This window comes from Chamaea fasciata, unplaced genomic scaffold, assembly GCF_029207755.1.
Source record: "Chamaea fasciata isolate MVZ Bird 193981 ecotype frontalis unplaced genomic scaffold, bChaFas1.0.hap1 SCAF_8, whole genome shotgun sequence".
NCBI classification, from domain to species: domain Eukaryota; kingdom Metazoa; phylum Chordata; class Aves; order Passeriformes; family Sylviidae; genus Chamaea; species Chamaea fasciata.
In genome coordinates this window covers 12,408,593-12,469,578 of record NW_027094093.1, presented here as the reverse complement: position 1 = coordinate 12,469,578, position 60,986 = coordinate 12,408,593, and the positions used below count along the sequence as shown (strand labels likewise).

The following is a 60,986-nucleotide window of genomic DNA, read 5'->3' as shown; positions in this document are numbered from 1 at the left end:
GGAAGAAGGGCTTGAAAAGCTGTTTTGCTAGAAGAGATGTGAGTGCGATAGTAGACAGCAAATTGAATCATGTGAGTCTACAGTGTGTTATGATAGGAAAAAAAAAGTAGCTAACGAGATTCTTATCTATGTATGGAAAGGCATCAAACCACAGCTGAGGGAGGCACTGGTTCCTCTCAATGCCTGATGACATCCCAAACAAAATATACTGCTTTCAGTCCTGGGCTGTATCACAGTAGAAAGGTATAGATAAATCCATGAGGATACAGGGAGAGGCACTGAGATGTAGTCCTGTAGGTCTGGAGAGGCTGATTGGTGAGGAAAATGACCAAAAAAAAAAAAAAAAAAAAGGCAACAGAGATAACAAGGAGCCTGAAAAAATGAGATTATACATGTCCATGTGCTTGCCAGGTGTGAGTTCCACAAGGTAGGGGAATAGTTTAGGTGATTAGAACAGGCTATAACCAGAAATAGTGGCATAAAATTATAAAACATAATTTTGACAGCAATATGAGGTCACTTCTCCCCAGGTTACCCCACAGACAAGTCTCTGGGAAAAAGGTGAGGAAGTGCTTTTGCACGGCATGTGCAGCTGGAGAAAACATCCTTGGCCCTGATCTCTTCCATTTTAATGGGTCCAAGTAGCTGCTGCAGTAAGGGTTTGGATTTTCCTGCTGTTGTTTACCTCTCTGTTATGATAAATATTGATAGCCTTGCCCAGAGCACCTCCCTCCTTGTTCCATGTGGATCCTTAATGTGCAGGTTTGGGCTGTGCTGGGGAGGGTCTTGCTTCAACTGATCTCCCTCCCTCTATTAAGAAGCTGTGGTGCTGGGAAAGGGTAGCATTGGAGGGGAATGTGGGTAGGTGACTGCCATTAGCAGTCTGTAGGGAGAAAGTTGCCAGCAGTAGGGAAATAATGGTGTGTTGTGCATGTGATCCTTTGCCCTTTTGGCTGATGAAGGAGCCTCAATCAGTCCTACCCCTCTGGGTAGGGGATGGGAGTGCACACTGGGCCCTCTGTTAATAGCTGGGAAGAAATTCAAGCAGTCAGCACCACCTCCAACACAGGCAGCCCCTCAGTCAGTGGAATAAGGCGTGAGTTTCTCGACCATAATGAGCTTGTTTTTCCATGAGATTGCTGTAATAAGCTGTAATGAACAAAGAGCTGCAGGATACAGAGTGAGTGGGTGATAGGATGGCAGATGAAATTCCATGTTGATGTATGTAGAAGTAATGTGGGGAAAAACAATGATAAGTGGATGAGTACACGTATTAGCTATTACCACCCAGAAGGGAGATTTGGAGCCATCCTGGGGAGGAAAACTGTGCAGCATCAGTCAAACTGGAGGTGGGAGGAGGGAACAGCCAGGAAAGGAACTGGCAGCAAAACAGAAAACATCATTATACTGCTGTATAAATCCATGGTACATATGTGTCTTGAATGCTGCCTGCAGTTGCTCCCCGAGAGAGGATGTAGTGAAATGAGAAAAAGTGTGGCAGTGCTGGCAGGAGTCCTGCAGGGTGACAGGGGGCTTTGGCTGGGAGTGAGAGGCAGGGACAGAGCTGGGAGCAGCCACAGGGTGAAATTTTGAAGAGCTGTTGGTCAGGAGGGACAAACACTGAGACAACAGGTATGAAGTGACTCCCTCATGAAGGGACAGTAACCAAGCTCTTCAGCTTGAAAAAGTGACAGCTGAGGGGGCTACGCCGGAGATCGGTCAAGTCGTGATGTGCACAGAGATGTGAATAAGGAATGATCACTCACTATTTATCACAGCATGGGAGCTAGGGGGCAAGGAACAAAGTTATCACGAAAAAGTTTAAAGGAAAGAGAAAAGAACAGCTTTTTTATCAATGCATGGCCAAACCTGGAACTGGTTACCACAGGAGACAAGTCAGTGGCATGTTTATAAATGAGTTCAAAGGGCTTGGAAAAGTTGTGAAAGTAGTTTAAATAGGGATGCTAAGATGGGATGCCGATGCAACCTCCAGCTCAAGGAGTTTCTTTGCTCTATATTAAAGAAATTGGGGGAATTTCCATCCTGTTCCTCTCCCGTGTTTTGCCCTAAGATGCCACATTGGCTACTGCCAGACTGGATGCAGAAGAAGACAGACTTAAAGTCCTAGGCAGATATGGCAGAGGCTGTGTTAGGGGTCTAGCTGTGGCTAGATCAGTTCAGACTCCACGTCCTCCAGGAAGCAAAGCCACACTTGGCATATTAGTATAGTCATATTAGCAATTAATGTACTAATTCTTGTGACTGACATTCTGTCAATACAGTCCTACTCCAGGGAGGAGTTAGCTGTTGAGGACCATGTGAGATTAATTCCTAACAAAGAATTGTCCAAGCATTTCCTTTAGGAAAGCAGCCACAAGACAGACCTTTGTTCTGCATCGCTGACTGCTTTAGGTCATCCCTAGAGATGGATTTAAAGCAAAACCTCTTGAACCCTCTTGAACTTTTAAGGAAACTCATTCCTGGATCTTCCATCTGGCTCAAAAGCTCTGCAAGGGGCTGAGATTCAAACACCTCTGAACTGAGGGGAAGTCTGGAGCCAGATCCACAGCTGTAGCTCGAGGCCATCCTGAGCTTTTCATGTCAGCTTTCTTTGAGAGCACCGGCTCTGTTCCGCAAGGTGCAGATGGGCCACAGGCCATGTGGAAGATAGAGTGAGAGGAATTCCTCTCACACACCACTCACACAGAAAATTTACCTTCAGGTAAACTACTTTAAGAAGGCTTCATTATATTGGACAGCTGTTTACTCTGCTGGAAAGTGTGAGGAGTCCTTCTTTTCTGCTTTTCCAAGACTTTCATCTCCCCTCTCTTTCAGGAAGAGTAGATGTAATAAGATTTAAAGCTCTGCCATGTAGTTGTCATGAAGTTTATATCCCATGATTCCTGTTTGTGAGCAGAAATAAATTAAGCACCTGGATAAGCCCTCTTTCTCTCCCCTCTCCTGAGCACCCAATGTGATGAGAAAACTGCTGAGAAACAACCACAATTAACGATGGGGTCACACTTAGTTCAGCACCATGGGCTGGTTAATTGGCAGATTCCATTACAGTTCCCCTTATCTGTGTGCCAACACAGCTTCTAACAAGCTGCTTTCTGGGTAATTAATCCTGCCCAGGGTTTATATCCTGAAGCTGGGTCTGCTTTAAGGGACTGTGCCATTACTAACCCTCTGCTAGCAGGGCTTCTTCACTCAGAGCTCCTCCCTGCAGAGCCCGACTGTAGGTCCAAGTGGCAGAAGGGACATGTGGAGACATTGCATTCCCTGGAGAAAAGCCAGCCCTTGGTTTTGTGAAAAGAATCCAGACCTGTATTTAGTTTCCTGCTTTTGCTTGATGTTGCTTGACAGATCTGTAGTGAGGCAGTGCCTGGAGAAGTTAACTGGCCCTCCTGCAAATGCAGGTAATGTTATTAAACAAATCCATAACAGGATACGAGCTCTGCTAAAAAATTGAAATAATAAATATATAAAGTAACCAAACAGTGTCCTGACTGACAGAAAGAAAGAAAGAGAGAGAGGCAAATGAAGATGGAGCTGGATATTGAATTGGTGGGATGGGCCAGGCTTGAGGGTCCATGCACGGGGAAGAGCAGACAGACACTAGCAGAGTCAGCAAACAAGCAGCTACCAGGGAGGTCTGTCACCTCTGTCACTGTTGTGCCTTCTGCCACAGACACCCAAGTGGGCTTTTGGGTGCGAGGCAGACCCTTGTTTGTTCTGGTGAACAGACTGGACAGAAGTGCTGATCTTACCTGCTCTAATGCAGAAAAGTCCTTTCAGCCTCTCAGGTAAGCTTTAAGTGAGGGAGGATTCATCTCAGCCTTCCCCAGTCTGTGTTGTGCCAAGACATGTGCCAGGCAACCAAAAGGAGTGATGAAGGGAAGAAAATTAAAATATGGTGGGAGGTGAATGATTGGAAATATTCATTCGTGTAGCCTCTATTCTCTGACTTTCTCATGAAAATACTTCTAAAAATGAGTGCATGAACAGTAGGTCGCTTTGGAACAACATCCTTGGAAGCAGGGACGTTGGAGATGCACATGGAGAAGGCATGATGCCAAGATTAGTGGGAATGCAGGCAATTGGGTGCTTTGAGCTGTGGGTAAAGGAGAGAGGTGCTTGTATTTTTACCACCTGGTCTCAGTCAGCTTTCACTTAGGAGGAGATTGATTACCTCCAGCTTTTTCCATGGAAAACTTTCCTGTACCATGTGCCCTTAGCCCTTGCTTTATCTTGCATCAGCCCAATGTTAAAGTAGTCCAGCAGTTGTTAACAGTCAGCCAAGTGGGGGTCTTTTTGTTGTTTTGGGTTTTTTTTTGTTTTTTTTAATTTACTTCTGGAAGTTGGGAAAGAAAGGAGATGGTCTCAGAGAGAGGATCTAATGAGATGAATCTTGAAGTATTCCTCAGAGCCCTTTTGCAGCTTGGTCAGTGCAGGAGCACCATGAGCTCAGGGATCTCTGCGTGAGTTCTCCCAGCTAAACAGGGTTTTGCTTCAGCCAACAGCCTGGTGGGCTTGGAGTGTGCAGCGCAAGTACCCAGCCTGAAGCCAGCTTCAGCTTCAGAGCAGAAAGAAGAGGCATCTACCTCCTAGTCAAATAGGACAGGAAAGGATCTGTTAGCTGGGCTACCTGGACCACCAGGAGACAGTGGGGACCTGAGACAACTTTGTAATTGTGAAGGTCTGTTGTAATGTACAGCCATGCACATTATAAAAATAAAAATCCTCATTATTAGTGTTTTCATAAATCAAATTTGGACATTGGTCTGCACCTCTCAGTTCAGGCAGGTGAAACAAACTCTCAAGAGGCATGTGATAAAGAGAGATCCTGGTGATGAGAAGGGATTGATTTAAAGAGTGGTGCCCCCGGAGGAGCTGGGGAAGGCTTTGTAGCACTGTGCTGAGGAGGGGAGATCAGCATGATAAAGACAGAATTGCTGAAAGGACACAAAAGGAGCCAGGGAGCAGGAAGGGGAAGGTACCAAACAGGGCATGGGGTCAGCCGTTAAAGTCTTGAAGAAGGACAGATGGAGTGGAGAGAGGGAAGATGAGACTTGTAAAGAAGCAAAGAAGGCAACTGTGTGGTTGGGTGAACTAGAAAGAGGGGGAGAGAGGAGATTACATGGCTGTAATGAAAGAATGATGTGGATATGCATGTTCAGTTTGTTTTGCTCACAATCAGTAGCTGAGGAATCAATACTCATTAACAGCATAAGCAACCCTTGATTAAGAGAGCAACAGAATTTTGAAGGAAAGAAGATGCCTTCAGACACTTGCAACCAAGAGAAGTAGGGCCTACTGCTCTGTGTCCTTTTTTCCTGTGGGGCTGCTGGGGGTCAGGTGGTTGATCAGACTTAGGTGGTTTTTCCTCCGTGATCACTGGTGTCAGAAAGTTGTTAGGAATTTTATAGTGCATGCCCTGACCATGTAGGTTCTCAGTTTGTTTCAGGTTCCTGACTACCAAGTGGGAATACTGGAACATGACAGATGTTTGACAAGTCTGCTTCTGACTTAGGGAACTGCTCCCCCATTTTCCTGTCCCGCCACAGTTTAGCTGAGTAGCTCTCAGCACGCCTGCTCCTCCTGGGAACAGGGAGCTTTGGACACCCACAGCTCTGTGTGCCCAACTCCTGAGAATGAGGCTTCCAACCCTGCAGCAGGAAGGTGCTGTTCCAGAAGAACCTTCCCAGGTTGCCAATACTTTCATTTTTCCTGACAGTGCCTGTACATTTATTTTCACCAGCATTAATGCATTTGGGGGATTTTTGCATTTCTGACTGTACTACTATGCCACTTCACAACCTCAGTTATGGCTGCATCATGGATATTTCCATTTCCGACACTTTGGAGCTCAGCATTTGTCAGAGCTGAACACTTTTGAAGAAAATTATCTGAGGAAGGGAAGAGGCACTCGATATCTCAAAGAACAGACTGGGACTATTGATGTATTTGGTGCCATGTTTTCAAATTGTTGCTCGTTGGGAGCCACGTCTATCTGTCTTTAGTTTTTTCTTCTACTTGGCGTATGTATTAAGTACCATCTGATTTACTTATAAAGTATGAAACAACCACTGTTGAAGGGAAAATCGAATGCTATTCAGGCCATCCTAACTTCAATGGATAAGGCACCTCAAGATTTGATATTATTACTGAGGATATCAGAACTGGTGAAGCTTGAAGTACAGCAGTTAGAAATTTGGGAAGTTGTTCAGCTGGAATGGGAATAGGGTTGATGCAGGAAAAGCCTGAGAGCATCAAGACAGCAGTTAGAAGTTTGATGACGATGACTCCTATTATTATTACCAGTCTGCCTTTACAAAGGTACCAATGAGAAGTCATACTGGTTTTCCTGTACAACTACATTGCTCAAAAGTATCTTGACTATCAAATGCAATTTGTTGAAATCCATAGTCCTGATGTTCTGCTAGAAGGAAATATATTATATCCTACATGTTTCTTTCCTTTTTCTTCAGGAGCCCAAAATTGCCCAATGCAATTTCCGTATGAGGAAAGAATTTCAAAGGGTCAGGTCCACATATTTCTAATACCATCTATGGAAATCAGCATTTCTGACAGATCAGCATACACATCTATTTTTTGTGTCTATGAATGCATTGTGGCCTCAGTTTGGTTGTTAAGGGAATTTCTTGTTTATTTTCTAGTGAGCTTAGCTGACATGCAGTTTCTGTTTCATGCTTATGCTAAAAGGTCTGAGTTCTGTGGTGTTGCCTGTACATTATAAATACTGTATACACATTTTATCCAAATACTGTACAGCCTCCTGAGAGTCTGAGAAGTCCCTGACTATCTCAGATGGGATCATTTGCACTTTGTGGAGTGCAGGGCATAAGCCTAGTCATCAGGAAGATGCGTTAGACCTGTTTGCCTTTTTCTGTTGGCTTGCTCTGTGCATCCCTTCTGAGACAGACTAAGCACGCTGTTTATGGATATGATTTTTTGCTACTGAAACAGTAATGCTATCTCTAGTCCTACACAGATGTGCTGACACTAGTAAGTCTTGTATTAGTAAAAAGATCTTTTCCTCTGATAAGGAAGGTTTTGTCAGATAGGGATGCTTTTTAACAGTTTTCACGCATGGAAGAGAAAGGGATGGAAGAGAGATGTGTTGCTTTAGCTACACTGATCTACTTAAAGTAGCACCATTTTTGTGTGTAGACAAGAGCTTAGGAAATGTGCAGGTCTTAGTCTGGGGGCAGGACTTTAAAGCACTCATTGAAGTCTAGTGTCAGTTTTCAAGGCTGAAGAATATTATTTTATTTAGGCTTCCAGACCAGCCTTGCTCCAGGAATGCACTTAGGTTGTTTTTAAAGCAAACATGAAATCAATAGCCTGGTGTTCTGCTCTGCTATTTCTTGCCAGAGCCTAAGGACCACACATGGGTTTTCCCTCCTCTTCGTCATACTGCCAGGCATGCTCTTGGATAACGGCAGGCAGCTCCTGGGATGAATGCGGAGAGGTTCCAAATGGCCCAACACGCACTGGACATCTGGGCAGGTTTTGCTGCAAAGTATTTTCCATCAGGCTTCCCTCCAGATATTGCCATGAAAGGACCAACTCACACCACCCTGTCACAGATTTTATCCAGCCTCTGACTTTAGTGGGAGTTTTATCTGAGTAAAGCGCAAATAGGAGCCTGTTGGCTTACCTCACCATTAACAGTGTTCCTGGTGGAACCTAGGGCTGTGGGTTTCATTTTGACCCTGGCAAACACCAGCCCTGAGAGCAATACAGCACTGTGCCCTCCTGCACTCCACTCCGGTGGCGGGCCTCCACTCACATTTCCCTGGACTCTTGTGTGGTGCAGGAAAATAACTTTCCACCATCCTGTGCAGGGAATAGGGGTTTCGCCTGGAGTAACGGATTCTGAATGCCTATCCATGTAGGACTGACCTGCAGCTGGGTACTCATTCCCGACTCCAAGCAGCCACCATCCTCACGAGCTAAATAACAGCCTCTGGCCAGCTACTGACCTCTCTTGAGACATGAATGCTCCTTTGGTTTTTAGCAGCTCCCTCGGGCCAGGCTAGCTCCTCTACTGCAGGGTTTGAAGCTGAACCGTATGGTACCGAGACAGGTCCCCAGACAGAAATGAAAACACACATTAGGGAAGAGGAGAGAAACGGGCTAAAATTGGAAGTGACCATTTTGTGTTTGATGTTATTCAGAGGAGCCTGTTCTTCATTTAGGACATTAATAGTTGTAACAGAAGCTGTAATATTTCAACAACAGTGGTGATTACGAGCAAAGAGGCAGCTAATCTCCATCTAAAAAGAGCTAACTAGCCCGTCCTTTAGCCCCCACCGCACTGTCACATTTAAATACCATGAATATTCACTGCTTGGCACCCAGCTGGCATCTGAGCTGTTTTGACACAAAAACCTTCAAACTCAAAGAGTTTTTAATCAGTCTGCAAGAGAGAGAAGAAGAAAGTGAGAGAAAGAAATAGGAACAGAGAAAATGAATCAATGAGTTCAACAGAGAGGGGGGTATCCGAATCCAGTTAACCCCTTCCTTTCCCTGCAGGCATAAGTGCTGACTCTCTGCAGCTCTGCAGCCCTCTCCCAGGCTGCAGTGGAATGGAGAAGGGGCACCCCACCCTCTCTGGGCAGCCCTATACCTCCTGAGTGCTCAATCCTACCCTGGAGCCCCATATTCCTGGGAATCCCATCCTAGCTGAGTATGCATTCTGCCTGGCTGCCCCGTTTCCTCCGGGTACCCCATCCCACCCCAACATCCCTTGCTTCGGCCACCTCCTCCCACTCACTTTCCCATACTTAAAACGCATCTCCTTCTGCTGCTTGTGCTTGTTTCCTGGCACAGGGCTTATTTACTCTCACCTTTGCCTGTGTTTGTGACTGGTTACCAATATTCTTGTTGCAGACAGCACAGTTTCACTCACAGTATTTGATGTGCTTTCGAGCAGCCAGTCTGCCTGCAAAGAGTTTTCATCTCAGAAAGAGGCTTCTCAGTGTTAACAGCTGCCGTCTCCAGTACCTTTATTGGAGTCTCAAAGCTGCTACAGCCCACACAAACCTCTTTGCATCAGCTTTTGCAGCAGGATTAACTATGCAGCTGCAAACACTGAAAATCGTGCCTTATCCTGCAAGAAATAACCCCACAATGCTCTGAAGGGTAAAGTTTTACCAGCACTGTGGATCTGGGCTCTGACAGATCACCCAGCAGTCCTCAGTTACCCTGGGTCAATCCCATACACACAAGTGCATTTCTGTCAAACTAGTCTAAGCACACAACACAGAATTTATGCAACTTTATGCTGTTATGTCAGCTTTGGGCTACTTGTGGTAGACAGTTTGAAGCTGATTTGGCAGGACAGTAGTGTGGTGTAGGAACTGGTCTACTCCAACACCTTGCCATGAAAAAACTGACTTGTCTAAACTTTCTAAATGTGTTTAACTTGGTGGAGTGCTAGATCCAGGTTTCATGTCATATGGCTGTGGCATTTTTGATCAATACTGGGAACCACAGAGTCAGATTTATTTTATAATCAAACCGCAGCCTAAGTCTCGAAACTTTGTGGCCCAGACTGCAGACCTCAACCACATGTGGGGAATCTGTACTTGCACCTCAGCTGGCAGCATGTTCAGAGCACAGCAGGGACTTTTTCAACTTACTGTGTCTTCAAGGAGTCTGTTGTGGGCTTAAACTACAGATAGATTCTTGTCTCATTTGCCTTCAGGGTCTTTAAAACTGAGATGCACCTCAAAAGCCAATGTTCCAGTTCTTTTAAGGAAAACCTCTGGCAAAGTGAAATATAGAAGCCTGGGACTAATTCAGGCAGATTGTTCTGATCACTGCAAAGGATAACGGGTATCCAGGAAGGTGCAACTGAGGTGGTGTTGTGCAGACCTTACAAGGCAGGCCTGTGCTGAGGAAAGGAGTTGCAGTTAAAAACAAGAACACAGTGGCTGGAAGTCCAGGGCCAATGAGGAAAATAAGCAACTAGCACTGGAGAAGCAAAGTGCATAGCTGCATCCCACTGGCAGTGGAACAGAAGATCTCTTGGGAGAACAAAAGAGGGCAGGGTTAGTGAGGAGCCTGAAGGCCCTGCTGGCTGACGTGATGAACAGGGTGCCTCAGTGGAGGAGCAACACAGTGACAATGCTGTGTGAGTCAGATATGCACTACACTGATCTGTCTGGGCTGGAGGTGGAGCATTGTGGATGTCAGGGAAGGACGGCAAGGAGAAATTAATATAACCAAGACAGGAGATGAGAGTTTGGGAGCAGGTTTTTCCTTTGTGAGTTCTCCAAATATAAAGCTAGTGTAAGATTTATTAGGAGTTACTGAAGCTGTGGTGACTTTTACTGAATACAGTCTGGGACTCCTTTGGGAGGAAGAAAAAGAAAGATTTGGGTCCACATTGCCTTGGTGCTCTCAAGATCCTCTGATGCTCTCCAGATACAGAGATCTCACCCAGGACTTTAAAATTTACAAGCATGCACACAATAGCCAAATGTGCTTTGTAATCTCTTCCCAGGCAGCAGACAAAGTAGGTTTTCCATAGATCGGTACTCACTCTGTTCAAGTTGATAATTATTTTGAATGGAATACTCCCCATGAAGCATGTCTGGAACAGCATCAAACCCTATGGGCTGTGGGAGGCACATCCATCAGCTGCACTCTGGGGTGTATTCTGGAAAAGCTCACAGCTGGATAGGAGGATCTATTTTCCTATATACTTAAATGAGAAAATAGCATGAGCTTTTCTTCACTGTCTTCTTGCCAACATCTGGCCATGACTTAAAATGAATTTGCACAGTTGCTATGAACTGTATCTGGGCGTGCTTCCTTTGCCTATGGAAAAATGTGGGAATCTAATCATCCAGTACAAAAAGGTGTTCCACCTAAAATGTGCCTCAAAGACCCTGAGGACACGGATTTGGAATGTTTTCAAGGAGATGGATCAAAACTATTTTATTTGATATTCACCTCAGTTTTCTGTTGCCCGACTCTATCATATTTGCATACAGCCAACAGGTTCTGTATTAGGAAAGGAAAATCCAGGCTGAGCCACGGGCAGCAGAGGTGTTGAACTGGCAGCTCTCACCCACCTGAGTCCACTCTCTCCCCAGCCTGTCCCAAGAGAAGCATGGTGCTGCTGTGGTGGGGCTTTGAGGGTGGGAGGGGCTCAGATAAGACATAAAACAGAAGCTGTGGCCATCTGTGGCCATTAAAATTCCATGACACCTTTTGGTACTGAAGCAGTTGGTGCTAAAAGTAGCCCACTTGCAATACAAGGCAGACAAGTCTTGTGCAGCCCGGTGAGAGGGTGCCTCATGAGATTTGACTGGTGTTTTTCTGCCTGCAGCGGAGAATGGGGCAGACCCTTACAGTCACTGCCCAAAAGTCAGTGATTCCAGAGCTGGGAGCAGAGTTGCTGCATCCCTGTGACCAGAAGCCAAGCTGAAAAGGAAAAAGCCTATGTATGGATTGTACAGCATGCTAATAAGAGAGCTCTATTGTTCCTGTGACTGGATTTACACACAGTGCTGCTGGGTGGTGGCACATAAATGGACAAGTCTATTTGCAGGAGGTAGAACCACAGGATAGTTTGGGTTGGAAGGGACCTTTAAAGGCCACATAGTCCAAATCCCCCCAATTTTTTTTAAGCTTTTGGGATCCTGGGGATCCTTGCAGCCAGACACACAGTGAGATGTAGCCTGACACTCCAAGGTTATTATGTGAGATAAGAAGGCTCTCAAGCTCTTGTTGTAGGTTGAATCACATCTCTGCAACTGTTAGAAAACTAAACTTGGGGTGAAAGAAAAGACCCTACATAAAATGAAATCCACCACACATAGGGGTAGAAAGTGTGGGTGATGGTGGGGATCTTTGCTGACTGACAGTTTACAGATCCCATCCTTAGCACTTGCTCTCATCCCTGAGTCTCCCTGCTGTGCAGTGACCCAGGGCAGGAACCAATCCAGCTGAAAAGTAAACATTTTTTTTCCTAGAGTTGTTTTTTATCTGGATGAGTTCTCTGGTCTCATTCACCATGTGCTACACAGACAGCATGCTGGCATAGCTGGTGGTGCAGGGTATGGGCAAAGAAGCAGCGGGGAGTGGAAGGGGAGCAGGATTGCTTAAAATGATGTAAGTAGCCCTGATTCCAAAAACACAACCACAGCCTGCCCAGAGTGCTCTCCTGTGTGCCTGAGCTGACCTACAGTTTGCACAGAAGGAGCAAGGGGAATAAATGCCTCTCTCAAAAACCCTTCAGGAATTCTCGAGTAAACAGTGCAAATCATCCCAAAATGCTGCTACTGGGTTTTTGCAGTTGATGCATAAGGATGCTGGAGCCTTAGGAAACTTACTGTGCTGCATCCTGATACTGAAAAACAACAGCAGCACTTAATGTCTTGGTTCCTTTCGGTCTGTATTAGCTCTCTTGCAGAATCCTTTCTTCTCTCACCTTCTCTGTGAGGAAAAAAATCTGGTATTTCCCTTTGCTCCTTCCCTGGCACATCCTGTGTGTCTGGGAGCTTGCTCCACATTCCTGGTATCACCCTCTGTTAGGAAGGTGTTGTGTCTACACCCCAGGGGAAAAGCCGCTTGGTCTGGCATCGTAGCTGGAATCCCCACGGCACCACCCCACCTCAGGCGCTGCCCAGGGAGGGAGCACGGGGCTGTGAGCCCTTTCTGGCTGCTGTATTTCATCTCTCTGCTGCCGCTTCCCAGGCAGCATGTGATCCTCTGCGGTATGCTCTGGCTTCTACAGGGAACGGGTTAACGCTATAAAAATAGGCTTTTTATGGAACCTCTTGGCAACGCAGAAAACTCTCCCATTGCCAGGGTGTTCTTTTTATTCAACAATTTGTTCCCAGAAAGCAGCCCATTTAAACAGGTTTTCTCTGTTAAGGGGTTTCAGCTGCATTTGGGGTTTTTTTTGAGCTTATTCAGTGTGCTGTAAACTGCAAAACAGTGTCCTACAATAGATTTGTCTGAGGGAACTGAAGTGTGTACTCCTGTGATTCTGCCTACTGTGGGAGCTCCTTGAAAGCCAGATGTCACATCCAAAGAGTAATCTGTGTTTACAAACACATGGCCACACATACTCAACATTTTCGGCAGCCACCAAACTGAAATTCAAATACTGCAATTTTGCTTCTCTACCCACCTGCCCTGTGCACATCCAAAGCAGGAAAAAAAACTTTGCAGAACTTGGATGGGATCATCTATTTTATTTAGATGAGGAAAACACACATTGCTGTCTGCAGAGGGCTGAATTTAACTTCCCAGCTGGGGCCTCTCATCTGTAAGTTCTTGCAGACAGAAAAACACCAACTGCTAGCAAGATAATCCAATTTCCCTTCTTTCCCACTCAGGGGAAGACTGCCTACTCCCCCACTGCCATGTGGGTTTCAGTCTGGCAGAACTTCTCCCAACCACCATACCCCGGGCAAGATCCATATCAAAGCTTCAGCCCCCCAGGGATCATTAGAAGGCATTTATTTCTGCATATTCAGTTGGGGATGCAGGGGTAGGGGTGGAGGAGGCAGATAACTTTATTCACAATGCAAATAGGCTGCCCTTACTTTCAACCTTTGCTTCAAACCTGGAGATATTAAAAAAAAAAAAAATGAGCTCTTCTAAAATTATAAATACATTAATTCTGCTGGATGTTATATCGCTGGTGCCTTCAGAAAAGTGCTCTGGCACCATTTGATGGGGAAAGCCAGTGAAATCTGTTAACTCTGCTCTTGCCTTCACTCCCCAAATTATTGTTATAAGTTCAGTCGAGTGGGCTGAACCCATAGAGAGCACTTGGCTCATTTAAGAAAGATTGTTAGCAGGTAGTTTTGCACAACAGGACTAAGACGCTTCGAGGACTGAGGGGAAAGTCAACCCAGTTCTCTCTGCAAATTTGAAGCACCAGTCTGTGATTTACTAATGGGGAGCAGTGAGTTATTAAGCTCATCACAAGGCAGCATCCTGCTCCTCTAGTCCAGAGGGAGCCAGCTATTTAATAAATCAGAGCCCCGTGCTAAGCTACAGGGATAAAAGGATCTACATTAATATGAAAATATTAATATCTGGAAGAGCAGATTATAATCTAAATGGGTTAGAATGAGATAGCACCATTGTTTGGAAGAAACAGCTTGCTCCTAATCTCATTAGAGCTGTAATCATACTAGCAATGGAAGGTATCTTCAGACCCTTGAACACGCTTTGGTGGCCCAGTAAATGTGGTGATCATGCTGGGTGGGTTTAAAAAGCTGCCCAAGGCTGCCTTTCAGTGTCAGCTGGATGATCTGTCTGAAGGAAGCAGAATGTTCAACGGAAGGGCTTTTCCTTCTGAAAGATGTGCAGCTTTGCAGAAGTCCTGCACCCCTTGCAAAAGTGAGCATTGCCCAGAGACCGTTATGACTGAGGACGTTTCTCTGCTCCACTTCCCTCCAAAATTTTATCTGGAGCCACTGGGCAGGTGGGTGGAAATCTGTAAGATGAAGCTATGTTCTCTCTCCCTCACTTGTGCAAACCAAAGGGAACTTGGCATAGCAGTGCCTGCTGTGAAAGGGTAGAAAAAGATGGGGTCAAATTCAGGGGCTGTTTTCCCCCAGGCCGCGGCCCCAGGGCAGCCCCTTCAGGGTCATCTACTCTGCAGTTGCCTCAGGCACTGCTGGATGTGAAGGGTCAAATGCTCACTGCTCACAGACTGCTTCTCTCCAGACCTGCCGTTTTTCCTCACATGTATTAAATTGAGCAAGCCTGCCCTGGCAGAGACTGTGATGCAGCCTGGGCACACACAGGCAGCTCCCTGAAGACGTGGTGATGGCTAGCAACCTGTCTGCCTGCATTGGTCATGTCCAAATGATAAAGGTTCCTCCTCTGCCAGTGGAGCAGCTGCTTTCCTGGGTTTCTCTCTGTGACCTTCAAAGGCATTCTCAGACTGCCTCCTCACTCAGCTCCCAAGACAGCCTCATTCTGCTTCCAGGAGCCTCAAACATGCTACCGAGCTTGGGGCTCACAGCTATCTCCAATTGTCTTTCATCTCTTTTCGCTCAGGACCTGCAATGGATGGTCAGCATCCCTGCTTCCAGGTCTCTTGCAGACCATCTTCTTTCAACATCATTAAATGTTCCAGGTCTGTGTCCAACTGAATGGCTCTGAGAGGGTTTTCTATAAAACAGACATCTAATCAAGTCAGAAGCCTTCAGTATTTGCCCACTGAAGCATGGTGTGGTTTATTTTGGGGCTTTTCACCAACTGCAGCATGCAGATCCTGCTACTCAGCCCTCAGCTCGCCAGCATCAGCATGGTGATCTGTGCAACAGCATCATGTTTAGCTCATAAGAATTGTTCCCAGACTTCATCATGGGGATAGTTGACCTTGGCAGTACTGTCACATGGTGATAAACCCAAGAGCTCTATTCAGAGACATCATTGTTTTCAGCCTTTTTGTTTTAAATCCAGTCCAAATGTGAAATGGTCCAGATTTAATAAGCAGAGAAAATTCTCAACACCATTAATGATGAGAAGGGTGAAGCCAAAGTGAGACTGCATTGCTAGGAGCTGTTATTTTCCTCTGGCACCTGTGGCACTTCCAGCCTTAGTCACTGAAGTAAATTTTCCAGCACATCCTTCAGGGAAATGCTCCGTCAGGCCAGCAGTCTGGCTCATGCTGGCTTCATTACAGACCCCTGTCATGAGACATTGCAAACAGACAAACTCTGGCCCAGCTGCCCAGCCAAGGCTGGCAAGTAGAACTTAATTCACTCAAGGTATGAAGGACCTTCCATAACACATGGTTTTGATTTTCACAAATATTGAGACTATTCTTTGCATTAATGATAAAGTGGATTAAACATGCCCCGTTTTCCTAGAAAAATGCCCCTCTGGAGTTTCACTGGGACCAAAGTAGATCTGGCATTTAAACTAAAGAAATCCCTGTTTAGCGTGTGGGAGTCTCTGGAGAGGCCTCAGATCTGCATTGCAGCTGTGAAATACAGCATCTCCTCTGTTGCTTATCAGAGATCTATGTTTCTCCTGGGAAAATTTTGCCCAAAGGATTCAGCCCTTGCCAAATTTTCTACTGGAATTTGTTTGTTTATTTTAAATTTCTTTTTAAACATCTGAAACCAACAAACTTTAAAAATGCTCTAAATCTATCAACTTGAGTTAATCTCTTAAAATAAAATAATAAAAAAATTAATTCCTCCAGGCTGCCAACTTGTATTTCTAAGGCTTAGTCTAAAATATATTTAAATGACTGAAATTCTAAACCCAGGAAATATGAGGTTTAATTGGAAAGAATCACAGTTTTTCTTTTCTCCTGTGCTACTACACCTGCTCTTGGCATCTGATTCTCCTGAATTTTAAAACGGTTGATCTCAAACAGGCATGTGTGTGTATAATGCTGTTCTTTTGACCCCTGTGCCCACTTGGCAGCCACAAGGAAATACAGGTACCCAAGAACAAGTCACTCAGGGACAGTTCTGCCTCATCTCCTCCCCACTCAGTCCTCCCAGAGAGCTTTCCCCTTTTCTATGCTCTCTTCCTTCTTTGTGTCTATACTCATTTGTCATGCAAAAATTATCAGGGCAGGAATGGAGCCAGATATTTTAGGTCCAGTACAACATCTAATGTTTTCCATGGCTTCCACCGTGCTGAAAGGCAGAATTTTGCTATGATGCTATGTGGACCCTGGAGATGATGTTTGGCTATGAATGCAGCTACATCTCCCACAGCTTCAGGGGTGTTCCAAGCAAGTGGGTGGGCTGAGATCTATATATAGTGTGTACTAATCCATGCTTAGGTTTATAGAGAGGGATGGTAGAAAACACAGAGCTACAATCTATTCAGGGATTTTCAGAATTTATTACTGTTAAATCCTCAGGAGGCATCTCTGCTTACTTCACAAACATCTGTTTGTTGGAAATACCATTCTGATAAACAATTTTCTCAGCCTCAGCATTGGAGCAGTACAGACATTACAGGTGAGGATGATGATATGGTCCTTTTTGGTCTTTGTGCAGGGTTGTTCTCCCCAGTACCAAGGTGTAGGACCACAGCTCTTTTCTCACAGCTGCACCATACATAGACATCTACAACACATGAAGCACTTTTGCATCAGCAATCATAATAAAGTCCCTAAAGTGAAACTTCAAGGAAAGGTACTCCCCAAGGACCCACAGTCCTCTGGGTAAGATGCATTTTGAACTCTAGTGATGTTAGATGGAGATCTTCTAGTGCATCTCAGCATTAAATATGTTTGTCCTAGAAACAGCTTCAAATGCATATTTTGAATGAAGTCTTTTTGCTCTGGAGAGAACTAATGGTCAACTACCTGTAGGTATTTTTCCCGTGTCCTCATCCGGAATCCTGCTGACTGGTAACATACAGAGCTGTCTGATATAATATATGGCCAAGAATGGAGAATCCCAAGTTTCTGCCTGTTTCTGGTGGCTATCCAGGGCATGTGGTATTCACTGGGGAGGACAGTGTGGGAGAACAACCCTCTAATACAAAGTGAATTCTGATGTTTGTATCTGTATCCAAGCTGTTGCAGTGTATACAATGACTTGTATTTTAAGAGCCTTGCTAGCTTGTCTCACTACCATGGAAAAGACTTTGGAATATTAAATAGAAACAGCCAATCCCGCTATCAGCAAATAATCCTCTAGGAGATAAATACAGTAAAAGAGTATACTTGTCTTAGCCAATGTTGATATAATCTCAGTTCCATAGGTTATTGCATTTGAAGAACTATTTTGGAACTATTCAGAGAACATACATGTAATGGGGCAAATGAGTAGAATATGATTTATCTTTAAAAGGTCAGGCTGTGTACCAGTACAGATCAATAAAAAATGTATTTGGTCATATGACCAGCTGGTTGAATGTCTTACTGTGTGATACAGCAGCATCGTGGTACTGTACATTTTGAAGGCAATGCTAAATTCAGATCCTGGCTCCAGCTGAAAGGCTCGGGATTTCATGACTTGCTGTTTGGGGCACTTGCTGAAGAGGAAAGCAAAGTTCAGGGTTGGATCCAGCGCCGGAGCCCCAGAGACCCTATTTTCCTGCTGCCAGGAGCACTAGTTTTGCCCTACTTGTTTGACTAGGAATGAATGGGACTGGCTTGGTTTTCTTCCAGACCGGTTTTACTTTGCCTCATTATAAACCACCATGTGCTGTCCTTTCCCCTGCCTTATCTCCCCGTCTCCATCAAGGGCAATGCTGGAATGTAAGAGGGGTGCTTTTGCTGGGAGCTGTTCTGAGCTGAGAGGACAGGCAAGAGTGACCCTTTATCCTGCTTGGTGTTTCAAACAGCTTCCGCCTGCGGGGAGGGGATGTATTGAGAATGTGTGAGAGAAAACACTGAAGAGGGAAAAAAGGCACAAAAAGGGAGGAGAAAAAAAGTACAGCAAGGAAGCTAGAGACAAACTTCAAGTTGTGGATTATTTCTCACCCAGGCTCTAATTAGGAAGCCTCTTATGGGACTGTGAAGCTGTCAGGCTGCCAAATGTCAGTGTGTTTATCGGAGATCAGGCGAGTCTCCTGTCTGCAGCAGAGAGTTTGGTGCCATGATCCTCCTGGGTCCTTCCAGCGTGTGTGACTCACTCGGCACTGGCACCTCCGGGGGCTTCGAGGCGCAGTGGAGGGCTCCTTCTTCTCCCTCAAAAACCCAAAAATAAGCCCTTTCCTGGGATTTGGCGTCTTCATGCTGGTTCTGCAGGGAGAGGGTTAACCATACTGTGCAGAGCAGCTTCATCGTATGTGACTCAGATTCCCAGGGAAATCCCCAGCTTATCTGATGGAGCCTGTTAGTCTGCTAATTGAATAAGCTCCTATTAAAAGTGCAATGTTTTTTAATGACTGCTAACGACGGGTCAGATTCTGATCTGATCTTTTCGCTTGGGATGGTTTTTGCTGCTGGTCGGGCCCAGCCCCTGATTGCAGCCGGGCAGCCGCCCCCAGCCCCACCGGCCCCCGCAGAGCTGCAGCTCCAGGGCTCCAGGGGTTTTAGGGTGCGGATGAGCTACCGGCCGCTGTAACAGGCGAGAAGCTTTTATTTGGGATCTTTAGGAAGAGGCAGAATGCAGTGCAGCCAACAGAGGAAGGCATTTGCTGGGATGCTACCAAGGATTTCATGTAACGTAATTGCTGCGAATATTTTTAATGTGATTGGAGCCGTGCTCTGAGTAATTAACTTTCCCGGTGTTGAAATCAGGTTGATTTGTTGATTCTGCACATAAGATGTTGTCTGTGTCTGCCTAGGAAAAATGTTGTGTATTGCTCTGCATAGAAGCCCTAATTTTAATTAGAATTATGGCTATAGAATTGACTTTGAGAAGGTATTTGCCTAACAGGAAAATTTAAAAAAAAATTTTTGATTAGCATTTAAAGTTAATTTAGTTGGGTTCCAGGGTACTTCGGAATGAGACCATAGCACCTCTGATTTCAGCTAGGCTCAGGGTGGGGTAGAGCTCTTTTGCATGACCCTGTGACCACATTTGCCTTCCTCTCCTTACCTGAAATTCCCAGTGCGTTACCCAAGCCTACGTGACATCAGAACCATGTAAAGTTTCTAATAAGAAGACTTTTTTTTTGCTTCTTCTTGCAAGCCAGGAAAGAGTTCTGACCACCTTCACCCCCACACATCTCCACACCTACTCAGTTCCTTGGTGTCCTTTTTGCTTTTCTCCTAGGAAAGTTTCTATTAAAATGCAGGAGCTTCTTTTAGGAGGTCCCACACATTCACACTGGCACGGAGCTGCTGCTTTAAAAGTTTCATAGCAACCCGTAAGTTGTGTTTTTTTCCACACAATAACAATAACGAAGTGTCAAAAATCTCAAGCTGCTGTTATCAGAGGCAGAGTCTAAACCTGTTTCTCTGCCTGTTTTCTATTCCCCACTCCCGAGTTGTCAGATGCTGTGACATGGCTCCATCACACCACGACTAGTAGTCCCAACAAACAGAAAATGATTTCCAACTGGCAAACACGCTGTTTACTTTCCAGAAAAATTGCACTTTCCCATCTGACAGCTGATCAAGGGATCTCCTGCTGCTGTCAGCATGAAGAAGTGTTTAAACACAGGGATGGAAGTTTAAACATTTTCTCATTATCACAGAATAAAAAAAATTAAAAAATAATAAAAAATAAAGGCATTGAGTCTCTCCGACCACCTGCTGTGCCAGTAATGAAGCGATGTCACATGACCAGCCGGCGAGGACTTTTATCTCTGCCCCAATATCATTACTGAAGTGACACCTGTCACATGACCCACATCAGGGCTTTCATCTGGGCTCCCCAAATGCAGTTCTGGCTTGTGAGGGGGATTTTCCTGGCATTTCCCTCCCCCACACACACTTTAAAGAACATTGCCCACTTGCACCATTACAGACAGGGGTTTGCTAGTTTTAAAGCCCTTGGATCTTTTCTTGGGCATATATAATTTGGCCAACAAACTTGCTCCAGGCTGAAACAAAACAGAATCCTGGCCTGGGAAAGAAGTAATTTCATTTACTTCCAGATGTTTTTAAAGCAAATATTTAAGTCTGATGTTAAATTCTCTTTACATAAAGGAGGATGTTAAAGGATTTCTCAAAAATCTCAGATTTGTTTTTGGTTTTTTATTACTTGGTGAGAAGAAACAGTTTGATGACCCTTAAGCACAATGATCTCCATTTACATGCACTTTATAAACTCTCACCTGCTTTACCAAAGCATCCTGCCCCTGCCAAAAGAAAGTATTTTCTGGGGAAAAAAAAAGAAAGGCCAGTCCTGCACCTCTCTACCAATGTCTGGGACTTTTTCTGAGGATTTGGATTTGAGATAGGCCCACATAAATGACTGCAGTATTGAGAACTTACTTGCCAAAACCCATTCAGTCATTATCTCAAAACAACATCAGACATTCAAATGAGACAGGGGATGATCACCCCACAGGAACTAGATGTGAGCAGGCTGGAGATAAGAGAATATGAACTTTATGGATTTTTCCACCTCCTCCTTTCCTACTCCACACTCATCCATGAATCAAGTCTGGTACTTTTCTCCCTGCATAATCTGATGCAGCTCACTCAAACAATGAAAAACTAACTCAGCAAAAGAGTTCATAGTCTTCCATCTGTTTAGTGAATTAAATCAGTTCTTCAAGGGCTTACAAAGCCAGAGAGAAAAAAAAAGAAAGACTGTAAAGCTTGAAGCTGGGAGAGACATGGGGGAAGCAGAACTGCCCTTTTGGGTGGTACTAGCTTGGTGCATGAATTCAGACATGTTTCTTGTTACCTACTCTTTCTGACTCATTATAACACTACATCCATTTTCCCCGAAAGCTGTTGCCCCAGAGATTGTGCAGGCCAAGGGGTGGAAAATCTACTGAGATCAGTAGTCCTGATGTAAATTGCGTGGAAGAGAGGAATGGTTCAGAGTCAGTTTCTCTCTGATCTGGCATGTTTTAAGCATTGGGCCTACAACGTGGAGTTAATGAACCAAAGACTGCTGGGTTGCAGCATAGCCGGGGACCTCCTCGTGGCTTTCTGCTCCTCTAGATACAGAATTAAAAGGTCTCATTTGACTCTTTGGCAATTTAGCATATGGCTAAATTTAGCAATGGCATGGCCATTATGGGGTGGCAGCTATGTAAAACAGCAAAACCATTCTGTCCCACTGCTCCAGGGCAGAAGAAATTTACAACTGATGCTCTGGATAGACCATGAGGAAAAGTGACTCAGTTCTCATCATTAGATCCCTCACTGCCCCTGCATAACAAATCCTTTCACTTAATGTATCTTGAGCATTTAGTTGCTCTCAATCAGGAGCAGACATTCAGCCACAACCATCCCACTGCAGGCCCTGGAGATCCTGCTTCTTCACTGCTCTTAGTCCAGACATCTCCAAGAATGCAAAAGGAATGCAAAACAGCCCCTGTCCCAACTTGGGCATCATGGACAGCTGCTCTGTTCAGTATTGCAAAGGGAGGTCAGGTCACTGAGAGTGGCTGACGTTTGGGAGATCCAAGTCCATGCAATCTAGAAGTGGAAAGACTTTTGGGACATAGCTTGCCTTCTCATCAAGGCAGAGAATTTTAAGGAACATAACCTAAGGAAAATGTTGCCCTCTTAACTGAGCAGTGCCTACAGATAGTCTATGTCCCCTTTAATGCAGCTAATCTATGCATTCCTGAAATTATGTCTGTAGCAAGGGCAAAGGGGAACATAAACAGTTGTGCTGCTTCCTGCCCAGATCTGCAGTGTGTTTGGTAAACGATGGACTGGAGTGAGGCTGGAGATCCACCTCTCTTACACTAAAAGCTCAACTTTCAGCTGGCTGTTTTATGGCTGCCGCCCATAGCTCCTTGACTGGTTTTGTTCCAGTGCCTCAATGCTCTGCATAATTCTTGCTCAGAGAAGTTCTCCCAGCCATGCCAGTGACACTACTTACTCAGATAAATAAAAATATTCAAGAAGGTTTGTATGTCTGCACCTCAGTGATTTATCTTTGTCTTTTCTTTCCAGATGTGCTGTAAGGTTACACCAAGGCTACTGGTTGCTATGTCCCAGAGCTAAGAAAAACTATTTAAGATAACCAAGCAGACTGGTACTTGAACACAGTGAATTACTTGCTTTCCCAATTCTTCCAGGAAGAATTCTATAAGAAATTTCACAGTAACTGCAGTTGGGAAAGAGGTCTCTGATTTCCCCTTGTATCCCCATCAGCACTCACCTCAGATTAGCTTTCCTTCTCATAGTCTGTCAGCAGCCTTGAGATCAAGGAGAGTAAAACACTGTGGAAACTCACTAATGAGCCAGGACTCTCTGCAACAGCTGGACCAAAAATGGACTGCATTTGGCTGCATCTTAATTCTCTGCCATCTCCCCTCTGCTCACCAACACCTGCACACATTTGGGATGCTGTATAAGACCCCTGAATTCAGCTCTCAGCAACCAGTCTGCAATGCACATGTCTAATGCTCTGCTGGTGTGGAACCAGTATGCTGGTAATCCTGTTAGTAATGGCAGAAGCCCCCTCCAGGAAATTATAACAAATAGTCTTAAACAATTCCTTTTGTTGACAACTCAATCCAAGAAACCATCTTCCCTGGAGACTTCACTCAAGTTTTGACTAATCCCCTCCTTCCCTTAGGAGGTCTTTTGTTGAAGGAGATTGTAGGCATACCCCAGGAATGACAGGTCTCTGTAAGCCTTGGATGAGCTTCTGCATTCTTTCAATTGTCAGTCCCCATCTGTCCTGTTTGTACATCGATCTTCTGGTCCAGGGAACTCTCTATTAAGTGACACATGGCTGAGTATATTCTGCAAGTCCAGTGTCCAGACTGTGCTGTTACATCTTCGCTGCCAAGTCAATCCTTCTGACATTGCTTTCTGAAAAACAAAAGGCAGGACATCTGCACAATTTCATTCTCTTCTACTGAAAGGTGACTTTTAAAAACACACACCCCACCCCTCAAACTCTGTCCTTGTTTTATAATCTGAAAGATTTTTCTTCATTTTGTCAACATAAGGAGTTATTTCAAAGGTCCTTGGTGTAAGGGAGGGTACAGTCTGCCCCTATAGCTGAGGGATTCTATTAGGGTAAAAACCCATGGCCTAAGTCCTGAATCAAAAAGAAAAATAAATCCCAATTACAAATATTCTGCAGGCCTAGTGCCTTCAGTCACTCTGCTTGTTAAAAGCTGGTTTAAAATAGGCTCTTCTCTTCCTGTAGAATCAACTACCCTTACCTGGTACAGTATCAGATACATGTAGGAGGCACAGCATTAGTTATTTGAATATATATTTTGAGAGGCAGAATGAGAACAGTAGCAGATTCCAATGACCCATATGTTCCTCCTCAGCAGGTAGAGGGAAAGTGGTGGGTGGAATAGGGTAGAAAATGGGTGGAGTGTTGGCATGGAGTATATATCACCCTGGGATAGACGACTGACAGTATCTCATCTTTTCCTGAAACCAGAAGGAGAACAAGGAGGAGCCTGTGATGATGTTTTGTCCCTTGTTGTTTTGCTCAGGGCCCATGGATTCAAGATGGAGCCTGGTATGTTTAGTTTTTCAGTTTTGTCTATTTTTGGAACTTAGGTTGGCAAATGAAGGAAGGCTGGCCAGTTTCATTTTGTTCCCAGGAAATTCCATTCTCTCATGTGCCAGCGTGAGGCTGTTGTGCTTCAGATGCCTATCTGCCTCTCATTAGATTTGAAAAAACATACAGAACACCCTGCTTTCCATGGGTAGCCTATTAAAATGACAAAAAAATTACTCTTTCATTTATAACCTTGCTTGCATGTCTGAATCCAGATGCCTTTTTTAAAAAAGAGAATTAATAATATAACACCATCACATATAGGATGTTTTCCTGCAATGAACTGCAGAAGAAAACTTGAGTTGACATTTAACCTTGTTTAGTATGCTTTGTAAGCTGCTAAAAAAGGAGACACAGTAATTTTGAGGCCAGGTTAATATGTAAAAAAATGTTTAAGAGTTTCTCCTACTAGTTGCAAGTTTTCACTGTTTTAAATGGTGTATTTGTGAAATGCTCTCAAAGTCATTTAAAATGGGCCAAATCCAAGTTCACTGAACACTGATGCATGAGTGCCCTCCTCAAGTGAGTTGTCCCAGAAGCCTTAGTGGAACTGACAGCCAGCTTTTCTGGCAGGATTAGTTCCTCTCTGATCACAGAGAGGGAACAGCCATCCTGTCTGCACTCAGCTGAGCAGGTGAGCAGGGAAGGCATTCAGGCTGCTTCCAAAACCCAGTCTGGTCACAGCACTGGCAATGTCAGGTCTTTCTTAAAAGGATTCCAGGCTGGCCTCTCTGCCTGCTGTTGTCTACATGATGAGGGCAGAAGGGGTAGGGAGGCTGTGAGACCAGGCACTGAGTGCTGGGACCTGATCCTATAGCAGGTACCTGCCATCTACATGCATTTGAAAGCACAGATGGGTAGCTGAGGTGTGTCCTGCTATCCTAAGGTTGCCTCTTAGCTTGGCAGACAATAAGACAAACTAATTTGGCCTCAGAATCAGTTTCCAGATCTGCCCTGCAAGCACAGACCCAGCAGTGACACTGACAGAACACATGCTGCTAACAAATGTACAAAGTAAACAAAGAGACAGGATATAATAGAAGGATATTTTCTGGTAATTTCTTTCAATAACAGTGATTTTAAGTGAGCTTTTGGTCTTCCGTAACAAAAAGATGAAAAATATTGATGCTGAAGCGTTGTTTTGAAGCGTGACAATAAGGTAGTGATTAATTAAAACCAAGGATATTACAAGATAAGGAGGTTTTGCCTAGCTCTGCTCAGGTTCCAATGTGTGTGAAATCAAAACAAGTAAGCTATGAAATGTGAACTCAGTAGGCAAGGACAAAGGAGAACAAAGAAATTTGGTCAGTTTAAGCAATGGGGAAATGAAGCAATACTTTGACTGGGGAGGCACCGGAGGAAAGGGCACTGGTCTGAGACTTGGCAGTATGACAAAACAAATCCAAACCTCCCATGATACCACTGAACATTGCTCACTGGGGGCCACTGGCTTGCTGATCTCTTCTCTCTAAATCTGAGATTCCTCACTTTGTTCTGGAATGTGGTCATCCAGCCACAGATCAGATCTATCTTCCCACCTTCAATACATGAAGGAATTAATGTGCTAAGGGTGATGGCAGCAGCTTTGACAATGGCAACTGCACGCTTACCCAAGAATTATTCAATCATCCGTGGTTTCTACCAAAACTTGCTCGAACCTCCTGAGACACGGCCTTTTCGGTAAGAAGCAAACAGGTCACAGATTTCAGGTTGCAGTCTCACCCCTGGAACTGTGAGCACTGATTGTCCTGTGGAAAAATCAGGTTACAGAGAAAGCTGCAAAAGGGTCCTTTTCCTTCACTGTGCTTCTTTCTTAATGCTCTCCTGCAACATTAGCCACAATATAAACTAATTCAGGATTCTATATCTCACAGCTGCATTCCTTCTTATTGTTTTTGGAAAATTATTTCTTTAGTCACTCTTCTCTAGAAATCTCCTCTGCAGTTTCTTTTTTCTTTTTCTTTTTCTTTTTCTTTTTCTTTTTCTTTTTCTTTTTCTTTTTCTTTTTCTTTTTCTTTTTCTTTTTCTTTTTCTTTTTCTTTTTCTTTTTCTTTTTCTTTTTCTTTTTCTTGGAGCAACCAGCAAAATACTATTTGGTAGAACAGTGGTAGGAATGCAACCTGCTAATCAAAAGGATTCAAATGGATCTGTGCACTGCCAAGCTCTCTCCTTCCCACCCAGCAGAGGGGAAAAGAAGAAAAAGAAAAAAGAGATAGAGCGAAGGCACAGAGCTTCTCTCCTTCAGCAATCTCACAAATGCAAAACCTTCCACTCCAGTGACTCCTCATTAACTTACCAAATCTGACAGTCTAATTATCGTAGCTGCTTCACGCTTAGAATAAATAAATACCAAAGTGGGTGTTTAAAGAAATTGAGCAGTGAAATTCAGTCATCTAGACAGTCAATAGAGAGTTTATTTTAAATTTTTATATTCTTATGTATTTATATCATTTTGGGAAAGATAATGAGATAGTTGTCTTTCAGGCTAATTGAGTTCCTATGCTCATGGTTGCTTGCTGTCACAATCTCAAACTTAGCTTTAACTTTTGTGCCTTAGAAATCTGATCACTACCTCCCCATTTACTCTTTTCTGCTGATAACTGGGTGAAGTCAGAAGTGCACCTGAGGATGGGAAACGACTATGTGAGACTTCCAGTCTGGATGTCTTTCACAGCAAACAAGACAACTAAATCTTTTCAGATTTGCATTTAAGAGTGTTAAAGGGAAAATGGAAGTTAAAGAAACCTCAGCTATAACTTGCAATTAGACAAAATACAGAAAAACATCTGCTAACCTCTGATGCAATAGTGTCTGCCTCCAGGAACGGTATTACCAGCACTCGCCTCCAAGAGTGGTTTGTCTCCCTGAACAATAAGACCTTTATAAAGATTCTCTGGCCTGAGATCAATGGGAGTCAGAGCATTTGATCCATGTCTGTAGGACTTTGTTTCCTCAAGTCATGTGGGCCAAACTTTACGCCCGTTGCTTTTCCAAGAGCAGGAGCTGGGTAGTGAGCAAAGGAAATTTTCCTTCGTTTCCCATCTTCCCTTTTGCCCTGTGCTCCTAAACAGTGCCCAGCACAATGCCTGCTCCAGGACAGCATGTGGGGAAGAGCTTAAACAGGGCAACGTGTCCAGAGTCCTGTGCATTTGGCAAGCATCTGTTGTGATGTCGCAGCAGCTCTTTCCTAGGGTGGTGGCTTAATGACAGAATACAAAACTTTAATGTCCTGTCGGTATGAAGGCAAGCAGATCTTTCACCACTGTGGGGATCACACCAGGTGAAGTGAGAGGTGGTTTCCCTGAGTTAAGGGAAGATTTTTTTATCACCTCACAGGTAAGAATGCTTCTGGCTTAGAATGGGCAGCTGATTTCCTGCTCACCACCAGCTTTGGTTTATTCCTGTATTAAGACACATTATAAACCAGATTCATACACCTGGTAGGAACTTTCTAGGTGTCTGTATCTGACTTGCAGTGAAGGATATCTATTTGCTGTGTACATAGGTCACAAAGCAGAGTGGTAAAAAAGAAATCAAGTGACTGTATAAATCTTTTAGCTATGTAGGAGAACCTAGGGAAACCAGCCAACCCAAACAAGGGGTCATGAAAGCCAGCTCTTCTTTAAATGTCCCCTGCCATAACGTTTACCAGTGCTGGCTAATCCTAACAGTAATGGGATTTTTGGTAGGCAATGGCATGCAGCCTTAACTTCCTCATTGCCCACACTTGCTTACTTGCTTTGTCTTAGTTTAGACGCAACAGCATTAAAATGACTGTCAACATCAGGCCTCCCTCGTCCTCCTTGTCTCTGAAAGGCTGCGTAGTGGGCTGTTTCAGGAGAAATGGTACAGTGTCTTCACCATTTGGTGCACTGGTTTATTTTGCTGGGGGAGGCAACAGTTAGAGACCAATTGTACCCCAAAAGAGCAAGTACCTCCTAGTCAAAGCCAGGATCACATCCATGCAACACACAATCCTCCTCATGGAGCATGTACTGGAATTTACTAACTGCCGTGCTGAGGGTATGTCCAGGGTTGAACATCTCCTACAGTGAGAGAAAGGTCTCTACTGAAACTGGACATTGGTCCAGTGGGGAAAGGATCTGAGCTGCCAGCTCAGGCCTCCCTGGCCCCTGTGCCTGTGTGGTTTGGTCAGAGCTCTTCTTGCAGTGTGTTTTCTTGGGAGTGCACTGTTGGTAACCCCAAATCCCACCGCTTACCATCCCTGCTTGCAAACCTGCTCTAAAGCATCAGAGGGCAAAAGAGAGGGGAAATAAACCAAATCTATAACTAAGAATAATAAGCTGCAACTGTTACGGTGTCTGACCTGTCTGACAACAGAGTGGGATACCTCCTCAGAAGGCCCTTTGCACTTCAGGACTGACACTGAGTTGAGAGCACAGCTCATGCTTTCTTGATTGAAGGATCTCATCTTTCTTCCAGGAGGGATTAATTGGACAGAAAACATTCTGCTTTAGCAGGTGGCAAAGGGTTAGACTGAAGTTTCTTCAGAGCTGCTGCGGTGCAGGGCTGCACTGCACAAAGATAATTGTCTCAGGATTGGCTCTGGCCAGAAAAAAGACAGCAAATGCTCCGGCTTTACAAAAGGTCATCACTGCCATCCCTTAGGCTACTAGCCACACTGAAGGGAAGCTGAAGAAACCCCTGCATCTCTCTCTGTTTTTATACCCAGAGGTGCTGGTGGCACATGTATGAATTACGGCCACCAAGATGAGTGAGGTTTGAACCCAAGTCTCAGTAATCCCCTCCTAGAGCCAGAGGCACAGGAGTGAGCAGCTGTAGGTGAGGCCCTTCTGTGGGCCAGCCCCACTCAGAGGACAGAGAGTCTTCTTCCTCCCTTAGAGTGGGGGCTAATCCTTTTTCTGGCACTTTGCACTCAGGTGCGCATAGCAACAGCAACCTGTTCCACTCTCCAGGAGCTGGCCTCCAGGAAGTTAAGAGCCCTGTGCTCCCTCTCCCCCTTCCCAGGGGCAGCAGCCGGCCTCTAATCATTAACATTCCCCCTGGTAATCAGCAGCATGCTATTTGGAGGAGCACTTAACTTCGAAACAGTGATTTCTCCAATTATTTTTTTTCCCAGGAACTGACCTTTGAAAAACATTTTCTGTTTTTCAAGCTTCCAGCTTGTCATAACAACTTATAAAAAGGACAGTTATGGATACAATTATTTCATAAAAACAGAGAATAATTTCTTATGAGAACCTTTTAATTTTTCAAATGTTGTTTCCCTCTTACTCTCTCACACACCTTGGGATAAACCCCCTCTTCTTTCACCTTTCATCTCCAGATCATTCTTTGCCCTTCTGCTTTAACTTTCCCCTTCAGAGGATGCTAACTAATAGCCAGCATATTCCAGAACAAAGTGGGAACAGAATATATTTAAAATCTGCTCTGTTATCATAGCAACAAGAATTTTAAAATGATACAGTTAAATTCCAAAATAATGTTATGCCAAAGTGACACAAGAGAGCAAATGTCTTAAACAATTATGGCAATAGGAATGGCTATATGGGGAATTATTCAGAATTGTCTAAATTTTGCAGGCTTAATGAGTCACTCATGAATATGGTCTTGCATGATCATACTGTACTTGTTTCAGCCCTGTGCACTTTGATTCTGTTCTCAACACATTGGTTGCTATGATAACGCCATGCAATTTCCTGTCCACAAGGTACTTCTTGCTGCAATATGGGGGATAATAAATATGGGATGGTGCCTAAACCCAGGTGAAATGAATCCGTCCCCTCGCTGGCAGCATATTGGAGAGATTGACACATCATGCCAATCTGTTTTCTCATTCCTTCTATTTCTCCTCACTCTCCCTTTCTCTCACACTGTCTGTCTGTCTCTGTACCTGTTTTTTTCCACTCTCTCTCTCTCCCTCTCTCTCTCAGCACTGACACTTTCATCTTCTCCCTTGGGGATTGGAGATGTCACTGCGGGAAGTGCTTGTCCGCCTCTCTGGCAGCAGCAGAGCCCTGTGGCTTTGACAAACCTCATTTAATTGGGAGGAAGCCAGGAGGGTTTGAAAGAACTGAAACATCCACGAAACTCCTTTTATCAGGCATAATTTAAACTCTGCATGGAAAAAACCCTATATGTATAAAGAAAAGTCAACTTCCCTCCTGCTGTGCGTGCTCCCCTCCTCCCCCCCCAGCACAGGCAGGCTCCTGCGAGATTCCATCTTTTCATTTTTCTAAAAGTGTCAAAGTAGATTTGTGCTCTGTGGCTGGGTGAACAGAAAAGGAATGCAGATGTCTCTCACTCAAGCACATACACACACAGAGCACCTTCTGAAGGGCAGCAGTTTGGGGGATTGGGAGAGATGCTAGCTGGCTGCTCCTCCACTTGAGATGTGTCGCAGGAGCCAGAAATTTGGTTTTCCAGTAGCTTGACAACACAGTCCATGAAGGCTTTTTCTTAATTGCCCTCATCTTAAAAAACACTGCTAAACTAGCTAGTGTACAGGGTGCCCAGGAGGCAACAGGGAATGCAAGGTCCCTTTGGCCTGCAGCCCAATAGGAGGGAGCTTTTCCTACTGAGGAGCAGAACTGCAGCTTGAGAGACCCTGTGTTTATTGTCAGCTCAGGCCAGGAGAGGCACAACTGTGTGTGCAGCTGTGTGCTTAAGAGAAGAGAGCAAGGGAAGAAGAAAATAAAGCAGGTAAAACTGAGGGAGAGCTGGCGTGACAGGGCACAAGGAACAGCTGTCTCAACATCAAAAGGGAGCAGGAGGAGCAGTCCAAGGGAATTGGGGCTAGCACACCATGCTGAGCAGATGGGAATTCAGGACATCAGGAGGGACCAGTGAGTGAGTTACACTGAACTCACAGTGTGAGCTGGGGAAATGTCCAGGCCTTTGGGGCTATGGGATGGGGGAGACGTGACCTGTCAAAGCATACACACCTCTGCTTTGCAGATGGACCATGGTAGTGGCCCATCACGGTCCCCTTCTAGTATTAACACAGTGGTCAAGTAGAAAAAAACAGAAAAAGAAGTTGTCACATTTGCCATGGGATGTAAACTTTGCAGCATATAGGAGTGGGGAGGGAGTGCAGGCAGAAAAGAGAGACATCCAGGTGAATGGCAGAGACTTTCAAAATAGAGAGGAAACTCACAGTAAATAGCACGTGCAGCGGCTCTTTCTTGGCGAGATGAAATTGAGAGTTAACTTACCAGCAGGAACCTGATAGAGCTGAGGGGGCAGAGGGCTGAAGAAGCCATGAAGAAGTGCATCTTGCGCAGAAATTCGGCCTCGAGGGAAGGCTGTGAGCATCCTGGAGGCCAAATTCTCTGCTGCTGGCACCCTCCTCATCCTAGGAAAATAGAAGAAAAAATTGCACAGGAGATGAGGACAAGCCAGAAAGCTGGAACCAGTCCTTCTCAGCTTGAGGTAAAGACAGTGGAGGGACACAGGGGAGCTGGATAAACCTATCCCAGCTATATATAACTTCTCAGGACATTTGCTTTTCCATTTGAGTTTGACTATGTTGGGGGATATGCATCCAGGATTTTAGCTCAAACTCATGTTTACAGACAAATTTTGAAAACAAATTTCTGTTTTTTAAAAAGAAGGTTGTAAATGAAAGGGGAAATGGTGCTGAGGAGACTATATTTTATGTGTTGTAACTGTAATATCAGAGTTTGGTGGTACCAGTTTACAGTGATAATCCTAATGTAGAAAATAACGTGACTGGGAAGAACAGAGGTCAAACCTAATAAACCTAAAGAAAATACCATTTCTTCTACCCCAGTACCCGTAGTGCAGCTGGTTGTAAAATGTGTTGGGGATTCACAGAGAAGAATCTGTTTCTCAGGATGAGTTCTTAAAATAAATGTAATACACATATGCTCCATGCCCAGCAAACACCAATGCCAAGTGGCTGCTCTCTAGAGGAGCACACAGCTGGGGACAAGGAAGTGGAAGAGCGAAAACAAACCAACAAGGAAACAAATAAAAATAGTCATTTAGTTTTACAGCTTTTACTTTGTTTGTTTGTTCTGATCACATTTCAGCTTCAGAGCATGGCCCGTTGTGCTTCCTCCCTTGGCCCCCAGCGGTGCTTCCCCTCCAAGTGACATCAGGCGCTGGGATCCCCTGCCCCTGCACTCCCCCTCCCTATACAGGACATTCAACATGTTGACATTTTTGTTTAGAGGAGATAAAATGTAAAATATAAAAGAAGAGGAAAAAACACCAAGACAGAAGGAGAGAAAGAGACCCTGAGAAACAAATTTGTTGAAGGTATCTGGCCTCACTGCGGTAGATAATTGCTGAATTTTCACCTCCAGCAGAACAGTTCAAGCCCCTGCTTCCTTGGGGACCAGGCATGGGACTGGCAAAGCATCCAGCCTGAGGCCTCTTGCTAGAGCTGCGTGACAGGCTGCCCCTGCCATAGCAGGGTCTTACTGGAGACCTTCTGCTCCTTCAGTCCCTGCTGCTGCAGGCTCCTGCTCTGGGCAGCAACACAGTTCAGTGCTTCCCACCACAGCTCAGGCTTCCTGGTGGTGGCCAAGCTCTGTGGAGAGCTCCCCTTTGATTTCTTAAATTGTCCATGGAGAGTCATGGCTGAGTGGTCTGTATGAAGCAGCTCCCTCTTTCTCCCAAGCTGAGCATTCCAAGGCAGTTATTTGGCCTTGGCAGCACCAGGACTTTAAGGCAGAGCTGGAACTGGCCCACATGCAGCCCAGAGCTCTGCCACAGAGGTGCTAGGCTTGGTATGACCTGTAATGGGGTCTGTCAAAGGCTTATGGCCAAAAAGCAGAAGTGCAATATAGTACAGTTGCAAGGAATATACTTACTTCTTTGTTCAGGCTGAGAGAGGATTTGTTCTGTTCCAGGACCTGCATTATAAGGGTTTGGGACATATTGAGCTTTCTGTGTTTCTCAAGCTGTGCGTGACAATGGCTGGCATTTCAGTAACCTGTGCTTTGCTGAAAACTTTAGCCTGTTTGTTCAGCTATATAGAACAGCATCTGGGAAATCCTGCTCTGAAGCACAGCACACTTCCCTCCTAGCAGGGCTGGATCCCAAGCAATCATCTGAACTGGTAATAAACAGCAATGAAACATGTGGTTATGTCCTCAAAGGTTATTTGATTATTGACATCTTCATGTACACAATCTTCAGGACAAATCCTGTCTTGACTTTTCCTACATATCTATAAAACCTGCTGTGTTCCTCAGAATCAGTTTAGGGGGATTTGATTCAAATGACTCCCTCAGCTAGGTTAGGGCACTTTGTCTATAAGTTTCTTTCACTGATTCATATATACATTCTGTATATGTGTGTGTGTGTGTGTAAATGTGCCTGAAAAAATACTCCCTTCCCTTAGCACACTAGGAAGTGATTCAGCAGTCCTGGTGTGTCTGGTCAAGCTGTGTGTGTAACCATGGCCTTCATTTCATAGCTTTGGCCACTAAGAATGTGATTTTTCCCCTCCTAACTAATCATAAGATTATTTCATTGTCTCATGAAAATGCTGTCCTAGCATGTCTTCCTTACCGCTGTTGAGCAACATTCCTACAGTCTGTTTTCAAAAATGAAAATTGGGACAGTGCAAAGTCTGTCCTCAGTCTAGGCAAGAGGTCCTGGGAAAGTACGACCTTCTCAGTGGAACTGTGCCCCACAAGAAGCTGCACACAAAGTCATTGAATCACTGCTTATCTCAGAATAATCACTACTCCTCTGAGAATAATAAACCCACTATGTGTCTACCTTTGCTGCGATCTCTCAAAATCAGTTGCTTAACTGATGTTAGATCTGCTTGTTACTACAGAGCCACCCTGCTCTTCCTGAGCTTGCCAGAAGAGCTCATTTCAACTTAAATGATTGCATAAAGAAACAAATAAACCCAGAGGCGATTTTGACATTGCTGTTATAGGTAGCTTACCTGTCACAGATGACTCGGAGTCTCTGAGGTCTCCTGGAAGCAACCAGTTCTAGAAAGTGCAATATGCAATCACAAGATTAAATGAAAATCGAGCCAAAACCCATTCTGTGAGCCCCTACAAAAAATGTGCTCAGAATTTCAAAGGGCCCTATAGAATCTATCATCTTATTATTTATAAATATACATTATTCCTATGGGACTTGAGTGCCTGCATTGATCTTAATAAAGCCGTTTGAGTTCTGTAACCCTTTCCTTTCATATATCTGTGAGTACAGGCCTTGGACCTCCTCCTGTTACAGTGTTAGCCTTAGCTTTGACATCAATAAAAGCAGTAGCAGTCCCTCAAGCCTTCACTCAAAGGGAGCAAAAAGAAGTTTGCAGGCCTGAATCCCCAGCAGTTGTCTTCACTTTCCAAGGGGCTGCTGAGCTTCACATATTGCCCCCATGGGTACATGGGGCTTTTCTTCATGGATGCAGCAGTAAGATTGGGGATGGAAGACGAGGCACTTTGATCCCACTCTCTTCTTGGCCACAGCTCTCACTAAGTTTGTTGTTTGTCCAGTTAACCATGCTCATGGAGGCTTTGTGCTCACTGATTGTTGTGATCTCTATCAGACTGGAACTTAGCAGAGTTTGCAGTTTTGTGAAGTCTGTGTTCTTGCTGATATTTTTCAAGGACATATTTCTAAATATTGTGGTAAATGTAGAGGAATACATTCCTCAAATGTTTCATGGTAAAGCATTAATTTTCTCAGACTTAGATATGAATGAATGGCTTAAGCCTGGAAAATTTCCCCGTAGAGCTGATCAACAGAGAGATTTTCTTGCATCAGAAAGGCTGCAATTTCTACCCACCTACATTTTCCTGAGCACTGTTTCTGACAGCAGAGAATGAACAGTGGCACTCTAGTCATGGGAAGGAGGGCAGGAAGGGTGGTGTCGACCTCTCTTCCAGCTCAGCCTGGACAAGCATTCCCCACAGCAGTGAGACCACCAGGAGGCAAGCACCACTGCTCTGCTGCCAGCAGACTCAGAGCTTGCTTGGGGTTAATGCTGCACCCTCCAAGAGCATCTGCCCTCCCCGCCTGCCTGGAAGCACCTGGCACTTCACTCAGGGACAGGAGCTGCCTGCTGCAGTCAAAGTGGGAGTCCCCTCTGCCTTTGCCTGCACGGCCATTTCCACAGTGCCAGACCCGGCGTCTGGCTTGATGCACAGACAACTTGAAAAAGTGCAAATGACTGAACTTCCAGCCCTTGACCTTTCCAGCAGCAATCTTGCACATTAAACCAGGCAAGCTAAACCTGTCTGTCACAGGGTAAGTAACAGTTCAGAATTGAATTGTTCTCCTACACCCAAGTACTAAAGTAATTTCTAGAGCAGTAAATGGGAATATACCTTGGGATGGGATTCATGGCTGTTTATGTGCCAGAGCACCGGAAAATCACTAATATATAGAAGTTATGTATTAGCATCTTGAATACTCCTTTCCCAAATAACTCACGAAGATTGGCAAAACATTCCTCTTGGATCTCTAGTAACATTTTCACTGGATCATCTTTCCTTCTTTTTGCCCTCTTGATGGTAATAAAAGTGTAGAAATAAATTATCCATATTGAGTAGAGATGTAAAGTTTCCAGATAGAATAGAAGAAAAATAATTTTTAAAAATTGTTTGGAAAGGCAAAAAAAAAAAAAAAAATTCTGTATGAGGTAGAAATTTTTGCCTCTTCACAGAGCTGGCCAAATCTTTCAGGTGTTGTAACTTTCTATCAGAAAAATTTGATTTCTGAGATGAAAACACTCTATGACAATATATCAATTTCATTAAATATTTAGTAAAAATGCCAAGATTACTTAAGTACTGTACTTTACTGAAATCTTCTAACATTAATATTCTTTAGTGAGTTTAACACAGAATTTTAAAAATGCATGTTCAGCTGGTAACAGCAGGGCAAAATGTTTCAATGATACCTTAGTGAAATGTCACTTTGTTTTTGCAGAGTGAATTTCCAGGATCAACATTCCAAAGAGGAAATAGGATTTTCTTTACATTAGAAATATAAATATAAGCTTGCTTATTGGGAATTGGGAGGGATACCTGAATTGTAGTGTTTGCTGTCTTGAGCAAGCCTCTAGACTTAAATTTATCTTTTATGTAACCTGGAGATTAATAATTATCTGCAAGGGATAGTGTAAGAGTCAGCAAGCCAACTACTCCTGTCCCTGTCCAAACACATCTCTCAGTGAAGAATTCAGCTTGAGTGAGGACTGCCAAATTTGCCACTCCGGGTACACAGAGCTTTGATTATAAATGGAAGATATGGGTAAGAAAACAGTGTGTCTCTGCTCAAGGATTTAACGCAGTTAACTAATGCACTTTAAATCAGTTCAGATTAATCTCCTGACTGACCCCATGTAGACAAATCCTTAGAGAATGTCGAGGCCCCGTTGTGTTGAGCAGGGTGAAAACAGAGCAGTAAATATTTTCCCTACTGTAAGATTAAGACCAATCTAAAATTTAAAACACTGTAAACAGCTACTCCATAGAGGTAAGAGATAAAGAATATTTAGATCATTCCAAAAAGTGGATGAACTACTGATTTAATCATCTCACAATGATGATCTAGACATAAAATGATGGGATTGTGTAGGGCTGATCGGCTTTTTTAACAATATGAGTTGATCTGAGAGGTAGCACTTAGGTTTGTTATTTTCTATCCTTATGCAAGGCAGAGTGTGCTAATGAGGAAATACCTTCCTATTTGAAAACCCAGGTGGAAGTGCCTAATGAACTGATAATGAGGCAAGCAAGCCAGAGGACAAAAGTTAAACTTTCCTAATTGATGAAGAGAGAGAAAGAGGATGCCAAGTGCTGCTGGATGAAGGCAGTGGGGTTGCAGGCTCACAGAGAAAATTTCTCTCATTAGTGAAATCTCTGTGGCTTCAGGACAGGAGCAGAGCTCTGTCTGTGTGGCAGGCTGGAAACTGCAGGCTGTGCCCATCGCCACACAGATGGGAAGTTTCCCTACACCCTGGCTAGCATACATTGCACATTAGTTACAGTGCTGCTCTTCCCTGTGAGATCAAAGCCACATGCGGTTTGTTATGACAATAAAAATTTTATCGTTTTAGAATTCAGTTTTCAAGCATCCCATGTGTAAGCATAATAGTGAGACTACCCAAAAAAAAAAAAAAAAAAAAAAAAAAAAAAAAAAAAGCACTCGGAATGCAGACTTCATCTGCATTTTCACAAATGAAACGGGAAGTTCGCGTTTCAGGGCCTGCTGCTTGTTGCCTCCATCTGCTGGTGACATCCTGGAAACGCAACAGACACTGAAAATCCGGACCTAGGAGCACAAGTTGACTTTGGAAAGCTTCTAAATCTCGTTCAGTATATCAAAGCCTGCAGATACGTGAAAAACTAGGCTTTATGTGAAAGTCATTGCTGCATCTGAAAAGGCCTTGTGTGAAACCTGCATCTGCTCTGCGAGGTGATTTTACCTGACATAGGCAAGTTCATCATTCAGCCTGGGCAATAAATCAAGGAGTAAGGCTCACTCTCAGTTTGTCACGTTATAGGTAGATATGCACTGCTCCCCACTCTTTGGAATCCGAATGTCAGAAAAAGGAAACAAAAACTAACTCGGTACATTGGGCTCTCCAGTATTCCCAGTTTGGCAAAAGCACTAGCTTAATGTCATGGGCTGTGATTCCTAATCCTTTCCTGCCCTTGACCCCTGCTGTCTAGATTCAAACTTGTAACCATTAATGGGGCTGGATCAAAACACTGGCCTTCTGGTGTCACCAATGGTGTTTAGAGGGGATTTAAACTCACTGCTTTTCAGCGCAGTGAAATGAACACAGCAGTAGATTAATGCAAGGATTTGAGCTCACACAGCATGAGAGCTTTCAAAAATAGTGTTAACAGAGCTACAACTGCCTCTTTCAGGGGAAGCAAAATGAGGGAACAGAACAAATGAACAAACACAGGGCAAAGTCTTGTCACTGTGGGTAGGGCTGGTAAGCCCAGGGAGCCAGGGAGACAGGCGGGTGAGTGTGCTGAGATGTGGGACAGGAGCTCTCCCAGTCCTTCATGTTCTCCAGGGAATGGCTCTCCAACCTGCTTGCAGGCCCTATGATTGCACACAATTCCCTAACCCAAGTGTCTCTCGTGGAAAGAGAAGGTGAGATAACAAGCTGTAGGGCTGGCCACAAGGGGGTTACTCACCCATCCTTCCCATTCACCTGGAGTCAGGCTGAGACTCCGGCAAACTGTAGGGAATGGGCATGAGGCTGTTCTTGAACTTCTTTGTGCAAGACACCGGGGCATAGGGTAGTCAAAACCTCCTTTGCACATTTGCCCATAGAGGAGGCAGAGGAGCTGCTTTTCCTCCAGCTGCCCTGTGTGTGCCTGACTCACAGACCCCACAGCCCACGCTGTATCCTTTTCAGACTGCAGCAGGATGTGCTCAAGCCCACAGCAGCGACAGGAAAACACCTAAAGGTTTCCAGCTTTCATTTCAAAGATTCCTACTAACCCACCTGGCCTAGGAACTCTTCCAGTAATAATCTCAGTCTGGGGCTGAGCCTAGGCTGCTGAATCCAGTGGGAGTTTTGCCATCAACTTCAATGAGAATAGGATCACACCTCAGTGCTTTGTTTTGCCCGTGTTCGTTCCTTGCCGCGGGCAGGAACCTGTTTGTTTGTTTGCTGCCTGTGCTCAGTGTGAACATCAATAGGACTAGCTAAAAGAATTCAAACCATCGGATTTGGGGAAGAGTTCCAAAGTCTGTTTGCTTATCTGAACCAACCCAGGCACCCAGATTCACAAAAATGGTCGGGGAAAAACCCCAAGAGAGAAGGTATTCTCAGGCAGACTCCACAGACTGTACTCGGGCTGACCATGTCCTGGGGGAAAACAGCATTTGTGCTTCAGGGAAGAGAGGGGAAGTGCCCAGAAGCATATAAATGGTATTTATCTTTAAACAAAGAGACTAATTTGTCTTCTTACCAGCAGTCCCATCAAAAAGTGAATTGATTTAGTTCATGAGTAGGGCAAATAGTCCAACTTTAGACTAGCCTTCTTCTCTCCAGACTGGTTTGCGTAATCCAGGTGTGAGCCAAGTGCTTGGTTCCTGTAGGTGGCTGGAACAGCTCGCAGCCCCTTAGCTCCCAAGAGGGGAAAGGGATATTGCCTCTCCAGCTATCACAGCTATTGCCCCAAACACTGACATAGCACCCCTCTTCACCCCTCTAGCACCCCTCATAGCACTCCATAGCCAGCTCCGTGGGATGCTCCAACAGAACAGTGTCCTCAGTCCTGCATTGCTGCCTGGCACCAGCATCCCAGTATCACAGCACTGGTCAATTCTGCCCTTCTGGACTCCATTAGGGAAACTTTCTATCAAGTCTGAAAGCAAGTCAGACTTGAAAACTGCTTATGATGACTTGACTTCACTGCGGCTATTGCCCTGCTATCCAGGTGCCTGTCCGCTCCTTCCCAGCCCTGCCACTGGCACCCTCCACAGCAGCAGAGGACAGCACTGCTACTCAGACAAAACAGAGCTGAGGAAATCTCTACTCAGAGCAGTTCTAGGCACTCCCATTCTCTGTTGTCTGTGCAAGTTTCATTGCTAACATAACCTTGGTGCTTGCACTGTTATGTTGTTCCTCTACATAGCACCACAATGCCTAACCTCATCACTCAGAGTCTGCATGTTTGTATGTTTGAGGCTTTGTATTAGCAGATGACCGGCATAAAAAAAAAATTCTTTGTGATTAGTTCCTCCCACACATGAGCATTTCTGTATCTTCCAGACTACTCTTCTCAACTTGTTGACTACCCAGCCAGGCCTTCTACAACTTAAGAGAAGAAAATGCTTCCTCCAGCTGTCTGCTCTGTGCTTGCTTGCTATCCAAATTAAACTTGCTGTGGACAGCGACACATTCCCATTTCACGCTGGTTTGATTAATGTGTCTCAGCTAATTGTGTGAAAGATTCCAGTCCTTTCGACTGTGAGACCAGGTTATTGTTCAGCCAATCTCGGCTACCATGTGAAAATGGGGGCTGTTTAGTGTTCATGCACCAGAATCAAAGGAGGGGCATCTTGGACTGGGTCACAGAGCAACACCCACTTCTTTGAAAAGATGTTACTATGCTCTACTAAACCTGTAAACCTCTTGCTCAAAGCACGTCTTCTCCCTCCTCCTCTCCCCCCTGTTCTTTTTTTTCCGTCCAGATAGACAGGCTCCCCCCACCACTCTCCTATGGTATAAGTGAGAGAGAATGGCTGGATTGTAGATGGGTGAATTTCACATTCTAGGGTTTTTAATATTTCACTTTTATATTTCTCTTGCAGAATGATCCTGCTGAGAGGCTGAGAATCAGTGCTCATCATTTCCCCCTCACTGACACTTGAATATATTTTCCCGGGAGAAAACATTAAACAAAAAGAGAAAGAGAGAAAGGGAGAGAGAGAGAGAGGGAGAGGGAGAGGGAGAGTGACTGAGCTAGCTTTTCAAAGCATATTTCTCAACCTGCCCACATCAAAATAAGAGACAACTGGCCCTTTGAAGTTCAGGACACAGACTTCTCTACCAGCCCATGTGGAAATAAAAGAATCCAGCTTTGTAAATCACACAGATTTCTCACCTTGCCCACATCAAAATCAGGGACAGTGACCTTTAAAGCAGAGGTCTAAAGGTCCCCAAACCAATCTCCATAAAAATAAGGAAAGTTCAGATAAACTGCATCTCCAGGTGCCTGTCAGCTTTTCCAGTCTGAACGAGGAGACATTGGTCCTTTGCTCCACTCCACTGAGGAGTGGAGACAAAATACACTGTGAGAGAGCAATGAAATCTTCCATTAGACTTACACCAGCACTCAGTGAGGCAGCTTCGCCACACATGTAACTCTGTAAACTAAGCAAATCCCAGTGTTGTTGTAGGTCCTTAAACACCACTGTCATTGAGTAGCTCAAGGGATTTAGTAACACCGAAGCACAGGATTTTTCATAATAAGAATTACTGACCCAACAATGGAGTGGCTAGAGGCTCAGAGAAAAAGCTGGCCTTCTCGTGAGTTGAATCCTACCTGGGTTATAGTTGGGGAGCTTGGAAAGTCCAGGCCAGGTGTCTTCAGTTGGGACCCCCAATACCTGCAAAAGAAGAAAGAGTGAGAACAATGACCTCTTTCTGCCCATTCTTTGCCTTGGTGTGGAGTTGGAGGAATCAGTCTCAGTGGATAGTGACTGGCCTTCCCTGTAACCTGATGCGGAATTACACTGCCCTGGCTGGTTCTGGATCTACCACTGTGCATAAAGGACACTGACATTTTAGCAATTGATTATGTAGCAGAAAGGCTCCTGCTGAGATTCAGTGCTGTTGCTGCTGGGAACATCACTGAAGGCACATGCAGCTTCACTGCCAGGTGCCACTGCTGCCTGTGTTTGCCAGCCTAGGGGTCACACAGCTGAGCCCTTTTCAGGGCTGAAAGTGTCCTCTCACACCAGAGCTGCACTGGGGACTTACTGTGCCCGCTTGCACTGGCAGCAGCTGGTATGTTCAGCAGCAGCACAGGCTGTGAGTGCTGAGAGAAGCCCTAGTCTTCTGAGGTAGAAAAGTAAAGCTGGCAGACAGGTCTAGTAGCTGGAGCTAAAAAGCAGTGCGGAGCCTCACTCTGAAGGATACAGAGCTTCAGCAGTGTCTTTGGCCTTTATTGGGGATTGTGGGCTTCAGCAGTAGCTGCTCACTGAGCAAAGTCTGGGCCAGTAAAGCCTCCTCCGACTTCATTTTAGTTGCTGAAATGTGTGACATCAAGCATATCTAGATTTCTGCAGTTGTGGATGTTTAGTGTTGTTATTATTATTACTTAACGCATGCAAAGTGCCCCGTGCCTATTGACATGGACGATTTGTGCTAAAGAGGTAAAGCCACATAGCTAAGAAGAGTTCACAGCATGTGAAATGGTCGTATAAGTCAGTACTGCTAGCTCCAAGCATTCAAAGCTTTCATTCAGACAACCCCTAGAATTACCAGGTTTCCTTTAAAAGCAGTGAAATTTTAACATGAAAGTTTTAGGGGTTTTATTAATTTTCTTTTCTCCAACACTAGATTTGTCTCGCATTTGTTACCCTTTGCATATGATAGACAATTCCTGTTCCTTAAAATGTAAGCTAAGATACATGATATGGGGAACTTGGCCCCCCAAAAATTTGTATTAAGATTGCAAGAAAACAGGCATCAGTGAAAAAATACTTTAAAGAAGGAAGGAATTTAAAGCCAGCTTGTGGCAGTTGTAAAGCATTGGGTAGTTGATTGTTTTTCTCACTCACAGCTGGGAAACAGCTGTGATAATTGCAGCTACCTGGGGCAGACAGCCACAAGCAGGGTGTGCATCTCACCGCTGGCACACATTAGCACGGTGGCCTCTGAAGTGGAGCGGGTTGCTGTGGCCCATGGTTCCAAACTGCTTATGGACTCAACCTGCCACAGCAAAAGCTAAGGGGGAGGATCCTTGTCTCTGCTCATCTCTAAAATCAGCCTTGGAAGATTGAAAGCCCCCTACAGAGAAGGTGTCTTGCAGTGTTCAGCCAGCTGAGGACGTTGGAGGTTGGCTCGCACTAAAGGTAATTTGACAGCCCTGGGTGAGGATGCTGTATTGACTGGTGTGTGAATCATGTGAGCAGGGCAGGTCTGGCAAAAAGAAAAAACCTCTATGCACAAGAAAGAGAGAGTTGGAATTTGAACTTGAATCCAGAATTTGCTTTCTTTGCTATCCTGTTAGTTTTCCAGGAAGCCCTGCTCAGTGGGCCCTCATTCTTCAAGGTTTCTTGTGAGCTCTCAAACATTAGTTCCACAGGCATCAGAGGAAACTGGGTAAGTTCAGTGCATAGTACAATCATACTTGACAGGGCCAGCTCAGCATTCTGCTTCTTTTGGTGAAGAATTTAAACAAATAGTCATTTGTGTGTGCTTATACTTTTCTACATAAGGATTACAGCAAATATTACATTTTACTGCATTGAGGAGTGAAAGCATTCAGAGCACCAATTACTGAATGTCGTATATATTTATATGTGCATTTTCTGAGCCTTTTCTTTACAAAAGATGCTTTTCCAACCTGCAAACTTGCATCTCTTTTTGTTTTCCAATGTAATGGGGCAAGTCTTCTCTTCCTCTTCTCTTCCTCTTCTCTTCCTCTTCTCTTCCTCTTCTCTTCCTCTTCTCTTCCTCTTCTCTTCCTCTTCTCTTCCTCTTCTCTTCCTCTTCTCTTCCTCTTCTCTTCCTCTTCTCTTCCTCTTCTCTTCCTCTTCTCTTCCTCTTCTCTTCCTCTTCTCTTCCTCTTCTCTTCCTCTTCTCTTCCTCTTCTCTTCCTCTTCTTTCTGTCTTCCATTCTCTTCCATTCTCTTTTTTCCCCACCCTGGACCTTTAGTGAGATTCCTTGCCAAATCTGACAATGTGTTACAGTTGTTTATATGAAGTTTATTATACTCTGACAGTTTTTTTACCTGTTGTGTATCCACCCTAAATCTGGATGTTAACTCTCTGTCATCAGGCAAAACAAAGCAACTTCTCTGTGCTTCACTCTGTAGTGAAAGGTCTTGGTACAGGTCAGTTCAGTCCACTTGGGAAGACACAGTTTCAGCCAGAAACATTTTTACAGTGTCTGTATTTCAGCAAGTGCTTTAAGATGGTGTAAATAATTGTTTTTTCTCTTTGCCCTCTAACTGCTTTCTTCTCCTGTGATGACTTAGCTGATGGAATCAACCTGGCTGATTTTGCTTAATTTTTTGGGGGAAGTCTTCTATGTTTTGTGTTGAGGAGCCTTGTAGTTGTTCATTTGGCACAATATTCGGCTCAACAACAGAAGCACCCTGGTGGCATTCTGTAGCAAATCCAGCCCACATGAAGCCTTTCTTAGCACAATGTTAATCAATAAGATGGAGCTTTTGCATGTAAATCCTATGCCTGGCCTCTCAAAATTTGAATGATGGATCTTGTGTTCGTCAGGTTTGCTTGCTCTCCATGCCATGAGCAAACTGGTGACATTTTGGAGCTCACATTCACTCATGCCACACTTCCATAACCAAGACTGCCAGCCTTCCCTTCCCATTTGGCCCTGTTCCTGTGCCATGCATTCATGAGTAGCAGTGCTCATTAGGGCTACTGTTTGTGCAACCAGAGGACGAGACAGGCAAAGAAGCTGCTCTCATTTAGAGTAAGCCAAGGAGAAAACAAAGTTGCAGTGTCCTCAGTTAATTTAGCCCCACATGTGAGAGGTGACACAGGAGCAGCTAGGCATAGAGATGGGAGATGGAGACTGCTTTAGGTGGCACTTGCCTCTAGAAGAATTTTTGGTAAAATGACAGCCAGTCAGTCCTGATGACTCAACAGGATAAACACATTTCACAGAATGGGTATTTTCCAGCCATATATCTATAAGGTGTGTGAACCAACAGTCCCACATGGAGATGAGGATGCTGGGTGAGACAGACTCGTGCACACAAATGGAGATGGTCTCTCTAACAGTGCAGGGTGCCTCAACTACTAGTACATGAAAGGAACTGACAATTAGAAAACAGTAGGAATCCCCATTCTGAACCTCACACTTGGCAAAATATCTCAAGTTAGACACTGAAAGCCTCTAAGGAGCTTTGAAATCTTGGTCTAACACAGGGGCTCATTCCAGGCTGTATAATATCATAAAACCTCCTGTGAAAAGCACTAATTATTTCATAGCTCTTTAAACTTCCTCATGATTTTTAAATGAGGGGTTTTTTGCCTTCTATAGCACAAATCCTATTAATCATGGTATTAGTTATAATACCAGAGAAATTACGATAGTGCTGTAACCCTCTAATGCAAAACCACAGGAAATGTATCCAGAGATTTCAGGGACACAAGTGTAAGGATAGCCTTCTTCACACTCTGAGAAACTGAACCCTGCCCTGGCTTTGAACCTTGTTAATTGGCCAAGTATGGATTTTTTTCCCCCCAGTAATTCTTTCCCCCCCCACTCTCTGTGAAAGAGAAATTCAGCATTTATTTAAATGGACTGAACTCAAGTCTGAGAATTGGATGCACTTGTCTGACTTTTTATTGCATTCCTACTTACAAGCAGAGAGGAAAACCCTACCAAGCAGGAGTGTTTCTGCATGAATTGGTCAAGCTGGAAAAATCTGACTTACGCAGTCTAATGGCCATAAAGTAATTTCTCATGATTTTCATGAATTTGATTTTTGCTGTACTTTCTCCTTTGAAAACCCATGTTTCTGAAACACTCTATGCATAAGAGTAAATCCTTTGGAGGAGATGTGAAAGGGCAGACCCAGAATCACAGAATCACAGAATTTGCCGAGTTGGAAGGGACCCGAAAGGGTCATTGATTCAACGCCTGGCCCTGCACAGGACACCTCAAGAATTCCATCGTGTGCCTGACAGTGTTGTCCAAATGCTTCTTGAGCTCTGTCAGGTTTGGTGCTGTGACCACTTCTCTGGGGTGCCCAACCACTCTCTGGGTGAAGAACCTTTTTGTAATATCCAACCTAAACCTCCTCTGACACAACTTCAGGCCATTCCCTCAGGTCCTGTCACTGGTCACTACAGAGAAGAGATCAGTGCCTGCCCCTCCTCTTCCCCTCACAGGGAATTGTGACTGCGGTGAGGTTCCCCTCAGTGTCCTCCAGGCTGAACAGACGAAGTGATACCTACAGCAAGAGCTAATTTGAATGCATAGGCTGCCCTCGCTGTTGAGTCAGTAACAGGGTCAGCACGAGCAGTCAGGAACGCACAGAACCTGTCAGTGCTGCTGATGCCTCAGTTCTACCAAACTGCTCCAGGAATGTGGCTCTGTGTTGCAGAAAAAAACAACCTAGGTAGCTCCCGAATATCTTGCTCTCTCTCACCTTTATAAAGTAATTTCACACTTTCCATTATGCCAAATCATTCTCTAGAGCCACACCATAAACTGGATGATACAAAATGTGCCAAGTTAAAATGAAGAAGGATCTCTGACAAACCTCAGGGTCTTGCCATTTTCAAGGTAGTTCCAGAGCAGTATAAGAGCTCTTTTGTGAGAATGTGAAATGCTGTATCCTACAGAAAGTAAAGGATTTAAAAAGAAGCAACAGAATTTGCAGTACCTGCACACCTTCTATGCCTTCTTTAATTTGATGTCACTTTAATTGGCTTTAAATTTTTGATGAGATGACAAACATCAAAGGGAAGTCATTTGATTTACTCCTGTGTCTGTAAGAAAGTTGCTAAATATAAAATGGGTTACCAAGTCTGCTATGAACTTGGCAGATTAGACCAAATTATTTCTGCTATTCACAGGACCCATGCTTAGGACTTCAAAATTAAGTAGGCTGGAGCAATGGATTCTTTTTCTCTTGATTGAGATTGGTGTATTTTACTCACCTCCCAGATCTTCTCCAGCTGTTCATGAGTACCAGAAGTTGCTGCAAATATTGGCTGACCCTGGATCATTTCCACAAATATACAGCCTGCACTCCTGCAAGAAACCCAAGGTATTAACTCATTCACATAAATTATATATATATATATAATATGATAATTGATAATAATGATTGTTATATTATAATATGATAATATGATTGTTAGGATGGGCGGGGAGAGAGGCAGAGGTAATTGTTGGAATGGAAATTTAGAAATTCTGGTTTGTAAATGCAGAAATCTTGATACAAGCTCAGAAGTCAAACAGGATAGGAGCAGACCAAAGATAAATTACATTCACATGCCTCCAAGATTTCAGAAAAAATCCTGAAGGGGTCAAGGTTCCATACAAGTCTGTTCCCATCTTCTTTTTCTCATCAGCACCACCCACTAAAAAAAACAATTCACTTTTCACCAGCAAGACGAGACAGGTGATATTCTTAGAAAAGAAACCCACTAAGCACCATCATTTTTTTCCAGTACGAAAAAAATTGTTCCAGGTCTCTGTGCATGAATCCTGTTACAAACTGTGTGAAAAAAGGGTCATGGCAGAAGCCTGTGGAGTAAAAGGTTACTTCCCATGAGAAAAGGGTACAAAATTGGAGTATTTACAGTATGAAAGATAAACAGGAAGGTACTACATACTTCCTTCGCTTGAAGGATATATTAGATGCAGAAAGAACCCAGAGGCACTAGCTACTATAGCCATTTTCCTTCAGAAGCAATTAGCTCTTCCTTGGAAAGCTGAAGGCAAGATTTCATAGCATAAAAAACTTGGTCATGACAGTAAGTTAAAATATTCTTATTTTTATGTCATCTTCTGCTCTGCACTTGCACCAAAACAAACCAGCCAGCTTAAAAAAACCCCCATCACCTGCCAAATTGCTTCATTTTACTAAAGTGGATTAGTCCTCATGGCAGTAATGATGAAATAGTTGTGATCAAGGTAGACTTGCCTATTGGCAACTATTCCCATCTCTTACTGTATGGTATAAAACTCCACTTGTTTATTTTTAATCATTTCCTTCAATTTTTTTTCCAGGTTTTCTGTCTTTTCACTAAGTCCCATTGCAACATTTTGGGTTTCAGTCTCATTCTCATTTGGTTGTGTCATATTTGAGTCCTTTAAGATCAACTCTTGAAAACCCAACTTTGTCTTACAGGCTCTGAAAGTATTATTTTCACTTGCTTAGCAGTAACTGGTAATCTCTTCTGGTCATCTGTACTCCTGTGTTACCCCTTGCACCTTGTTTTTGCAATCCTGTAGTTGCTTTTCCCACCTGGCTGTGGTCACTTGAAACCCTGGCATGCAGCTCATCTGCAGTATTTATTTTGGTCATCCTTGCACACCAGGTGGTGGTGCCAAGCCTGTTTGCAGATCCATATCTAATGCTGTTTTCATAAACATCTCTGCTGCACTTTCCCTTAGCTTCCTGTACCCAAACTTTGGCAAGTCTTGTGAGATGAGCTTCTTTGCTTTTGCTTGTCTAATATCCTCTTACAGAGTCCAGGCATCATGAAACTTAATCCACGGCTTTTGCAACATAGGACTTTTCTGGTGTTTCACAGCACTACCACATGATTAGACATTACTTTGGAGCCCACAGATAGATTCTACTGAGAGCAGTGTCATACCAACACTGTTTTCACAGCTGATGTACGTGCCCAAATGGCTCACCCTATTTTGCAACCACAGGGGCTGCTGTAATCAGCTGACTGTATTGCACAAGTTCAGCTGTGTATGGTCAAAGCAATTTAGGTACTCTTGATGTGTAGGAGGGAGAGAAACAGCTCTCTGTGTTTTAGGAACAAGTGATGCTGATGTTCTACCACAGTTTGCATTCTGATATCCTAGCTAGAAAAGACCATTAGACTGGCAAGAGCAGGAACTTTGGAAACTAATGGTAGTCATATCAGCCTTGAAGTAGAGGCCTCAGCTTTCCTTCTGAGTTACAGTTTCTGCTCTGACAGCATTATGGGGACCCTTTTGATAATGAGGATGATTCAAAAGCATTTACTTTTAGATGTTTCTAAACATTTAAACCTGGAGTTGTTTTGCTTTTCCCCTTTTCCTTCTTTTTCCTCTAATATTAATTTCTCAAGTCTTCCTACTCCTTCCAGTCTATAAGTTTCTCAGAGGGTCGCAGTCCTATAAAACTGCCTTGGGAAGAGATAGGGCAGAGGGAGGGGTCTTTTAGGAAGAATCCTAGCTAGACATGATATTTTAGCAAGTGCCAGATATGCCCACAAATCAAAACAGTGACAGCTAAAGTAGTAGGAGAAGTGACAGGGATATTCAGGGAGCATAAGCAGCATGAGTATAAACTGTACTGATTCAGACAGTACAGTTGTATCCATCTGCAATTCCTGGGGAAGGTCTGAACACTGCACTTTGTCCTCAGTCTGCAGTGCTGCATCACACAGCGGAAAGGTTCTCATCAGGATTAAGATCTAAGATATCTCTATGGCATCCCAGAGTTCCCCCTCCACATTTGGGGCTTTTACTGGCACTAGGAGATGGCATTTTGTTGGCCTTTTATATTTAACCAGAGATATATCCTTCCTCTTGTACATCACCAAACCTGGTGTGTACGGTGGAGCCCTTAGCCAATATCTCCCAGTCTGGCACAGTGGGGCACAATGAACCAGGCTGAGGAGAAGGCTGTAGTGAGCCTGGCAGGTCCATGTAAAATGACTGCATGTGAACTTCTACTCTGCATGAATCTACCAGGGAAGATCACTGGGATTTTTTTTCCTCTCTTGTTTTTAAATGGCAGATTATACAAGGAAAGCCTGACTGAAAAGAAGGCATCTTAAGGCATTCATGATGTTTGCAGCCACTAATGTGGCTGTGCATAAAGCACTTGGTGTTTTTCAAAAAAAGGGAAGAAAAGTCCTTCTGATATGCAGTGTAATCTCCCTGAAATCCCTTAATTGAATCTTCTAAAGTCCTGAAGAGATAGTGAGAGAGAAAGAGAGAGAAAAGAGATACAGAGAGATTAAAGCAGCTTTTCTAGTTAGTCCAAGAGTGACCAAGTCTCCTTCTATATCTCTTTCTTCATCTATTCAAGGCCTCATTCACTTCCCCAGTGCCTCCCACTGACAGTATTGCTGCTCAAGCACACGATGCATGAATTGCCATAATGTTTTATTTTGTTATAATTGGTTTCTTTAAACCAAGGCTTTGACACCCACTGTCTCATACCATTACCAAGGGCATTCTGACCTGCCTTCATGTAAATTGCAGCATCCAAAAGACATAGGGTTTTTTTTTCCTTTCTTCCCAATAGACAAGTAACATCTGTGTGAATTCACATTATTTCCTAATAGACAAAAATTGAACTTAAATGCAGTGTACATCAAGATAATAAATGACTCTTGTTAGAGGAAGTTACTGAATAGAGCTTGCTGAAGTACTCTCTATTCTCTCAGCGTGACATCTTTCTTTAGGGCAAACACTGTGAATGTTGTTATTATAAGGAGGCGTTATAACAAAGGTGCCTATAGTGTGGTTGAAGTTCAGTGGGACGGAGAGCACTGTGCAGTTGGAGCTGGGATCTTTGTACACCACTCCTATGTTGCTATTCATTACACCAGAGCAGAGTTATGCAGTGGGGATGTTGGTTTTGCATAGGCAGAAATGACACGCTTTCTGTGCATAGCTGGCTTTGGACAGAGGTCAGCTTCCAGGGAAAAAAAAAAACAGGCTTATGCCTGATACAAACCCTCTAATCTGCTAGGCAGGCATCTTCTTCAAACTCAGCAGACATTTCCGAGACACTGTCTGGAGGGAAAAATGACAGGTAGTGGGGGTAGTAGACAGGACTATTTAGACTGGCTTACCAGCTGGAAGCCATTAGAATTTAGCAAGGTTTTCCTCCTTAGAGAAGTCTTTAAATAATTAAATTAGCAGCAGTCCCAGGGAAGTAAACAATCTAAAAACTTCCGTTTCCCTGACCTACCCTCCAGACTTAGGTCACTGGAGTGTTTGATAAGCTGCAGGCCTCTGGAGGGAGATACAGCCTGTGAAGACCTGGAGCTTTGCTCTTTGTATACTTAGCCAGCCCTCTTGCACGTTCTTGAGCCTGCTGCACTCCTACCTTTTCCCAGCCTTTGACTCTGCAGTAGTTAAGAATAAGTCCTGGTGGGACAGGTACAAGCAGAAGCATAACTGGTCTGAAGAAAGGGTGAAACAGCAATACCATCTACAGATGTCAAATTGCCCAGAATAAGGAAGATCTCCTGCAACTTCGTGAGCTGCATGCTGTCCATGAGCACATCAGGACTGTGTTGCTGGAAGTGGGCTCTGGCTGGTGCAGAAGTGAGCCAGAAGGTTGATGAACCTAACAGTTAGCCCAGCTGCACATCCAAGCCAGCCCACTGTGAAGCCTTCATCCTCTCCTGTTTTCTGCACACTCTCAGAGACTCCTCTCCCTTCTATGAATGTACAGCTTGTTTCCTTTTGATTTCCAAACACATCAAGATTTTGGGGTAGAGCTCATAAGGAAACAAGGCTTTAACAGACACAACCCTTCTCCTGAGTGAAATACAGACTGCATCTGAGACATGGTCAGATGCATCTGAGACATGAGATGGAGGACAAAGTATCACAGAAATAATTAAAATCTCAGACACCTTTCTATCTCCAGACTCATTGAGAAACCCTTTAATGTCACATTCTGTTACCAAGGCCAAAATAATTGATGATGCAGTTGTGGATCCATTGTTTTTACATGAAGCCATTTCTGCAGAGAGTTACTACTGACTTAGCTGACTACACAGATACACTTGCATTGAGCAAAAGTGTTCTGTTGCAAGACACGAAAATGCTCCACACATGTTACCAGACAAGATGCATATCTCTCATAAATATTATCAGATGAGGTTTGCGTCAATCCATAGCTGAGATGTCGTGACATCATTCACAAAAACTTCTATGAACCCTCTATGAAACTTCTACAAAACTTCACACTGCTCACATGTTTTCTGCTCACAGGTGTTAATTCCTCTACTTACAACCATATCTACTGTAACTTTGGCTGATTTAATTTAATTCAGATAAAAATGATTTTCCCAGGGAACCCCAGATGCTTTGATATTGGTCAGTACCAGATATCTATATCAGAAGAATAAGTTGTAGCTCCAAGCAGCACATCAGGAGGACGGTACCAGAGTGTCACAACTTCAGAGGAGTATGTCTGTCTGGGGATGGACTGGGCACAAGCAAGGCCTGCAAAAAAAACCCAACAAACCAACAAAAAAATGCTGTGTTAGGACAGTCCTTCTACCTGTACAGTGCATAGATGATAATAATTGGAAACAGGTCATTTTTTTCTCTTTAAACACAAGTAATTTCAATGCAGCTTACAAGCAATTGACTAAGGAAGTGTTTCTGGAATATACCTTTGGGGCAGATCAAATCAAGTAATAGGCTGTGTTTTGCAGGGCTTTATCATTTGAGACTGAAGCAGCTCTCCCAAACCAATGCCAAGAAAGCTTTTTGGGGCACACATTGCTGTGGACTCTACACATTACATTATTTTCTGAACTGAGAGGGGTTGATTCTTTGTTCTCTTGAACTAGTTTTACATGACAGTAATTGCTCTGACTTAAATGAGGTTAATCCCTGCACCTATCAGTATAAATACAAGAAAAGCTGGACTGACCACAGAAATAGTTTCCTGAAGTTCAAGAAAAGGTTATGCTTCTCTGCCTTAATTGGCTGTGGATACAGATCTATATGCATGCTCCAGCTTTGGTCTGAGCAGATACACAGCTGTATCCAAACTGTGACTCACCAAAGTCGGCTAATTTGAGCTCACCAAGGCAACTGATGAGCAAGTTCTGGGGTTTCAGATCACGGTGAAGAATGTGTTGTTGGTGGATGTAAGCCAGGCCGCGCAAAAGCTGGAACATGAAGAGCTGGAAAAAGCCAACAAAAAACTGAAATGATTTTGTGTGACTTTGCATTGATACATTAACTCTGAACTTCAGGAGAACCCTGGAACAAACCTGAGACAAAGCAAGTAAGAAACCAGTAAAAATCCCAAAAATGAGTAGAGCTGGCTGAGGGGGAGAAAACTCTGGTGGGTTATGACTGCTCTACAGCTTTCTGAGGTTTTCAGGGTGGAATATTTGGCCAGGAGGGCAGTTTAGCTGCCATCTGTAAATGCACGTTTTGGAAATTTAACTTTTCTTTAGAAATGGACTGTTGATTGCAGGAGCAAGGTCAGCTTGCCAAAACACAGACTCCAGCTTTCAGAACAGCAGCTGTGTTGATTGCAGTGCTCAAGACAAAGACACGAAGACACACAGCCAAACAAAATGAAAGCCTAAGGAGCTGAAGGTTTGCCCCCTTGAGCCAGATGGCACCAGCTGGCTGAGTTCCACGGCTGCTGCACATGCCACCAGTGGAGCAGGGAACTGACTGACCTGGCAATGGGAACTGTTGGCTTCAAGCTGGAGAAAACATGATGAGGACCTGATTTTAAAAATACAGCAAATCAGATATGATGGACGAAGCAAGCAAGCAAGAAGAAAACCAAGCAAGAAAGGAAGCCAAGAAATAAATATCTAACTCCCATCATCATAGTAGTCTAAATAAGCCTGGGGTAAAATAAGTTGGGCTGAAACATGGTATGAAGTTGGACAGAGGATAAAAACAAAACACGGCAAAAGTAGTAAGAGAGAAAAGATAATTTTCACCAGAGGTTTAACCTGAAGAGGAGGAAAAACAGTGACACCCATAGGTCATTTTTGTACCAGAAAAGTGTCCCTGTAACATTCTGCATACTTATATCAAATTCCATAGGAATCACTCAGAAAAAAAACAAACAGCATTTGCCAGCAAAAATTAAGCAAGATAGATGACCCTCCTGAAGGAGCAGTAAATAATTCTGCAGTTCAGTTCCTGCTGACAATGAGGATTCTGCAAAGGAAAGCAGAGCAGCTGGCTAGTGTTTACTCACAGAAATGCCAGTGAGTGCATATTACAGCCATGTGCTCCATGTGCTTTACGAGCATGTCTGGTAGCAGAACCCTTGAGATCTGTGCCAAAACTACTACACTGCATCTCAGATGTATCTGAGCTTTAAGGATGTTTAAAATCTGAGGCCCCAAAAAATTTCATTAGAATTGGTGTTGCTTAACAACTATCTGGAAAAAGATGTGAACAATGTGGCAACATTTGAAGATGACAGAAGCATTTAGATTAATTGTGATAAGAAGTGACAGTGAGGAACTTCAGAGAGATCTGACAAAGCCAGATGAATAGGCAGTTTGATAAGATACAAAGTTATTGTTGACAGCTGTAAGATAAATTGACTGAAGTTGCTCAGGAAAAGGATCCAGGCATTCACTGAGGACATCTGCACTGAAAGCTTAAGCCAGCGTGCAGCAGCAGTCCTGAAAGTTCATTAAATGTGAAGATGCATACAAAGGAGAGCAGGAGACTGTTGAAACATCAATCTATAAAGTAAGGGTACATGTTTGGCTGTGTTGAGATGCAGTCAACCAATCCCAAAAGCCAAGAGAGAAATAAAAGGGATTTAAATGATTGCAAATATGAAGATAGTTCCAAATGAGAAGACAGTGAGATGTGACAGTTTTTAATTAGAGAGATGAATAATGTGTTGTAACAATAAGAGGATACAAATTTGTGTAGAAATAGGCTTCCTTGCCACAAGATGTCATTGTTCACAAAAGCTGAATGTCCACTTGCAGGCTCAGAAAATAGGAAGAGGGGCTAACTGAAAAAAGGCTTGGAAACTGAGAGGGAGCTTGTTACATCATCAAAGGCAGATTTTCTCCAAAGTTTTTGTCATATATGAAACAAATAAATATTAATAAGTAATTTACAGTGACCGTACATAGTGGAAAATAACTCAAGCCTTAAGGGATACGAGTCTTCTAAGGAACTCACCATAACATTGCACGAATCGAGTCCTCCAGGATGCTGGCCCATGTACTGTGATAGATCTGTGTGCTAAATAAAAGAGAAGAACTTGAGGCAAAGGTTCTGCTGTAAAATGCCTCTACCAACACTGCCTCTTCTGTAAATGGAAAAATATACAACTGCTACAAAGGTGCCTATTTCACCTAGGTGAACATCTGGTCTGATGCAGCACACAAGCATGTGCTTAAGTTCTGGGTCGCATCAGGGACCTGGCTGACCTGTTGTCTCACCCAGCATCTATGACCTGAAGCTGCTGGTTCACAGAGTTCAGACTTGCGCCGGAACTAATCATAAAGCTGCAATGAGAAGATACATCTTCTGTATTTTCTTTGTAATTTGGTTGACTATCTGCAACAGCAAGAAAAGTAGCGAGATTCATGTGGAGAATTTTATTGGTACCCTGATCTCCCCAGGAGAGCAACTCACAGCTTGGTCATGGTAATCCACTGGGGTCAGTGCCAAATCTGACCCCAGCTGGGATGTGAGCTCATATCATTATTTCCTATCCTTGCTGTGGCTCAAAAACAGTACTTTTATTGTGTTGGCAAGGCAAAAATGGAGGTAAATAATGTCTGCCACCCCAGTGGACACAAGACATGGAATAATTTTTGCATACAGCTGTCGCATATACAGGAAGAAAAGAGTAAGGCTGTGTGGCTGGAAAGCAGGGGATCAAGAAGGAAAATCAATCATTGCACTAAAGCATTACAACTTGTTTCTTTGTAGAAGTCTCATAGCGCAGTAAATTCATTCTGCAGCCACCTCCCAGTACTTCCCAGTACTAGCTCCACAGGAAGCTAGAAAAACATCAACTCACCATGTACTCAAAGACAAATGTTAGTGTCTCCTTGGTCTGGATAATGTCATGAAGCAGTACAATGTTGGCATGTTTCAAACACTTGAGAAGAGAAGCTGGGAAAACACAAAAGGAAGATCAACTTTACTGCTGCTGGAAGTGGAAGGAGATTGTGCACAAAACAAGGCAGTGAAAATAAAAAACGGGGGAGTAATAGTCCAGACTTGGCAGTTCTGTAAGAAGGGGCAGCTACTGAGCCTGCAGGAGGATGGAACAGCTCTGCAGAGAAGCAAGCATCAGTGCTCCAGGCTTGGCAGGAACCCATCCATCTCTCGGAGGTGGGATCTTGCCTCTGTCAGAAGTTCATAGTTCCCAGGTGTCAGCTTAAAAGTTGAGAAGAAGTAATTTCTTCAAGGTAAATGCTGAGAGGCAGGACCTGGGCGCTCCCAGAGCCAGAATGCAGCAGCCTCCAGCCTTTCACCGAGCTTCTCATCCTTCTCCCATCCACCTCCTGGTGTGTGCCCTCAGCAGGGCCCTTACAAGAGACTTCTGGGAAAAGCTGAGTTTCTACCAGTTTCCAGCTTCACAACAGCAGAGCAAAAATCTGCAGAAAGAAATCACTGTAGATATAAGCTAAATTCTGAGTTTAATTCTGTGCATCCTGGTTACTGTCTCTGGTTAAAAACTCTAAGAACAGAGATGATGAAGTTACTGAGTGAATAGTAACTTGTTTGTATTTATAAAACTTAGGCAAGCTTTTCTTTCAGCCTAACGATCCAAGAGCATCATTGCAACTGTGTGTCGCTGCTCCTTAGGTCCTGACGTGCCTTTGCCAAGCCTTGGCACATCCAGGGTGTGGTGATGCACGGGGCAGCACGTGGAAGAGTCCCCTGCCCCATATAGACCACAGAGCACTGACTTATGTTAAAACAAAAGCTGCAGCCTTCTGAGCCTTTTGGCTGCGCATTGGGTTTGCTGTGTTAGAGCAGGCTCCAGCCAGCACACCCATGAAAGGAGCTTCTCAGCAGAAACTCTTCATGGGGGAAAAGAGTGCACAGCTTAATCACTTGCTAACCTTAGGTGTGAGACAGTATAGCAGTAACTCTGTACAGAGGAGGAATGTGGGGAAGAGGTGAAGCTGAGATTATTTTGCCTGTAGGTCGCTGGCACAACTGAAGAATCCGACCCAGCTGTTCACAGAGAGGGAACACAAACTACACGGAGAGAAGCTCCAAAGCCCCCAAAAAGCAGATGTCCCTGACTCCAGATTTTAGTTCCACTTCTGACATAGCAGAATAGCCTCAGAACTGTTCCAGAATCCACTTTTTGCTGCTGATTAAAACCAAATTAGTTTATTGTCAGACCACGCAGTGCTACAAATTTCATTCAAATAAGGCATGGGCGTGCAATCTTGTTTCAGCTGAATGAGCTGAAGCACACAATGCAGAGTGGGGGCCAGCTGTGGGAGGCAGAGTTTTGGTCACAATTAAAAGCTGCTTTTTTCTTTTTCAAACAATCATAAAAAGATATTTCAAGAGTTTCATGCTGGCAAAGCAAATTTATACTGGATTAGCACTTTGCCTTTTGCCACCGTAACAATTTCACCTGGTTCTGAAAGTCCTAGTGCCAGAGTTACACTGTATGACACAGCTGTGGCCCAAGCCTGTGTCAGTTCTGAGACTACTGAGCAGTAGGGGATGCCTGATTCAGCACAACTACTGGAACCAGCAGATTGCAAAGGAGTTCCTGCACAGAGCTTGGTGTTGCTGCAACTAAACTGCCTCTGCTACTGATACTGGTCCATTTAGCTACCAGCAGTATGTTCCCAGTGCACCGCAGTATGGACCCTCAACATGCTCCACACTGCACCCAGTTGCCTATGAACCTAGTGGAGACACTCTGGCTAGAGCCCATCTGCTACAGAACACGATAACCCGACTCTGTGATACTTCAAAAATTCCATATGACCGGAGCTATTGCTCCAGAGGGGCAGCACAGAGGGTCCACAGTAAAATGGAGGATTCAGCGCCTGTGCCTCAATCAGGCTTCTGGGAACTGCTCCTCACTTTGTTGCTTCTACAACCCCCTGCTGGGGTGTCAGGTGCTACTGCCAGAACCGAGCTTTAAACGCATTTTGTCTCTGCGGGGCTTCCTGGGGTGAAGCGTCTCTTTGTCAGGGGAGCGCATTCCTCCCGGGGAGCAGAGAATGCGCCGCGTTAATAAATCTTGTGCTTTGTTTTTGCTACTGACTTACATTGTAAATTTGAGGTGTCAGATGCTGCAAAGCTCAGCAGTGCACAAAAGACCTACTTAAAGCAGGCCCTTCATAGGAGCACCCTTGTTTTCTCCCATAATGAATGAAGTTAAGACTCTCAGCCTGTCCAGTAGAGCATGTTAACGGGGTGCTGATCTTTAGCGCATCGTTAGTTCAATGCAGATAGAGCTTTTAAGGCTTCTTTTACTGGTGGACTACAAGTGTAAATGCAGAGCAAAAGCACCACAGCAAATGAGTGCATAGGAAACTGTAACACAAGCCTTTTTTAAAATAGGCATATTTAGGTGTGTCTCTGCTTTCACACAGAATTGGACTAAGGACTTCGTAAACTTTCTTAATGACTGTTATAAACCTGGTGTGGATTCAGTGACCTCTCTTGCTATTCTGAGTTGACTGCTAGAGAGTCCTTCTGTGCTAGCGCTGCTCTGTGAAAGGTGGCACATCTGGTCCCTGACTCTCCACCCCGGTGACAAGATTAACCCTAGTTTCACAACTTCAGTGAGAACTAAAAAAAAATATCTCTATGTATGTATCCTACATTGATAGCTTTCACTAATACATTAATAAAACAGACTGGCACAACAGTTGCATATTTATTTCTGTGTATGGAAGAAAACAGATTATGGTCTTCTTGGGATTGTACAGCAGATGAAAATAGAAGCCTCAGTCAACCAGGTTTGTGAACTTTGTAGGGAAATGTAAATACTTTCAGCCAAAATCATGCACTTGCACAAAAGCTTTTCTTTCTCCAAGAAATTGAGAAATCTGCAGACATTTTGCCCAGTGCTCTACAAAGTTGACTGATGGGAAGAATTTCTCACTGGACTGAAATGACAGATGTTATTAAACATCAGTTTTATTGACAGTATCTCTCTTCAGGCTGGAATCTGTGATGCTCTAGGTATCAGCTAGGAGAGTGTCATGGTTGTAATAACAAGTCCACAACTGCCCAATGCAGCAGTGGCAAAACTCTGTAGTTTCTGGAGGGAGTGAGAAAGCAACTGTGAAGGAGGCAGCAAGCAGAAGGTGCAAGAGGGCCTTGACACTGCTAGAAAGAACATGCTCTGGCTGCAGCTGGCACTTTCCTTAGCACAGGCATGGATGCATCTGTCACAAGTGTATACACCAGAGATTCCTTCTCTGTCCATTGCATGCCTACCCAGCCCAGCATGAAGACATCCTTCAGGAGAGGATAAGGAAACTAAGAATTTTGGGAGGAGAGCCAGGACATTGAATAAGCAAGAAAGGACTGAAGGAGACATCACGGAACTTTTCCAGGTTAAAACAAATGCTCTTCAACAGTGATGTTCCTTATGTCTTACCTTCCCGAATGGCTGTAAAGGGCACTCCCTCCTCTGCCTCCAGCTTGATCACTTTCAGTGCCACCAACTGGCTGTTGATCCTGTCAGGTCACAGTAGAAGGTCACATGAAGCTTCCCACTGTTCATTAGCAGTGAGCTGGGAGCCAGCCCACCTGGCTAGAGAAGCACTGTGCTGCTGTCCAGGTATTGCTAGAGCATGGCTTTGGGCAGGTACCCCATTCCACCTTCTCACAGCTTTCCTGCCCCTGTATGATGGCAGCATGACCTCATGCCCAGTTTTTCAATCATGCAGAGATCCCTCACTTCAAGGAAAACCTCTGCTCTCTCCCTGGTTCAGCCAGACAATCTCCTGGCACACTGCTATGGATCAAAGCGTCTTTGTGGTGCCTCCATGGCTGCAGTGGAGGAGTTCCCTGAAAAACTGGGATGGGGCTTTGCAAATGTCCTAGTTAAAGGCAAAACTGGACTTTTGACTTGCCTTTATCTCCCATAGGAGGTGTTTTCAGCAAGCACTGGGAAGGCAATATTGCTCACCTGCTGATCCCCTTGTACACAGTTGCACAGGATCCTTCACACAGCTTCTCTAGATGTACATAGGATGTGGCAGCTCCAAACGGGATGCCTTGTCTCTGCTTCATGAAGAAATTGGTACATGTTTTAGATTGCAGGGTAGAATAAGAAGCTAGTAGCAGGTCATTCAGTAATTAAGTACTGATTCATGTCTGGAATAACCATAGGCCCTTCAGATAGGATAAAATATCTTCTGTCTGGCTCTATGGATGCTGCACCTCACTCATCCAAACCTCTCCGCAACATCCTGCTCCTGGAAAGAATCAGTGTAACTCCAAGGTCAGTGTCCTGTACCTCCAGCTCTGGAGGGTATGGAGCTGCAGGGGCTGCAGGGAGGGTAGAGAAAGGGAGGCTCTGGTTACATCTAACAGCTGGCATAAGAAAAGGGGATATACAAACTGTGTCACTGGCAAACTACTATTCTACTGATGAGTTTCTCTTCTTTCTCCTTGACTGCAGTGGCTTTGAGCAATGCACATCATTTTCACCTCTCTCTCTACCAGTCATAGATCTCCAGTACCATCTGTAAGGGGAGCAACTGTCTGTGTGCTCCTGTGTTGGTAAATGGTAATGCTCACTCAGAACACACAAAGATAAAGCTGCCTTAACTGCAGAGGGTACTTCTGCCAGCATCATTCTACATGCATGTTATTTCCCCTTACCTTTACATTATTCATCTCTCAATAACCTGTCATGGCAGGGACCAAAATCCAAATGCAGAAGCGAAATTTCAGGACGTTTACATTTATGTTTCATTTGCATGTACGTATTCTTGTCCCCCTTAATCCCTCACCTCCTTCCTCACCACTGTAAAATTTACAGAGCCTGTTAATTTGGCCCATACAGCATAACAGTGCTGTACACTACACAGCTATAAAAAAATAGCAATGAATGGCAAGCAGGCTTCAAGCTCCTCCCAAGCAGCTATACTGAATTTGACAACACAGGATTTGGAATCTGTGGCATGCTGCCTCCTCCAGAACTGTAGGTTGTTGGCTGCCTCCCTGTTTTACAATATCTCATTGGCACAGAACTCGCTGGAGAGCAATCTTCTCTCCCTGCTCATCACATCAAAGGCATTTATTGTCACCTAAGGTACAGATTCCTGTTTCAGCAGCTTCACAAGCCTGAAGCTACAAAGTTTGATGCTGTCTGGTTAGAAGCAAATGTGACAGCTTTGCACTCCCACAAGTGGAAGCACCCAGGCTTAGCCCATCTCAATGCAGAAGCATCACAATGTGATATTAAATACCTCTGTTGTAGTCACTGCTTCCATGTGCTGAAGGCCTTGGGTTTGTTGGGAGTCCCTTCTCTCTGAACAGCAGCTGCTGCATCCTGGTCTGACAGCACTTACACACAGCATGTCTCCCATGTTGTCCCGTTTAAATTAAACTGTATCTCTTTTCTCTCCTTGCTCCTCCTCATCCCTCTGTGTCTGTAATAATAGCTCATATGACTCGCATGAGGTCTCTGCCTCAAACAGTCTTGTGATTTCTGCAGTTTTTCTTTCAAAGTCCAAATACACCCCTGGAGCAGCTCCATTGATTTCAGTTCCTTTGCTACGTGCCCTCCAAAAACTACCAACATTTTTCATAC

The 60,986-nt window shown here is 44.1% G+C and overlaps 1 protein-coding gene and 1 long non-coding RNA gene across 2 annotated transcripts; one reads left to right on the top strand and one right to left on the bottom strand.

Moving 5' to 3' along the window:
• Positions 1-25,728: 25,728 nt before the first annotated feature.
• Positions 25,729-60,762, bottom strand: CDK15 (cyclin dependent kinase 15). Its single transcript, XM_066189694.1, has 12 exons — positions 60,643-60,762; positions 59,355-59,452; positions 58,821-58,900; positions 55,245-55,339; positions 54,395-54,457; positions 52,272-52,395; positions 51,583-51,703; positions 46,438-46,531; positions 41,111-41,174; positions 34,018-34,066; positions 31,301-31,440; positions 25,729-25,852 (listed from the first exon to the last, which is right to left on the bottom strand). Exons 1-12 carry the CDS (start codon positions 60,760-60,762, stop codon positions 25,743-25,745), a joined length of 1,158 nt encoding a protein of 385 aa, XP_066045791.1. The 3' UTR covers positions 25,729-25,742.
• LOC136293214 (uncharacterized) lies at positions 42,443-53,059 on the top strand. Its single transcript, XR_010722108.1, has 3 exons — positions 42,443-42,644; positions 46,445-46,547; positions 50,443-53,059. It is a non-coding gene; the product is annotated as an uncharacterized lncRNA (long non-coding RNA).
• Positions 60,763-60,986: the final 224 nt, after the last annotated feature.

Coding starts and splice junctions, on each gene's coding strand:
- CDK15 (XM_066189694.1), bottom strand. CDS start 60,762: ATGGGAGACATGCTGTGTGTAAGTGCTGTCAGACCAGGATGCAGCAGC. Junction 55,340..58,820: donor CTTTACAGCCATTCGGGAAG/GTAAGACATAAG, acceptor GTGTTTTCCCAG/CTTCTCTTCTCAAGTGTTTG. Junction 25,853..31,300: donor GCTCTATCAGGTTCCTGCTG/GTAAGTTAACTC, acceptor ATTTTTCCACAG/GACAATCAGTGCTCACAGTT.